The sequence below is a fragment of the Oncorhynchus nerka genome, linkage group LG14 (assembly GCF_034236695.1).
Source record: "Oncorhynchus nerka isolate Pitt River linkage group LG14, Oner_Uvic_2.0, whole genome shotgun sequence".
Classification (NCBI taxonomy): Eukaryota; Metazoa; Chordata; class Actinopteri; order Salmoniformes; family Salmonidae; genus Oncorhynchus; species Oncorhynchus nerka.
In genome coordinates this window covers 15,907,586-15,977,847 of record NC_088409.1, presented here as the reverse complement: position 1 = coordinate 15,977,847, position 70,262 = coordinate 15,907,586, and the positions used below count along the sequence as shown (strand labels likewise).

The window sequence follows — 70,262 nt, the reverse complement described above, 5'->3', positions numbered from 1 at the left end:
TCTTTTCCCGGCCACCAGTCCGCTCCTGTGTCCACACATCGCAGGTGCTCAACTGGGTTGTCAAACCCACGAGTTTTTCCCAAGGCAGCTCCATCTCATTTACACATCTTGACACCTCTTCATACAAATCATGCCCGTAGTTGTGCCATGCATAGGACGTAAAGCCAAAAACTCCTCTGTCACGCTTAGGAGCGGATGAAAATTGACAACTGGGCAATGTCTCGGTGCTCTCATCCACAGCCAAGAATATGCAATAAAATCTTTTCCCTTTTTCACAAGCTGCTCTTTTAGATTGATGGGCAATGGTGTTTCTGCTCAGACTCACATTTAAAAAGAGTTGCCTTTTTCTGGGCAAACTTCGTCACAAACTTTAATCATGCAGTTTTTGATGAAATCCCCCTCCGTAAATGGCCGGGCTGATTTAGCGATCTCTTCTGCCAAAATAAAACTGGCCTTGACAGCAGCCTGGCCTTGTGATTTGGCTTTTTTGAACAGAGGTCGAGATTTGAGGCCAGTTTTAATTCCTCTGCCTTTTGTAGCCTTTGTTCCATGTCCATAGTTTCGTTTCATAATGTCGTCTCAGATTATACTCTTTCAGTAGCCACACTTTCTCCACACAGAAGACACACAGGTTTTCCAGCTACCTTCAGAACATATACTCCGACTCCCACCTTGTTTGAAACCCCGGTTCTCAGTATCCAGTTTTGCCATTTTTGGAGTTAATTTTACTGTGAGACGACTGCTGTGCCAATAAATATTGAAATGCAGCCTACTGCTCGGTTGCATTGTGGGAAATGTAGTATTGGTGCGTGTAAAAGATGCTTGTGCGGGCGGTTCTAATAATAAATCAAGATCATCCCAGGGCCGTAAAAAACCTTCTTGCGGGTCGGATGTACCCGTGGGCCTTGATGTTGTTGTAGAGCATGAACCTACAGGAACGGGCCACCGCCTTGATGTTAGTTGAGAACGACAGGGTGTTGTCCAGGATCACGCCAAGGTTCTTAGCGCTCTGGGAGGAGGACACAATGGAGTTGTCAACTGTGATGGCGAGATCATGGAACGGGCAGTCCTTCCCGGGAGGAAGAGCAGCTCCGTCTTGCCGAGGTTCAGCTTGAGGTGGTGATCCGTCATCCACACTGATATGTCTGCCAGACATGCAGAGATGCGATTCGCCACCTGATCATCAGAAGGGGGAAAGGAGAAGATTAATTGTGTGTCGTCTGCATAGCAATGATAGGAGAGACCATGTGAGGTTATGACAGAGCCAAGTGACTTGGTGTATAGCGAGAATAGGAGAGGGCCTAGAACAGAGCCCTGGGGGACACCAGTGGTGAGAGCACGTGGTGTGGAGACGGATTCTCGCCACGCCACCTGGTAGGAGCGACCTGTCAGGTAGGACGCAATCCAAGCGTGGGCCGCGCCAGAGATGCCCAACTCGGAGAGGGTGGAGAGGAGGATCTGATGGTTCACAGTATCGAAGGCAGCCGATAGGTCTAGAAGGATGAGAGCAGAGGAGAGAGAGTTAGCTTTAGCAGTGCGGAGCGCCTCCGTGATACAGAGAAGAGCAGTCTCAGTTGAATGACTAGTCTTGAAACCTGACTGATTTGGATCAAGAAGGTCATTCTGAGAGAGATAGCGGGAGAGCTGGCCAAGGACGGCACGTTCAAGAGTTTTGGAGAGAAAAGAAAGAAGGGATACTGGTCTGTAGTTGTTGACATCGGAGGGATCGAGTGTAGGTTTTTTCAGAAGGGGTGCAACTCTCGCTCTCTTGAAGACGGAAGGGACGTAGCCAGCGGTCAGGGATGAGTTGATGAGCGAGGTGAGGTAAGGGAGAAGGTCTCCGGAAATGGTCTGGAGAAGAGAGGAGGGGATAGGGTCAAGCGGGCAGGTTGTTGGGCGGCCGGCCGTCACAAGACGCGAGATTTCATCTGGAGAGAGGGGGAGAAAGAGGTCAGAGCACAGGGTAGGGCAGTGTGAGCAGAACCAGCGGTGTCGTTTGACTTAGCAAACGAGGATCGGATGTCGTCGACCTTCTTTTCAAAATGGTTGACGAAGTCATCTGCAGAGAGGGGAGGAGGGGGGGGGAGGAGGATTCAGGAGGGAGGAGAAGGTTGCAAAGAGCTTCCTAGGGTTAGAGGCAGATGCTTGGAATTTAGAGTGGTAGAAAGAGGCTTTAGCAGCAGAGAGAGAAGAGGAAAATGTAGAGAGGAGGGAGTGAAAGGATGTCAGGTCCGCAGGGAGGCGAGTTTTCCTCCATTTCCGCTCGGCTGCCCGGAGCCCTGTTCTGTGAGCTCGCAATGAGTCGTTGAGCCACGGAGCGGGAGGGGAGGACCGAGCCGGCCTGGAGGATAGGGGACATAGAGAGTCAAAGGATGCAGAAAGGGAGGAGAGGAGGGTTGAGGAGGCAGAATCAGGAGATAGGTTGGAGAAGGTTTGAGCAGAGGGAAGAGATGATAGGATGGAAGAGGAGAGAGTAGCGGGGGAGAGAGAGCGAAGGTTGGGACGGCGCGATACCATCCGAGTAGGGGCAGTGTGGGAAGTGTTGGATGAGAGCGAGAGGGAGAAGGATACAAGGTAGTGGTCGGAGACTTGGAGGGGAGTTGCAATGAGGTTAGTGGAAGAACAGCATCTAGTAAAGATGAGGTCGAGCGTATTTCCTGCCTTGTGAGTAGGGGGGAAGGTGAGAGGGTGAGGTCAAAAGAGGAGAGGAGTGGAAAGAAGGAGGCAGAGAGGAATGAGTCAAAGGTAGACGTGGGGAGGTTAAAGTCGCCCAGAACTGTGAGAGGTGAGCCGTCCTCAGGAAAGGAGCTTATCAAGGCATCAAGCTCATTGATGAACTCTCCGAGGGAACCTGGAGGGCGATAAATGATAAGGATGTTAAGCTTGAAAGGGCTGGTAACTGTGACAGCATGGAATTCAAAGGAGGCGATAGACAGATGGGTAAGGGGAGAAAGAGAGAATGACCACTTGGGAGAGATGAGGATCCCGGTGCCACCACCCCGCTGACCAGAAGCTCTCGGGGTGTGCGAGAACACGTTGGCAGACGAAGAGAGAGCAGTAGGAGTAGCAGTGTTGTCTGTGGTGATCCATGTTTCCGTCAGTGCCAAGAAGTCGAGGGACTGGAGGGAGGCATAGGCTGAGATGAACTCTGCCTTGTTGGCCGCAGATCGGCAGTTCCAGAGGCTACCGGAGACCTGGAACTCCACGTGGGTCGTGCGCGCTGGGACCACCAGATTAGGGTGGCCGCGGCCACGCGGTGTGGAGCGTTTGTATGGTCTGTGCAGAGAGGAGAGAACAGGGATAGACAGACACATAGTTGACAGGCTACACAAGAGGCTACGCTAATGCAAAGGAGATTGGAATGACAAGTGGACTACACGTCTCGAGTGTTCAGAAAGTTAAGCTTACGTAGCAAGAATCTTATTGACTAAAATGATTAAAATGATACAGTACTGCTGAAGTAGGCTAGCTGGCAGAGGCTGCGTTGTTGACTATGTAGGCTAGCTGGCAGTGTCTGCGTTGTTGACACTACACTAATCAAGTCGTTCCGTTGAGTGAATGGTTTCTACTGTGCTACTGTGCTGCTATTCGGGGCTAGCTGGCTAGCTAGCAGTGTTGATTTACGTTACGTTGCGTTAAAAGAACGACAATAGCTGGCTAGCTAACCTAGGAAATCGCTTAAGACTACACAATTATCTTTGATACAAAGACGGCTATGTAGCTAGCTATGTAGCTAGCTACGATCAAACAAATCAAGCCGTTGTACTGTAATGAAATGAAAAATGTGATACTACCTGTGGAGCGAAGCGAAATGCGACCGGATTGTTGAGTGCGGAAGTTCTGTTACGTTAAGGACGACGAATAGCTGGCTAGCTAACCTCGGTAAATTAAGATAATCACTCTAAAACTACACACTCTAAACTACACAATTATCTTGGATACGAAGACAGCAAAGACAACTATGTAGCTAGCTAACACTACACTAATCAAGTCGTTCAGTTGAGTGTAAGTTGAGCTGGTAGACGGTGGACTAGCTAACGGTAGACGTTAGCTAGCTAGCTAGCTGCAGGGCGGTGTAGACTGCGTTAGGACGATGAAATACGATAATTACGCAATTATCTATGATACAAAGACGGCTATGTAGCTAGCTAAGAAGAAAAATTGCTAAGATTAGACAAATCAAACCGTTGTACTATAATGAAATGTAATGAAATGTAATACTACCTGCGGACCGAGTGCAGATGCGACCGCTCGCTCCAAATCCTCCTTCACGCATTTGAGGACACCGGGCATGATTGACACTTAAACAGTGTCAGTGTTTGTGGATGACGGAGGTATTTTGACTGAACAGCTGATCTGTCATTCATTAATGGAGTACACAAGAATGCTACAAAAGTTGTAAATTCCACTTGAATGATTCTGGTAAAGCCCTTGTGCTGACAAATGTGGTGTGAAAAAACTATTTTTAAAGTGTTCAAAGTTTCATCACCTTGTCACTTATAGTAGGGTTTCCCAAACCTGCCCTAGCACTACACAGCAGATTCAAATACTCATTGTCAAGGAGGGGCCTTAGGACCGAGTTTTAGAAAACCCTGACTTAGAGGTAGATTACATGATAAAAGCTAAGGTAACAGTAACTTACCCGTGACTGAGTGAGAGTATGTGATTTTGAAGCCGGAGATTTTGTTCTTTGGTTTGGACCAGGACACAGAAAGAGAGGCTTCTGTCACGTTACTAAACACCAGCTCGGTGGGTGGCTCAGGTCCTGCATGGGGAAGAAAATGAATAAGGAAGAGGAGAGGCCAGAAGAGGATATTTAAAGGAACCTCATATTCATTGTCTCCAGCACCACACCAGTGTCAACGTGTGAAAACAGTTTCTATATTCTGTGTGTTAAAAAGACGAGATGAAAGGTCCTATAAACTGCTTCTCTGTGACATCACAGGGTTGGATTAAAAGTAATACAAATTGTGATTTTCAAAAGGAGTTTCTAGCCAGAAGGAGGGTCTTTTCTTGCTCCCCAGGTCACACTGAATGTCATTTACTTTATTTTTTCTTCTTCTACAAAAGGTGGAAATTCACAATTTTCACATATGTCGATACTGGTATTGTACTGGAGGTAACGAACATGAGGCTGAAACGTGGTGAAGGAAAAGGTTAAAAAGTCACTAAAGTCCCAGTACATTTGAAGTATAGAAAATATATATACAATGGGATATTCTGTCTCAACACAAGTGATGATTTAGTGCAGCCACAGTTTAAATGAAAGAGAGACATGCAGGCTATCCAATACATGAACAAGCACATTGAATGAAAAGATACATTACTATAGGAGTTATTCATAAAAAGTTATGGTCAAATATTATGAATAAGTCTCTATGTGGGTTTGGTTCTCCTAATTACCTGTCATGGTGGTTACTCTGTGAATCTTGGAGCGGGATCCGGGAGTGGTGCCACATATGTGCAGGGAGTATCGGGTCTGAGGTCGCAGGTTACTGAAGTCCACAGAGCGAACGCTGTCGGGGAGAACAACGGACACCCTCTTTGTGTGAGCTTTACCTCTGGAGCTACCGGGAGCTTTAGTGGGGAAAGCCACGGTTCCATTAGGGCTCTGTTTTCGGATCTCAATGGTGGAGTTTACGACTCCGGCTACTCTGTCCTCTTCCCCGAGAGCAGCTCCCTCCTCCGCCTCTTCCTCCTCCTCTTCCTCACCCTCTGCCCTGTGCTCTCTTCTGGACACAGTGAAGTTCTTAAACATGGCTGTTGGGGCCGACCATGTGAGGGTGAAGCCGTACGTGGTGATGTTCTGAACCTTCACAGAGCCAAGTCCACGGCCCACTCCTGTTCCTGCTTTCCTGGTGGTGTTTTTGGAAGACTGGATAGTTGTTGTCTTGTTGCTGAAGACTTTGACTTCAGAGGTGGTCTCCACAGTGGTCATGTTCACAACATACTGACTCTTCCGTGGGACTGTCTTGCCTTTGCCTGACCCTGTCTTCACAGTAGTTTTAGATGTGCCTGAGGAGATGTCTGCCTCTGTCTTAATGTCCTTTGTAAGGGTGATCTTGCCCGTCCCAGCCTTAGTGATATCAAAAGTCAATGACACCTTTGTAACGTTCATAGTCCCCTGAACTAATTTCACCTTTTTGACTGTTTTCTTTCCAGATGTTAGAGTCACATTCTTCTCAGCCAACGTCGACTGTTCCAGAGTCTCTTTTCCTGACCGGGTTTTGTTCACAAACGTCTTCACAGTGCTTTGGGTGACATTGGCTTGAGGCTGGTCTTGGAGGTTGCCAGCTTCAGCATTGGCTTTACCTCCAGATTCCTCCTTCACTGTTCCTTTCAACTTCAGGTCAGGTTTAGACAGCTTCTTTATAACTGTCGTTTTGCCTTTGCTCTCTTGCTTTCTTCCTCCATGGTGTTTCAACAGAACCTGTCCGACGGTTGGTCGGCCCAGTCTAGTCTTGGTAGCATTGGAATGGGTGGTTTTGGTTTTAGTGACAGTAACCCCTTGTTTGGCTTGTGTCTTGGTGAGCCCTGCTTTTACACCTGTGGTCCCTTTTGTTTTGCTTTTGATGTCACCATCCTCTTTGGCGGCTGTAGGTTTCTTTTGCTCTGTTTTGTTCTGGAAGAGGATTTGGTCTGCCTTGGTCTTCTTCCCCTGCAGACTCTCTGTGATAGCACTGCTCTCAGGTGATACCTTCAACGCCACCGTCTCCACCGTTATCTGGATTTTCTCTTTGGTACCTTCTGGAGATGAGAGACAAAAATATGTGTTCCAATAAACACACAAGCATACAACTTAGAATGAAGGAATGTATATTAGGCATGCATTCTAAGGGGTGCGCTTGTGTGTGGCGACTGGAAGTTAACCTTCTAGCTGAATTGCAATAAAGAAAATGAGATCAAAGAAGACAAGTCAGATCAAATGAAGAAGGCACAGTAACTGACTTTTACTGCAGTCAGCTCCAGCTGTACATTTACTGCAGTCTAGACCAAGGAACCCTGGGAGGCAGACACACCTTCCCTTCTCACATTTCCCATTCGCACTGCAGTCATTGGGACATGGGCCTTTGGAGCAGGAAGCACCTGGTAGGAATGGGAAGAGAGTATACAGTATGAAACCAGACAGAGCAAACATCAAAAGATGAAATGTTAATGTTGGTTACCAGAAAGACTCTGGATTTAATTCAAACTAGCCTCATGGATAATCTCCATATCAGAATGAAGTTATTATATGAAAGAGGTTTGCGACTAGGAGTTTACGGTTATGTGTAACTAAAGAAGACCAGTCGTACATTTACTCTTCATGAGGGACATCTCTTTCTCCAGCCTGCCAACACGTCCTTTCAGTGCTGCCATCTCAGCCACACATCCCCCGGTGCAGGAGGTAGGAACCAGACTGATGCGGTGGGTCAGGGTTAGAGGAAAGCCAGGCTTCAGCTTCAGTTCATGGGTCTGGGTCTGCTCCTTGGTGCGGTTGCTAGCGTCACTCTGGGTGTCCTTACTGATGCAGCCAGAGTCAGAAGTGATGAGCACCTTGATGGGGATGGGATGCGGCAGTGTGATGGAGGGTTTGTCTTTGGTTGTGGTCTTTGGACCACTGGCTGTGAGAGGTTTGAGGGGGGTTGAGGGGGCTGGATGTGTCTGATTGGTTGCAGTTGGGTTTAGGGCTTTCACAGTGGGCTTAGGGGTCTCTTTGGTGAGTTTGATGAACGTGGCTGTTGGAGGCTTGAGGGGGGTCGAGGGGGCTGGATGTGTCTGATTCACTGCAGCTGGGCTTAGGGTTTTCGGAGTGGGCTTAGGGGTCTCTTTGGTGAGTTTGATGAACGTGGCTGTTGGAGGCTTGAGGGGGGTCGAGGGGGCTGGATGTGTCTGATTCACTGCAGCTGGGTTTAGGGTTTTCGGAGTGGGCTTAAGGGTCTCTTTGGTGAGTTTGACGAGCGTGGCTGTTGGAGGTTTGAGGGGGGTTGAGGGGGCTGGATGTGTCTGATTCACTGCAGCTGGGCTTAGGGTTTTCGGAGTGGGTTTAAGGGTCTCTTTGGTGAGTTTGACGAGCGTGGCTGTTGGAGGTTTGAGGGGGGTTGAGGGGGCTGGATGTGTCTGATTGGCTGCAGTTGGGCTTAGGGCTTTCACAGTGGGCTTAGGGGTCTCTTTGGTGAGTTTGACGAGCGTGGCTGTTGGAGGTTTGAGGGGGTTGAGGGGGCTGGATTAATTTGATTGGCTATAGTTGGGTTTAGGGCTTTCGGAGTGGGCTTAGCGGTCTCTTTGGTGAGTTTGACGAGCGTTGCTGTTGGAGGTTTGAGGGGGGTAGAGGGGGCTGGATGTGTCTGAGTGCCTGCAGTTGGGCTTAGGGTTTTCGGAGTGGGCTTAGCGGTCTCTTTGGTGAGTTTGACGAGCGTTGCTGTTGGAGGTTTGAGGGGGTCGAGGGGGCTGGATGTGTCTGAGTGCCTGCAGTTGGGCTTAGGGCTTTCACAGTGGGCTTAGGGGTCTCTTTGGTGAGTTTGATGAACGTGGCTGTTGGAGGCTTGAGGGGGGTCGAGGGGGCTGGATGTGTCTGAGTGCCTGCAGTTGGGCTTAGGGCTTTCACAGTGGGTTTAGGGGTCTCTTTGGTGAGTTTGATAAACGTGGCTGTTGGAGGCTTAAGGGGGGTCGAGGGGGCTGGATGTGTCTGATTCGCTGCAGCTGGGTTTAGGGTTTTCGGAGTGGGCTTAGGGGTATCTTTGGTGAGTTTGACGAGCGTGGCTGTTGGAGGTTTGAGGGGGGTTGAGGGGGCTGGATTAATCTGATTGGCTATAGTTGGGTTTAGGGCTTTCGGAGTGGGCTTAGCGGTCTCTTTGGTGAGTTTGACGAGCGTGGCTGTTGGAGGTTTGAGGGTGCTTGAGGGGGCTGGATGTGTCTGATTGGCTGCAGTTGGGCTTAGGGCTTTCAGAGTGGGCTTAGGGGTCTCTTTGGTGACTTTCTGACAGTTGGGCTTAGGGAGCTTAGGGGGTCTCTTTGGTGACTTTCACGAGCATGGCTGTTGGAGGTTTGATGGGGCTTGAGGGGGCTGGATGTGTCTGATTGGCTGCAGTTGGGTTTAGGGCTTTCAGAGTGGGTTTAGGGGTCTCTTTGGTGAGTTTGACGAGCGTGGCTGGTGGAGGTTTGAGGGGGCTTGAGGGGGCTGGATGTGTCTGATTGGCTGCAGTTGGGTTTAGGGCTTTCAGAGTGGGCTTAGGGGTCTCTTTGGTGACTTTCACAAGCGTGGCTGCGGTTTTTGGTTTTGCGAGGGTGAGTAGGACGTAGGGTTTCGGTTCACTTCCTGTTCCTGTGGCGTTTCTTTTCTCATTGGTTACTGGAGTTTGAAGGGAGGGGAACGGGGTTAGCAGGAAGAGGAGGGCTAGAGAAAACAACATTTTGAGGCAGAATAGTTTTTGGATGGTCCGAATTCCAACAGTTCTATAAACTCCTTCCCCAGTGTCTCAGTGGAGAGGAGGCTAGACAATCCACCAGAGTTATCCTACAAATGAAAAAGAATAAACAAGTCAGCCAAGACGAGTACACTCAGATTACAGTTTATTAACATATGCAAAGCCATTCTGGAACCAAGTCATAAAGTTAGGTTTGTGCTGTGGCCATTGGCTGTAGAGGTATGTAGTGACTACGAGCCAGAGGCTCAGAGCACAACAGATAAGCACTGTGTTCACTACTAGTAGTATATTCTGCGGTGCTGCTATACATTTTCACTGGACGTTTCCGCTCTCCTTCTCCAAACACATACACTGAACCCTTTCCTCACTTTGCTCCTAAACTATTCATTTTTTTGCTCCCTCACCAGGTGAAGAAAGGGGCTATTATACCGTACAAACCCAACTACTTGTAGTAGCTCTCTCCAGAAGTCCTCCTTGAGGTCAAACCCCCACATCCAAACTGACAAAGATTACTTGGAATGCTTTCAATGAGAACATTATGCTTATCACAGGAGGTTGGTGGCACCTTAATTAGGGAGGACAGGCTGGTGGTAAAGGCTGGAGCAGAATCAGTGGCACATTTTTTTTTGTTATTAACCCATTTTGAGGAAAAATATATTTTTTTGTTTTTTTACATATACATACATTTTACGTATACATTTTGCATACACATTTCGCATACACATTTTACATACATGGTAATTTTATATAAAGCAGTCACATAACAATAATACATTACCAAACATCAGCTCTTTAATCCCACCCCTCAGCCACTCTCAGCCCATCCCACATATCACCATAGACCTCAGCTCTTTAATCCCACCCCTCTGCCACTCTCAGCCCATCCCACCTATCACCATAGACCTCAGCTCTTTAATCCCACCCCTCTGCCACTCTCAGCCCATCCCACCTATCACCATAGACCTCAGCTCTTTAATCCCACCCCTCTGCCACTCTCAGCCCATCCCACCTATCACCATAGATCTCAACTCTTTAATCCCACCCCTTTGCCACTCTCAGCCCATCCCACCTCTCACCATAGATGTCAGCTCTTTAATCCCACCCCTCTGCCACTCTCAGCCCATCCCACCTATCACCATAGACCTCAGCTCTTTAATCCCATATAAACTCGTCCCTTTTTCAGGACCCTGTCTTTCAAAGATAATTAGTAGAAATCCAAATAACTTCACAGATCTTCATTGTAAAGGGTTTAAACACTGTTTCCCATCCTTGTTCAATGAACCATAAACAATTATGAACATGCACCTGTGGAATGGTCATTAAGACACTAACAGTTTACAGACGGTAGGCAATTAAGGTCACAGTTACGAAAACTTAGGACACTACAGAGGCCTTTCTACTAACTCTGAAAAACACCAAAAGAAAGATGCCCAGGGTCCCTGCTCATCTGCGTGAACGTGACTTAGGCATTCTGCAAGGAGGCATGAGGATTGCAGATGTGGCCAGGGCAATAAATTGCCATGTCCATACTGTGAGACACCTAAGACAGCGCTACAGGGAGACAGGACGGACAGCTGATCGTCCTCGCACTGGCAGATCACGTGTAACAACACCTGCACAGGATCGGTACATCCGAACATCACATCTGCGGGACAAGTACAGGATGGCAACAACAACTGCACGAGTTACACCAGGAACGCACAATCCCTCAATCAGTGCTCAGACTGTCCGCGATAGGCTGAGAGAGGCTGGACTGAGGGTTGTAGGCCTGTTGTAAGGCAGGTCCTCACCAGACATCATCAGCAACAACGTCGCCTATGGGCACAAACCCACCGTCGCTTGACCAGACAGGACTGGCAAAAAGTGCTCTTCACTGACGAGTTGCTGTTTTGTCTCACCACGGGTGATGGTAGGATTCACGTTTATCGTCGAAGGAGTGAGCGTTACACTGAGGCCTGTACTCTGGAGCGGGATCGATTTGGAGGTGGAGGGTCCGTCGTGGTCTGGGGCGGTGTGTCACAGCATCATCGGACTGAGCTTGTTGTCGTTGCAGGCAATCTCAACGCTGTGCGTTACAGGGAAGACATCTTCCTCCCTCATGTGGTACCCTTCCTGCAGGCTAATCCTGACATGACCCTCCAGCATGACAATGCCACCAGCCATACTGCTCGTTCTGTGCGTGATTTCCTGCAAGACAGGAATGTCAGTGTTCTGCCATGGCCAGCGAAGTCCTCAATCCCATTGAGCACGTCTGGGACATGTTGGATCGGAGGGTGAGGGCTAGGGCCATTCCCCCCAGAAATGTCCGGGAACTTGCAGGTGCCTTGGTGGAAGAGTGGGGTAACATCTCACAGCAAGAACTGGCAAATCTGGTGTAGTCCATGAGGAGGGGATGCTCTGCAGTACTTAATGCAGCTGGTGGCCAAACAGTTACTTTTGATTTTGACCCCCTCTTTGTTCAGGGACACATTATTCCATTTCTGTTTTCCACTTGCCTCCATTTTTGTGTTAGTGCTGCAATCAGTTGTTTGTAAGTTTGGATTGAGCAGATATTCCCATATATTTTCGACAGCTGCATATGTGACATAACTCCTCCGTTTCTATTCATAATATCATGAATAAATATAACACCATTTTTCAAATCCATAAAGATGTTTTTTTTAATTAATCAGTATGTTTGAGTTTAACCATAACATTTGTTGTAATATTTGCTTTATCTTTTATGGAGGATAAAACTGAAATTGTAACCATCTTTGTATGGCTTGTTTAAGAAAGGCCAATACTTTAAACAAAATTTCATTTTCAATTAGTCAGAAATGAGAAGTTGTAATCTGTATAAAGGCAAAAAGGCAATTTTTTTTAAACAAAGGATGAGCCTTTCTTAATAATCTACTGGAGAACCATTTTGGGTTTAGTATAATTTATGAGTGAAGCTTTTAATGAGAGGTTTAAGCTTGAATATTTAATCATTTTAGCCCCCCAAACTCATATTCATTATATAAATAGGCACGTTTCATTTTGTCTGGCTTAGCATTCCAAATAAAATGAAATATTTTCTGCTCATATGATTTAAAAAACGAGTCTTCTAGAGTAGGCAGTGCCATTAGTAAGTAAGTTAACTGTGTCTTTCCATAAATAGACAAGTATTTACATGGTTGCAGAATTGTATCTATTTTTGCTAACTTTCTATTGAAATTGATTGTGGAAAGTGTTTTTTTTTTAGATGTGAATACCAAGTATGTCTACTTCTCCATCCGCCCATTAAAGTGGTAAACTACAAGGTAGTGTAAACAATGTATTTTTTAACGATCCAATACATAATATGGTACACTTGTCATAATTAGGTTTTAGTCTAGAGAGGCTAGAAAAGTGATCAAGATCTTCAATGAGACTGTGCAGGGATCCAGATTGTGGACTTAAGAAAAAACTTGAGTCGTCGGTATGCATTGACACTGTTTTTATCCCCTGGATTTCTAACCCTTTGATGTTCTTGTTGGATCTCATTTTAATAGCAGCATTTCAATGGCCATTATAAATAGATATGGAGACAATGGACAGCCTTGTTTTACTCCTCTTAAAGCTCAATACTTTCTGAGAAGTAACCATTATTTACTATTTTACATCTGGGGTTGCTGTACATAACTTTAACTCATTGTATAAGAGATTTGCGGAAATTAAAGTAACCCAGGCATTTATTTATAAATTCTAGTCATACATTATCAAACGCCTTTTCAAAATCTGCTATGAAGACCAGGTCTGGTATCATTGATGTTTCATAATGTTCAATTGTTTCAAGTAATTGCCGTATATTAGCTCCTATATATTGCCATTTAAAAAACCTGTCTGATCAGGATGAACAATATCTGGTAAAACCTTTTTTATTCTATGTGCTATGCATTTCGCCAGGATTTTCGATCACAACATTGAAGTGTAAGGGGCCTCCAGTTTTTTAAATGGGTGGAATGTAAATAATATACATCAAACTCATGATTTAAATTATTTTCTATTCCATTCCATTTACTCCGTTCCAGACGTTATTGTGAGCCGTCCTCCCCTCAGCAGTCTCCACTGATGCTTAGTACAGTACAGTACAGTACAGTTAAAGAGCTTGGGCAAGCAAGGGAATATCTGGAAAGCATTTTACACATAGACATCGATACTCTGATGACAGAAATAACAAATATTTCTCTCACTGGATGGCTAACTCCAATGGCTGATTAAATGATAAGGCCAGGTCACCTCCTAGGCTAGCAAGTTACTTAATTTTGTAGTAGGAAAAAGTAGGAAAATGGTGGGAACTGAGACCTAGAGGGTCCTGCTGCCCTGTCGGTGGTGAGGCTGTGCAGAGGTGGAACAGAGCCTTACTGTATGCTGCTCACTGTGCGTCTTTGACTAATGAATGTCTTACATCATATACACCCGCGCCTTATGAAAACCACCAGGAGAAATATGCTCAGATTAAATGTATTTCTTAAATCTCGGGAATGAATTGAATGAGGAAGCACATAGCTATGCAGTAGCTAGTACATTAGGAGCATACAGAGCATCTGTAATATAATGACATTTATGAAGGTTGTGCACAACTACTGTGTTAAATAAATTATTTATTATTTCATAATAATTTATAGATTGTTTCAAATTTTTTGGGGGACAGTTTTATGGCTACTGATAAAGCGTTACTAAAACACCCAGACTACAACCATGCTTCTCACCACTATTCATGCATTGATGTTCCATTGTACTGTACCTCAACTAATTACATGTACAACTAAGTTCTGAAATTAGATTACAACTCGTTAGTAAGTACATTAACTTTATGTAATTGGAGAACAATACTAGTAAATTCATGACTATTAACATTAGTACTGACTTGGAATGATGTAGATCATTGATCATTCAGCACTGGCCTCTCTTCTCACATACCCCACAGATTTAAGAACATAGACTGATGATGACCATATTTCATTGTATTTCATTGTATTTCAAATGTAGTATTCCTATGACTTTATTTAACTATAGATGCTTGACTCTGTTATTTTAATTGTTCATTCATTAATAAAAAAACATGTTTGAATGACATCATTATCCATAAGTTTGTAGGAAAAGGTGAAACTTACCTGGACAATAATTCCCTCCTGTGACTTAGTGTGTACCAGTCTTTTGCACCTCATATAGACTTCTGCCCAGGCATGAAGGAGGGAGGAGGAAGGAGGAGCGAGAGAGAGAGGGAGAGAGAGAGGAAGGGAGAGAGAGAGAGAGGGAGAGAGAGAGGAAGGGAGAGAGAGAGAGAGAGCGAGAGAGAGAGAGAGAGAGAGAGAGAGAGGGAGGGAGAAAGAGAGGAAGGGAGAGAGAGAGGGAGGGAGAGAGAGAGGAAGGGAGAGAGAGAGAGAGAGAGAGGGAGAGAGAGAAAGGACCACCACTAGAAAGAGGGTAGAGTCTGCTCCTACTTATATACCCCCATACTTGACCATACTGTTCATGCTACTCTACACTACACTTACATGTACATAAACATCTCACAGTCAACAGGTGTTGTTTTTTACTCAACGTCATCAAACCTGATGTATTACAGCCATCAATAAAAGAAAGCCTGATCCAGACACCATCTTCTAGTCTTTAAAGACTAGAGCCTTGTTCAGTCAGAAACATGTTTAGCTAGAGTGTGAAACAACAACACTACTGCATATTTAGCACACACACACATTTTGGGGGGCCCACAACCCCTCTCCGCCCCCCAAAATAATAATACTCATGTTTTGGGGGGTTGTGGTCCCCCCAGATAGCAAATGAACAAGTCATAAGCAATGCAATGTTTTTTGAATTACAGGAAATTTGCTTTAAAACTGCAAAATGTTCTCTGTGTTGAATAGCAGAAAATGAACCGCAGGTATTGGCCGGCGAGCTTGTGCCACAGACCTGCAGTACTGTCTGTGTGAATGGCGTTTCTGTTGGAGGTAATAGGTTAGAACTACAGGGGTGTTATGTAAGTGACTGAATAGCTTGCAGATCTAACAGATGCTGTATGAAGGAGGCATTGCATCTTTTACCCACATTACCACCCACCAGCCCACCTTTTGTAAACCACATACACACACTTCACGTGCGCACGCCTGCACGCACCCGTATTTGCACAATCAAACACATTTGCGTACGCAGACACACATAAACACACACAGACACAGCACAAAATGGGCACAAACATACACAAATACCCCCACACACCAACACCTGCACAAACCTGAGTGGTTATGGTACAGTACAATGGATCTTTACAACTCCCTGCCTCTTGAAAACACTCCCGACACCAGAATGTCCCCCGGACCGTTTTCAATGCCTTTATCTCAATGACCTGCACTGAAAACACACTGGAAACATACTGGAAAACTACAGCCTCAATATAATATCCCCCTTTTCTTTCATGTCCCCTATGGGTGAGACATTGCTACGTCCCTAATGGCACCCTCGTCCCTATGGGATGCAGCCAATGACTCCAGTGATAAAATTAACTGGGTCAACCTCACACACGCTCCACTTGGGTGGTCTGTTCTCAGCAGCACCTCCATCTGGTGGCAACTTCCAACAGCGACTCCGCCCTCTTTCCCCATCTCTCTCTCGCTCTCTCCATCCACATCGTTCTCCCTCTCTCCATCACTCTCTCTCTCACTCTCTCTCTAAATCTGTCTCTCCTCTCTCTAACTCACCATGGACCACCCGCCAACTGCTGACCTTGCCTTGGCATTTGGAGAATGGGTGAAACCAGACAGGCATGGCTGAATGCACTATAGACTACATCACAAGCATGTCCTGTGGTTCTGGTTCAGCAGTCGACTGCACTTTGGGAATCTTTGATTAGAGATCTTGTGGTGAAGGAAGATGTCGGTCGTTTTATCTGTACTGACGTCATTGTTATTATCGAGTCCTACTGAATGGGACCAATGACTACTCTTAATTGTGAATATGCCTACTACTTTGTTCTTGGCCTAGTTATTGGGAATCCATTTTTGTGTGGAATGTTTATACAACTAATGTGAATACAGCATCATCCAACTTCTGACACACACGAAACAGTCTGGCATTGTATAACATGTGAAGAACCACAGAGGTTTGATCAAGGTCATAAGGATAATTGACAGGTAATGACATTCTATGTAGATGATATTGTATATAGAGAAACACACCTTAGCGTTTACTGTACAGTAGCATAAACACAGACGACACAGACAACACAGACAACACAGACGACACAGACAGCCTGGTGGATGCCAGGATGCAAATTCTACATTCAAACCATTTAGGAGAAAAAAATAAACATGTATGAATTTGAGATGTGCTGAAGGTGTTTGTCGAGAAACAGCCAAATAAGGTTTGTCTGAAGTGAACATGTGTGATGTTGAGGTATGTGTGTATTTGCTTACCCTTTATTGATTCACGTTTAATGAGAAGTCTAATGGCAAAAACAGTACGGCCATTGACCTGGCTATGATTGAAGTGATGGCCAGTACTCCCATGCTGCTTACATTGGAACAGGGTTCTGACATTAAAATAATATCACCATATAAACCCTGGACTGTTCCTCTGCAGCTCCACCCATAACTCTCTCTCTCTCTCTCTCTCTCTCTCTCTCTCTCTCTCTCTCTCTCTCTCTCTCTCTCTCTCTCTCTCTTTTCTCTCTTCTCTCTTCTCTCTCTCTCTCTCTCTCTCTCTCTCTCTCTCTCTCTCTCCCTCTCTCTATCTCTCATTCACTCTCCTTTTCCCCCTCACTCCCTCTCTCCTCATCTCAATAAAGGATATCTGAACTGTTTGCTTGCTTACCTGTATGTCAGTCCCAGTGTTAGGTCTTGTAAGTTAATGATTCATCCACTGACTGACTGTCAATACAGTAGTGTGCTAGCTACCCCACCCTGACCCGAGATGCTGGGAAAGGTGGTGGGGTTGGCAGGGGGTGGTAAAGGGTAGTGGAGGTGCGGGGGGGGGGGGGGGGGGCTTACTGTGAGTACAGAGAGCTCTCTCTCTCAGGTCCTCAACTGCCTCGAGGAGAGAGAAAAAAAAACGACATACAAAATAAGCATGAAAGGGGAGGAGAGGGTGTACATGGATGGGCCTTTTTTCCCCTTCACTGTATACAGTATGTTAGAGGTAGAGTTTTACTCTCCTATATACAGTATGTTAGAGGTAGAGTTTTACTCTCCTATATACAGTATGTTAGAGGTAGAGTTTTTACTCTCCTATATACATACAGTATGTTAGAGGTAGAGTTTTTACTCTCCTGTATACATACAGTATGTTAGAGGTAGAGTTTTTACTCTCCTATATACAGTATGTTAGAGGTAGAGTCTTTCCTCTCCTATATACAGTATGTTAGAGGTAGAGTTTTTACTCTCCTATATACAGTATGTTAGAGGTAGAGTTTTTACTCTCCTTCACTGTATGTTAGTGGTAGAGTTTTACTCTCCTATATACAGTATGTTAGAGGTAGAGTTTTACTCGCCTATATACAGTATGTTAGAGGTAGAGTTTTACTCTCCTATATACAGTATGTTAGAGGTAGAGTTTTACTCGCCTATATACAGTATGTTAGAGGTAGAGTTTTACTCTCCTATATACAGTATGTTAGAGGTAGAGTTTTACTCTCCTATATACAGTATGTTAGAGGTAGAGTTTTACTCTCCTATATACAGTATGTTAGAGGTAGAGTTTTACTCTCCTATATACAGTATGTTAGAGGTAGAGTTTTACTCTCTTATATACAGTATGTTAGAGGTAGAGTTTTACTCTCCTATATACAGTATGTTAGAGGTAGAGTTTTACTCTCCTATATACAGTATGTTAGAGGTAGAGTTTTACTCTCCTATATACAGTATGTTAGAGGTATAGTTTTACTCTCCTATATACAGTATGTTAGAGGTATAGTTTTACTCTCCTATATACAGTATGTTAGTGGTAGAGTATTTACTCTCCTATATACAGTATGTTAGAGGTAGAGTTTTTACTCTCCTATATACAGTATGTTAGAGGTAGAGTTTTACTCTCCTATATACAGTATGTTAGAGGTATAGTTTTACTCTCCTATATACAGTATGTTAGTGGTAGAGTATTTACTCTCCTATATACAGTATGTTAGTGGTAGAGTATTTACTCTCCTATATACAGTATATTAGTGGTAGTTTTTACCCTCCTATATACAGTATGTTAGTGGTAGTTTTTACTCTCCTATATACAGTATATTAGTGGTAGTTTTTACTCTTCAGTATTTAGATGTAGAGTTTTATCTGTGTCTGGCCAGAAATGAGTGATATGTAATGCTGGTTGCACTTTTATCCAATTCAATTATTATTTGACTTTATATGGGGCGGCAGGTATCGTAGTGGTCAGAGCGTTGGACTAGTAACCGAATGGTTGCAAGAACAAATCCCTGTGCTGACAATGTACAAATCTGTCGTTCTGCCCCTGAACAAGGCAGGTAACCCACTGTTCCTAGGCCGTCATTGAAAATAAGAATTTGTTCTTAATGTTCTTAACTGATCTGCCTAGTTAAATAAAGGTAAAAAAATATATACACCACGGCCTAGGACAGGATAATGTCAACAGGTTTTGTTTGTTGCACAGACAGATGCATTGCTCAACTGATATTGCTCAGTTTTTGCAACCATTACAGGCCTGTGATATTGACAGTTATAGGGCAAAGGTATATTTACACTTTAGACAGACGGAGTTTGGCATTCACCCGACTGGCATTTGTGTGATAACAGCAACAGACAAGTGAAAGTTTCCAGAGTTTGTCATTGGATGAATCACATAACCAAACCAGAGCAGATACACACTTGTTTTTAAATGTAATGGTATCGGGAATCTAAGAACACACATACTGTACCATGCAAACAAAATAGCCTTAAATAACATAATTAACAGGATTGGCTTTTGATTCATGTAAATTGTAAGGTATTGTGAAATTTAAAAAGAGAATATAAAACAAAACCCACCAAACTGTTGATCCTAAAAGTGCAACTCTACTGCTTTACTTTTCCACAGAGAATATTATCATGCTGGCACTGACTAGAACACAGAGAATAGTATCATGCTGGCACTGACTAGAACACAGAGAATAGTATCATGCTGGCACTGACTAGAACACAGAGAATAGTATCATGCTGGCACTGACTAGAACACAGAGAATATTATCATGCTGGCACTGACTAGAACACAGAGAATAGTATCATGCTGGCACTGACTAGAACACAGAGAATATTATCATGCTGGCACTGACTAGAACACAGAGAATAGTGTCATGCTGGCACTGACTAGAACACAGAGAATAGTATCATGCTGGCACTGACTAGAACACAGAGAATAGTATCATGCTGGCACTGACTAGAACACAGAGAATAGTATCATGCTGGCACTGACTAGAACACAGAGAATAGTATCATGCTGGCACTGACTAGAACACAGAGAATAGTATCATGCTGGCACTGACTAGAACACAGAGAATAGTATCATGCTGGCACTGACTAGAACACAGAGAATAGTATCATGCTGGCACTGACTAGAACACAGAGAATAGTATCATGCTGGCACTGACTAGAACACAGAGAATAGTATCATGCTGGCACTGACTAGAACACAGAGAATAGTATCATGCTGGCACTGACTAGAACACAGAGAATATTATCATGCTGGCACTGACTAGAACACAGAGAATAGTATCATGCTGGCACTGACTAGAACACAGAGAATAGTATCATGCTGGCACTGACTAGAACACAGAGAATAGTATCATGCTGGCACTGACTAGAACACAGAGAATAGTATCATGCTGGCACTGACTAGAACACAGAGAATAGTATCATGCTGGCACTGACTAGAAAACAGAGAATAGTATCATGCTGGCACTGACTAGAACACAGAGAATAGTATCATGCTGGCACTGACTAGAACACAGAGAATAGTATCATGCTGGCACTGACTAGAACACAGAGAATAGTATCATGCTGGCACTGACTAGAACACAGAGAATAGTATCACGCTGGCACTGACTAGAACACAGAGAATAGTATCACGCTGGCACTGACTAGAACACAGAGAATATTATCATGCTGGCACTAACTAGAACACAGAGAATAGTATCATGCTGGCACTGACTAGAACACAGAGAATAGTATCATGCTGGCACTGACTAGAACACAGAGAATAGTGTCATGCTGGCACTGACTAGAACTCAGAGAATAGTATCATGCTGGCACTGACTAGAACACAGAGAATAGTATCATGCTGGCACTGACTAGAACACAGAGAATAGTATCATGCTGGCACTGGCTAGAACACAGAGAATAGTATCATGCTGGCACTGACTAGAACACAGAGAATAGTATCATGCTGGCACTGACTAGAACACAGAGAATAGTATCATGCTGACACTGACTAGAACACAGAGAATAGTATCATGCTGGCACTGACTAGAACACAGAGAATAGTATCATGCTGGCACTGACTAGAACACAGAGAATAGTATCATGCTGGCACTGACTAGAACACAGAGAATAGTATCATGCTGGCACTGACTAGAACACAGAGAATAGTATCATGCTGGCACTGACTATAACACAGAGAATAGTATCATGCTGGCACTGACTAGAACACAGAGAATAGTATCATGCTGGCACTGACTAGAACACATAGAATAGTATCATGCTGGCACTGACTAGAACACAGAGAATAGTATCATGCTGGCACTGACTAGAACACAGAGAATAGTATCATGCTGGCACTGACTAGAACACAGAGAATAGTATCATGCTGGCACTGACTAGACCACAGAGAATAGTATCATGCTGGCACTGACTAGAACAGGCCTCAGAAATCTAAGAAATCACATGATCTCAGGGAAAACCACAATTGCACTGACCAATGGGAGCATAGACTGTCATTGTGAAATGGAAGAATCCCTCTCCAAAGTTCCCCAGGTTTTGACCGCTTAAGCCAAACAGTTAAATAAACTGCTCTGTTTGTAACACCAGATCTAATCCTGTGAAGAGTATTTTGAATAATAATATCCCAAAGATGACTTTCTTATTTTAGTTGTAATCCTTTCTTGCCCATCTTGAACCAACCAGTTGAAGAGAACTATACAACAGTTGTCTTTTCAATGAAGTTGTGCCAATTTCTTGATTATTGATGGTTGACAGTAAGTGGCATCCTGCCTCAATCAGGCAGTGACTACAAATTACATAACTTTTGTCTCAGAGGGAGATGGGAAGGGAGGAGCATAAGAGATTGACATGGGGATTGAGAAAGAGAGAAAAGGGAGAGATCTATATAAACTGAGTGAATAAAACTGTGAAGATAGGGTCTGTGGACAGAGCAGGAGGAGAGACAGTGAACCAGAACCATGGGCTCTCCCGTCTGTTTTATGGTGCTCTTCATTTTGGCTGCTGAGTCTGTACATGGACAGGACAGGTAAATGTTTCAACAATATCCTCAGGAAACATTTCACCATGTAATATCAGTGCCTTCCTGTGTCCTGTATGTGCATGTAGCTTTAACTTCAACTGACTTGTACTTATGTTTTAGCATGGTCACATGCACTGTAAAAAAGGATTCAGGTGGTTAGTCAATTATACTTGAAAATATAATTATTTTGACATAAAAAAGCGTAGTTGTCATCTTTACTTGAATATAATTAGTACTTTACATTACTTGTTCAATCAACCTCACCCCCCAAAAAATAATGAATTCAGCATAAGATAAATGCAGCATCTACACAACTGTTTGTGTGTAAAAACAACTACAAGGAAAATTGTGTTTAACAATTATCATAGTATTTCCTTTCAACTAAAGAATTTTAAGTTCTTCCAACAACTTGCCATGTGGTTCTTTTTTAAAAACTTTACGATACTTTTAGACAATGTTGTTTGCACGTTTGAAGAATGAAAAGATCCCATTTCTACGTTAGTATCAAACAGTTTGTTATGCTATGAGGTGTAATGGACCAAGATGAACGGATATCCAAACCGTAGGGCAGATTGACATTCAATGATGTGACCACCCATTCTCACTATTAGTTAGATCATATGCCCCACTCTTGACAGAGGCAAATACATAAATCTACAATGCTTGCAACTTTACCTCCAGTTAGTGCTAGTGGAATAAGCTCTGCTCTCAATCATTCCTGTTTCAGGGGATAAAGATGCCAAGCGATGAAATACATAAAGACATATTTAACACAAACACTGTTTAACACAATCAATGAAAGTAACTAAACAGAAAGATTAAGTAGATCAAATGAAGTTGTCTCTTAGTCATATAGTTGTCTCTTAGTCACTAAGTCACTAAGTTGTCTCTTAGTCATTTTTATGCTGGACTTAATATATTAGTGTTTGTGAAACACTAAAATGTAAGTATATTATACCTAAAAATACCTCATGTTGGAAATCCTCAAAAAGCTGATGGAAATAGTTGCCTACATTTTTTAAAGTGGAACTAGCACAATATGTTTTACAGTGCGAGACGTTTATATTAGTTGTATTCTGATCTAATGTTTCAACTCAGATTAATCTGAGTACTTCACTGCCTCTGAATGACTGGCACATTTAGCCTTTTGATATACTGGTGTTTGACCAACAAAACATCTTTAGGTTTTTGTCTCTGAATGTGATACTTTACATTCTAGACTGTTAAAAGTATTGGGTGGTAGATACAGTCTTCTAAATGCTACCTTCTCTTGGCTCAGGTTCTTTATCTCAGCTCCCAATGTGTTCCATGTGGGGGTGAAGGAGCGTGTTTATGTCCAGCTGGGTAAAGCCCTCCTGAATAAACGTGTTACCCTCTACCTGGAGCATGAGGCAACTACACATCTGATGTCTCAAAAGAGCAGCACTGTGTGTACTGAGGAGGGACAGATCCAAACTGTGGAACTAGAGGTATGACTTAGTGAGACTTGCCTTGATAAAATTAATGACCATACAGACTATATCACAAACCAGAAAAAGGAGAGACATTAGGTCTTATTGGTTTCATTTCAATGTTTTTCCCACCTTGCAGGTAGAAAGGGACAAGCTGCCCACCTTTGTGGATATTCCCAATCTTCTGCTGGTGGCTGAGATGGATGGGGTGACAGACAGAAAGATGGTGAGGGTCCTAGTCTCCCAACATAGAGGCTACATCTTCATTCAGACTGACCAGCCTATCTACAACCCTACACAGCTAGGTACATCTACAGTCTACCTGAAATAGAACCCCATCTTAAAGGGATACTTGGGATTTTGGCAATGAGGCCCCCTTATCTACTTCCCCCAGAGTCAGATGAACTGGTGGGTATCATTTTTATGTGTCTGTGTCCAGTATGAAGCAAGTTAGAGGTAGTTTCACGAGCCAATGCTAACTAGCGTATCTGCTAAGACACCTATAGACATCTGACTCTGGGGAAGTAGATCAAGGACCTCACTGCCAAAATCCCCAAGTACAACTTTAATATTGGTCAAAGGTTTACAATTAAGATATTATATTAGGATTTTATTTTTACCAGTGAGATACAGGATATTTACCCTCAACCACTCAATGAAGCCCCATGATGACGTTTTTCAGATCTCTATTTTTGTGAGTACAAACTTGACATTTTTGACCACATTCCGTTGTTATATTTCATTTGATTAAGTGTTGAAATGTTTATCATTGTGGTGGAGATCTTTGATGCCACAAAAAGCTTGTTTTGATGTTTGAAAGAGTTGTGAAATAGTAACTGATTTGTATTGTAACTGATTTGTATCTCCTTGGTAGAATGCTGCGGGCAACCGGATAATGAAGACTCTTAAGAGAGCTACGGATGGAATATTCACCAATATCCCTTTTAATATCCCTGATGTCTCAGAGTACAGTCGTATATTATGTGCTATAGAAATTACACAATTATTCAACGTTAGCATCTATTAATTGACTGATATTGTGCAACTATCCTTATTTGATCAATTGATGACATGATTTACAATACATTACAATAAGACAACCTAATATCATACCTGGTGTGTTTTATTATAGAATGGGTGTGTGGAGGATCGTGGCTCATTACCAAGGAGATGAAAAGAATGCTGTTACTGCAGAATTCCAAGTCAAGAAATTTGGTTCCTATTTTCTCTTTTTATCTCCTTTGCTCAACTTACTCTATTTACCATTTGAATATTTCAAGTTTAAAGCCAATCTTTCTTAAAATATTTTACTGAAATTGTATTCATGCTATTATTTATACATTTTCTTCCACATGGAGAAAGGATAAGAGATGTTTTGTTCTTCTGAACATGTTTTGTTTCAGTGCTGCCGAGCTTTGAGGTGACCGTCATACCTAAGCAAAGCTACTTTCTATTGAACACTGAACAGTTCACCTTCACAATTTTAGCCAAGTAAGATTTAATCCTGATACAACATCTAGCTCCTTACAAAGTGCTGAAAATAAAATGTCTGGGTAGCCATTCAGGGTAGCCATTTGATTAAATGTTCAGGAGTCTTATGGCTTGGGGGTAGAAGCTGTTTAGAAGCCTTTTGGACATAGACTTCGTGCTCCGGTACCGCTTGCCGTGTGGTAGCAGAGAGAACAGTCTATGACTAGGGAGGCTCTAGTCTTTGGACATTTTTAGAGCCTTCCTCTGACACCGTCTGGTATAGAGGTCCTGGATGGCAAGAAGCTTGGCACCGGTGATGTACTGGGCCGTACGCACTACCCTCTGTAGTGCCCTGCAGTCGGAGGCCGAGCAGTTGCCATACCATGCAGTGATGCAACCCATCAGGATGCTCTCGATGGTGCAGCTGAAAAACATTTTGAGGATCTGAGGACCCATGCCAAATCTTTTCAGTCTCCTGAGGGTGATTAGGTTTTGTTGTGCCCTGTTCATGACTGTCTTGGTGTGCTTGGACCATGTTAGATTGTTGGTGATTTGGACGTCAAGGAACTTGAGGCTCTCAACCTGCTCCGCTACAGCCCCGTCGATGAGAATGGGGACGTGCTCGGTCCTCCTTTTCCTGTAGTCCACAATCATCTCCTTTGTCTTGATGACGTTGAGGGAGAGGTTGTTGTCCTGGCACCACACGGCCAGGTCTCTGACCTCCTCCCTATAGGCTGTCTCGTCGTTGCCTGTGATCAGGCCTCCCACTGTTGTGTCGTCTGCAAACTTAATGATGGTGTTGGAGTCGTGCCTGGCCGTGCAGTCATGAGTGAACAGGGAGTACAGGAGGGGACTGAGCACGCAAATGTAACTTTAGTTCGGGCTATGTGGTTCTCATTGAGACATTCACCCAAGTACAAGTCCTCTAAATGTTTATCAAATCTATGAATATGTTATAGAACTCTGTCAGTTGGTCTGACCTCACTGTATTTCCCCCTCAGGTACTCCTATGGTGAGAGTATAAAGGGAGCTTTCCACTGCCGGTTTGGACTGAAGGAGAAAACACAGGGGCCAGATGGTGAAAAAGACAGGATTGTCTTCATCAGAGGATTGGAGCTGACTGGATCGGTGAGAGGATAAATGCGTCATATTTCAATCAAAATATATGTACTCTTCGATCAGAGAAGAAGACTCACAAAGACTAAAGCTCTGGGAGCTCTGAAGGACAACTGACGTGGCGGCCAACCTATTTCTACATAAAGTTACAACATTTTGGTTTAAGCAAAGCTTGAGTTATGGTTTGACCAAAAACCTGTCGCTTGCCTTTTTCTCTCAGATACAAGATGGAGAGGGGTCGGCGGTTCTCCAAGAATCCAAGCTCCTAGAGCAACTCAAATCCAACCTCAACACCACCCTCTCAGAAGTGGTCCAGAGCGAAGCACAGCTTTACATGGCCGTGTCTGTCACTGACATCATCAGTAAGGCATCAGTTGTTGTTCTTAGTTTGAACAAAAAGAGACTTTTGAAATGTGGTACAGTCATACAGTAGGTACAAGACAACTAAAGGATATTGGTAGTGTACTGACTTTATCCCTTCACCAGGTGGTGAGCTACAGGAAGCAGAGGTCTCTCTTCCTGTTGTTTCCCAGCGTTATACTGTAGACCTGTCCCGTACCCGCTCTCACTACATCCCTGGAGTTCCTCTCAGTGTAGTGGTAAGCCTCAATTTGGATGACAGAGATACGTTAGATTGAACAATGTCTATCTGTGAAATGATAAACTGTATATTGTTTTGTCCGGTGATCTGTTAGGTGGTGGTCCGTCTCCCAAATGGTTCCCCAGCTGTTGGAGAGCCAGTGAGAATGCATCTGCCAGAACTCCAGGATGGAGACCAAACTGTAAAGACTAACCAGCAGGGCGCAGTGTGGCACGATTTTAACCTTCCCAATCTTGATCGTGACATTACTGTGGAGGTAAGTATAACAAAATAGTCCACATAAAACTGTAGCTTCTAGCAGTAGCTTCAAGCAATACAGCAATAGGCTGTGAACTAAACACTGAAGGAATCATATGAAACTAAAGACTTTGGATTGGTTCTCTCTTCTTTTATCCGTGGTTTTCCCCTCTCTGTTTCCATCAGGTGACTGTAGATGACCAGAAAATGACCAAAGACGTCAATCGTACATCGTCTCCTGGCAACACCTATCTGAGCGTGAGCGTGAGCCAAACGATTCTGACGCTGGGTCAAACCCTTTCCGTTGTATTCAAAGTCTTCAATGGGCCACCAGAGGATGGGTTTATTTACTACATGGTGAGAGATATATGCCCAATGTATGACCATATTAGAGACACATATTTCCCTCAGATTACACAGATCCACAACATTTTTTAAAACCAACACGATTTTGATAAACTCTCATATCTACTGGGTGAAATACCACAGTGTGCATCACAGCAGCAAACTTTGTGACTTGTTGCCACAAGAAAAGGTCAACCAGTGAATAACAAACACCATTGTAAATATAACCCATATTTATGCTTATTTATTTTCACTTTTGTACTTTAACCATTTGTACATCATTATAACACTGTATATGTACATAATATGACAATTGTAATGTCTTTATTCTTTTGGAAGTTCTGTGAGTGTAATGTTTACTGTTCATTTTATTGTTTATTTCACTTTTGTATATTATCTACTTCACTTGCTTTGGCAATGTTAACATGTTTCCTATGCCAATAAAGCCCCTTGAATTGAATTGAATTGAAATCACAAGGAACAGGACATGGTGGAAAAGTTCTATAAGTGAAAAACAATCACTTCTCTGTTTTTAATCGTCAGGTTTTCAGCCGTGGAGTGCTAACAAAACAGGGTTCTGTCAAATCAGGGGACTTAACAAAGGTTCAGCTTCCAATCACGTCTGATATGACCCCCTCCTTCCGTCTGATTGGCTACTACTATGATCAGAAAGGTGACATCATTACTGACTCTGTGTGGGTAGACGTGGACGATGCTTGTGAGGGGACAGTGAAGGTGAGTGAACAATGACTGGAGTAGATCAGCATCAGCATTGACCCAGAGAGTTCTGGAGTATCAGACAGCAATGTGGCCAAAGCCTGTTAGAAACACAAAACAAACAAAGAGAAATAAAGGCTTTCATCTATGCTCACTGTTAATAAGTTACAATTCAGTTCAGAGTCATTTACTAATGATACGTATTTGGTGTTATCATCCTAATCTTTTCCTATGTATATTTATATGCTCTAGGTATATGTATATTTATATGCTCTAGGTATATGTATATTTATATGCTCTAGGTATATGTATATTTATATGCTCTGGGTATATGTATATTTATATGCTCTAGGTATATGTATATTTATATGCTCTAGGTATATGTATATTTATATGCTCTAGGTATATGTATATTTATATGCTCTGGGTATATGTATATTTATATGCTCTAGGTATATGTATATTTATATGCTCTAGGTATATGTATATTTATATGCTCTGGGTATATGTATATTTATATGCTCTGGGTATATGTATATTTATATGCTCTGGGTACATGTATATTTATATGCTCTGGGTACATGTATATTTATATGCTCTAGGTAAAGTCAAAAGATGAATATCTACCTGGAAACACGGCGAAGCTGGAGATAGACTTAAATGGTCAGAGGGCCAAAGTTGCCTTGCTGGCTGTGGACAAGGCTATTTATGCTCTCAATGCCCACAACAAACTCACCCCCAAACAGGCAAGCTACTATTATTTTAATATTATTATTTCATTTGTTGGGTGGGGGCACATCAGCTTTAATATTGCAGAAATATTGTAGCTTCCATCAATGTAATTGTCTGCATAATTTCTAATCCCCTTATATATATTTTTTGAATATACAGTACCAGTCAGAAGTTTTAGAACACCTACTCATTCAAGGGTATTCTTTATTTTTGCTATATTCAAATTATATAATCAAGGTGAAGACATCAAAACTATGAAAAAACACATATGGAATCATATAGCAACCAAAAAAGTGTTAAACAAATCAAAATATATTTTAGATTTTAGATTCTTCAAAGTAACCACCCTTTGCCTTTATGACAGCTTTGCACACTCTTAGCATTGTCTCAACCAGCTTCATGAGGAATGCTTTTCCAACAGTCTTGACGGAGTTCCCACATATGCTGGGCACTTGTTGGCTGTTTTTCCTTCACTCTGCTGTCCAACTCATCCCAAACCATCTCAATTGGGTTGAGGTTGGGTTATTGTGGAGGCCAGGTCATCTGATGCATTCCATCACAAATAGCCCTTACACAGCCTGGAGGTGTGTTTTGGGCCATTGTCCTGTTGAAAAACAAATGATAGTCCCACTAAGTGCAAACCAGATGGGATGGCGTGTCTTTGAAGAATGCTGTGGTAGCCATGCTGGTTAAGTATGCATTGAATTTTAAATAAATCATCAACAGTGTCACCAGCAAAGCACCCCCACCCCATCACACCTCCTCCATGCTTCGTGGTGGGAACCACACTTGCGGAGATCATCCGTTCACCTACTCTGCGTCTCACAAAAACACGGCGGTTGGAACCAAAAATCTCACCTTTGGACTCATCAAACCAAAAGACAGATTTCCATCTGGTCTAATGTCCATTGCTCGTGTTTCTTTCCCCAAGAAAGTCTCTTATTCTTGTTGGTGTCCTTTAGTAATGGTTTCTTTGCAGCAATTTGACCATGAAGGCCTGATCTCCTCTGAACAGTTGCTGTTTAGATGTCTGTTACTTGAACTCTGCGAAGCATTTATTTGGGCTGCAGTCTGAGGCTGGTAACTTATCCTCTGCAGCATAGGTAACTCTGGGTCTTCCTTTCCTGTGGCGGTCCTCATGAGAGCCAGTTTCATCATAGCACTTGATGGTTTTTGTGACTGCACTTGAAGAAGCTTTCAAAGTTCTTAAGATTTTGACTGACCTTCATGTCTTAAAGTAATGATGGACTGTCGTTTCTCTTGGTTTATTTGAACTATTCTTGCCATAATATGGACTTAGTCTTGGCTATCTTCTGTATACCACCCCTACCTTGTCACAACACAACTAATTGGCTCAAACGCATTAAGAAGGAAAGAAATTCCAGAAATGAACTTTTAACAAGGCACACCTGTTAATTGAAATACATTCCAGGTGACTACCTCATGAATCTGGTTGAGAGAATGCCAAGAGTGTGCAAAGCTGTCATCAAGTCAAAGGGTGGCTACTTTGAAGAATATAAAATATGAAATATAGAAAAGAAAAACCCTTGAATGAGTAGGTGTGTCCAAACTTTTGACTGGTACTGTATATACACATATACAAGCTACTATTTACTAAATAATAATTATACATATTGTCTCCTCAACATTATTTCCTCTAAAACTCACTCCTTATAATGTACAGGTATAAATATATTCTATGCAATAAAGACCAAACGGCTCTTTTTGACTAATAGTGTGAATATTTTGTGTGCTGTTTACAGGTATTCTCGTCCATGCAGTCCTATGACCTCGGTTGCTCATACGGTGGCGGCTCAGATACAGCCTCTGTGTTGAATGACGCTGGCTTGTCATTCATCTCCAACTCTCATGTGCTATCTAGGATGAGGAAGGGTATGACGAACGTAGTGTGATTAAACAAAACAGCTGTCTAGTGTCGACACTGCTTCTTCTTTGGTCCATAGTTTCTGAATGATGTTCTCTGGGATAGGGTTAAACCCCCTTTAGGAGGTAGACAACTGCTTCTTCTTTGGTCCATAGTTTCTGAATGATGTTCTCTGGGATAGGGTTAAAACCCCTTTAGGAGGTAGACAACTGCTTCTTCTTTGGTCCATAGTTTCTGAATGATGTTCTCTGGGATAGGGTTAAAACCCCTTTAGGAGGTAGACAACTGCTTCTTCTTTGGTCCATAGTTTCTGAATGATGTTCTCTGGGATAGGGTTAAAACCCCTTTAGGAGGTAGACAACTGCTTCTTCTTTGGTCCATAGTTTCTGAATGATGTTCTCTGGGATAGGGTTAAAACCCCTTTAGGAGGTAGACAACTGCTTCTTCTTTGGTCCATAGTTTCTGAAGATGTTCTCTGGGATAGGGTTAAAACCCCTTTAGGAGGTAGACAACTGCTTCTTCTTTGGTCCATAGTTTCTGAATGATGTTCTCTGGGATAGGGTTAAAACCCCTTTAGGAGGTAGACAACTGCTTCTTCTTTGGTCCATAGTTTCTGAATGATGTTCTCTGGGATAGGGTTAAAACCCCTTTAGGAGGTAGACAACTGCTTCTTCTTTGGTCCATAGTTTCTGAATGATGTTCTCTGGGATAGGGTTAAAACCCCTTTAGGAGGTAGACAACTGCTTCTTCTTTGGTCCATAGTTTCTGAATGATGTTCTCTGGGATAGGGTTAAAACCCCTTTAGGAGGTAGACAACTGCTTCTTCTTTGGTCCATAGTTTCTGAATGATGTTCTCTGGGATAGGGTTAAAACCCCTTTAGGAGGTAGACAACTGCTTCTTCTTTGGTCCATAGTTTCTGAATGATGTTCTCTGGGATAGGGTTAAAACCCCTTTAGGAGGTAGACAACTGCTTCTTCTTTGGTCCATAGTTTCTGAATGATGTTCTCTGGGATAGGGTTAAAACCCCTTTAGGAGGTAGAAACTGCTTCTTCTTTGGTCCATAGTTTCTGAATGATGTTCTCTGGGATAGGGTTAAAACCCCTTTAGGAGGTAGACAACTGCTTCTTCTTTGGTCCATAGTTTCTGAATGAATGATGTTCTCTGGGATAGGGTTAAAACCCCTTTAGGAGGTAGACAACTGCTTCTTCTTTGGTCCATAGTTTCTGAATGATGTTCTCTGGGATAGGGTTAAAACCCCTTTAGGAGGTAGACAACTGCTTCTTCTTTGGTCCATAGTTTCTGAATGATGTTCTCTGGGATAGGGTTAAAACCCCTTTAGGAGGTAGACAACTGCTTCTTCTTTGGTCCATAGTTTCTGAATGATGTTCTCTGGGATAGGGTTAAAACCCCTTTAGGAGGTAGACAACTGCTTCTTCTTTGGTCCATAGTTTCTGAATGATGTTCTCTGGGATAGGGTTAAAACCCCTTTAGGAGGTAGACAACTGCTTCTTCTTTGGTCCATAGTTTCTGAATGATGTTCTCTGGGATAGGGTTAAAACCCCTTTAGGAGGTAGACAACTGCTTCTTCTTTGGTCCATAGTTTCTGAATGATGTTCTCTGGGATAGGGTTAAAACCCCTTTAGGAGGTAGTTTCTGAATGATGTTCTCTGGGATAGGGTTAAAACCCCTTTAGGAGGTAGACAACTGTCCATAGTTTCTGAATGACAGGACAACTGCTTCTTCTTTGGTCCATAGTTTCTGAATGATGTTCTCTGGGATAGGGTTAAAACCCCTTTAGGAGGTAGACAACTGCTTCTTCTTTGGTCCATAGTTTCTGAATGATGTTCTCTGGGATAGGGTTAAAACCCCTTTAGGAGGTAGACAACTGCTTCTTCTTTGGTCCATAGTTTCTGAATGATGTTCTCTGGGATAGGGTTAAAACCCTTTAGGAGGTAGACAACTGCTTCTTCTTTGGTCCATAGTTTCTGAATGATGTTCTCTGGGATAGGGTTAAAACCCCTTTAGGAGGTAGACAACTGCTTCTTCTTTGGTCCATAGTTTCTGAATGACAGGTAGACAACTGCTTCTTCTTTGGTCCATAGTTTCTGAATGATGTTCTCTGGGATAGGGTTAAAACCCCTTTAGGAGGTAGACAACTTAACATTTCACAGACATGGATCCACTAAACTAGACATGACATTGGCTGGGACTTAAATCCCAACCTTCAACATAAAGGGAAAAAAAATTGAAAAAATAACACCAACTCAGACGTACATTTCAACAAAGCATTAATGACATCATAGTTGCTCAAAACCTACAATATGTTGATGTTTTGATTTGATGGTCTTCACCCTACTGTATGTGTGTTTGTCTTAGGGTTTAACTGTGAGTCAGGCTTCAGACGACAGAGGCGTTCCCTGGACCTCCAGGAGCAGATGGTGTCCATAAGTATTACAACGTTACTTTACTATTGACTGTCACTAACTGCTGCCTGAGGTGGTGGGAGAGACTGTTCATCAGTCCTGGCAGGTACGAACTAAAACCTTTTGTCACTACCTCACCATCTCCAACTCCCAGAATCCAGTTACTCAGACGCCAAGCTGCAGGAGTGTTGTTCTCATGGCTTGTCCCAGATCCCCATGCTGAGGACGTGTCAGCAGAGAGCCGAGAGAGTGGCACGAGCCAATAAGGACCATGTCTGTGTCAAGGCCTTCCTGGACTGCTGCATAGAGGGAGAGAAGTTGAGGGAGAAGAAGAAACGAGACGACGCCCAGAGAGGACATGGCAGGAGTGAGGATGACTTGATTGTTGGGGATATTACCATTCTAACATGTATAACATGATAACAGACACTATCCTTTAGACAGACATGTCTGACTTGTTATAACTTAAAAGGATTGGATGAGAATACAATCTTAAAAGGTTATATTATTGTGACACCTTTAGTCTACACTCTCTCCTCTCAGCTGCGAGTGCCACAGACATCGAAGACTTCTTTGACACAACCAATCAGCAAATACGCAGAAGTTTTCCCCCAAGCTTTGCATTCACAGTGGTCGATATAAACGGCAAAGGAAGGTGAGAAATGGACATTTAGACACACAGTATATCGGCGCCATGTGTCTGAAACACTATTGTAATTTGTCTCTCTCTCTGTCTCCCTTAGTCATACTGTGGCTCTGCCTGATTCCATCACCACCTGGGAGATACAGGCTGTCAGCTTGTCTGCTTCTCATGGTAACATCCTCCTCTATTGGTTCATATTCCTGTACCTAGACAGTAAGGAACATGTGGTGTCATTCTGGAGAGTAATGGACCTGTCTGTGTGTGTCCCTCCTGCAGGCATCTGTGTGGCAGAACCACATGAGTTCCGTGTGTTTAAGAAGGTTTTTGTCTCTCTGAGGCTGCCGTACTCAGTCAAAAGATTTGAGCAAATGTCTATTGCTCCTGTTGTCTACAACTATTGGGACCAGGCTGCACAGGTAGAGTTGAATCACTTTCTGTAGTACTACAGTTGAACACTTCAGAAGCATATACAGAAATATGAAATGCCATACAGCTGATGGAGCACTTCCTCCTTCTCAGATTGCACTCCACATGGAGAGAAATGACAAGCTCTGTTCACCAGGCTCCAGTTCCATCAAAACCTATGTCAACATCACCGTGGAGGCCCACTCCTCCACAGCCGTCACATTCTCTGCAGTACCCATGGAAACCGGCCCCATACCCATCAAAATACGCCTTTATGACATAGAGAATGAGGACGGCAGTGATGCTATTGAAAAGATTCTGAATGTTAGAGTAAGTATACAAAAAATATCGGGGAAAATTACTACTACAAAAAATTGAACTGAAGATCCATTACTGTAAAGCTACTGCATTTATGTAATATAATAGTTGCTCATATTTTAGACGGAGGGAATAGAGAAGAGAGTGGAGGAAACTCATTTTGTTGACCTGAATGGCAATATTGGTGAGATTGCTAACAGAATATCTATGATGACAGCATTTTATTCACGTAAATAGTTTATGGCATAAAAAGCACCAACCAGCTTCTCTCATTCTCTGTTGTCAGGGAAGAGTCGCAAATCTTTCACGATTGATGGAAAGTTACCAGACAACACAGTCCCTGGCTCCAGCACCAATATCTTCGTAAAGATGGAAGGTCTGACTCATTTTACCCTCCAATCATTTCTCTTCACAACAGTATTGTCAGTTTAATATCCAATCTCGTCCATTCCCCAGGGGAGCTGTTTGGCAAGTCCACTTCCACGACCCTGCTCTCTCCCGATGGGGTTAGAAGCTTGCTCAATGCTCCTCATGGATGTGCAGAGCAGACTATGAAACGTATGGCCCCCACAGCCCTGGCCCTCCGCTATCTGGACCTTAGCCAGCGCTGGTATGAGCTGCCCGCTGGCACCAGAGACACGGCCCTCCAGTTCACAGAGCAAGGTGTGGGAGAACTGTAATGAAGATGTTTTATTTTCATTTATAGTAAGAAACACAAAATACAATCTCTCTCTCTCTCTCTCTCTCTCTCTCTCTCTCTCTCTGTCAGGCTATATGAGAATTTTGACGTTTAAAAAGGGTGATGGATCGTATGGAGCTTGGACGCACCATCCCACCAGTTACTGGTCAGTACATCTCTCTTTACGTTGCTTGTTTTTGTGGTACTGTAGTTTTCTGTCTGTCTGGAATAAAAGCCTGTAAACACTGCAACTCTCCAGGACTGGAGCTGGCCGATCCTATCACAGTGTTTGTTACCCTTCCTCTCTAGGCTGACGGGCCTTGTTGTGAAAGTGATGTCTCTGGTGGCAGAACGTCAGAATGCAGGCGGTGGAGAGAAGGGGAGATGGGCACAGGGTGTGTCTGAGCAGCATATCATTGATTCAGTCAGATACCTCCTGGTTAAACAGAAGGAGGATGGATCATTCTCGGACCCTAACCCAGTCATACACCGGGAAATGCAGGTAGAGGATTATTCAAAACACTAGTTTTAACATGAAGATCACTTTATTGGGCAGTTTCACACAAGGTCCAACCGAAATTTGACTTCCGCTTTTAACCCAACTCCTCCGAAAGACACACATAACATAGACAGGTTTTGGAGAGGTGTGGGAGGCTTCCACACTGGACGCCTGGGGAGCGTGGGGGTTAAGTGCCTTGCTTAAAAGCACAACAGCAGGCAAAGGCATCTAGGATTTCATTCCAGCAACCCTCTGGTTGCCAATTCAGTCAGACGCAGGACTGGAACTGGCAACCCTCCTGTATTTTCTCTTTATCTGTTGAGTTGTCTCTTTTTCTCTCTAGGGAGGCATTGGAGGGATAGAGGGAGATGTCTCCATGACTGCTTTCATAACTGTGGCTCTAAATCGCTCCCTCCCTTTCCTGACAGACAACAAGGAGCGTAGCGATACGGTAAGATAGGTGGACATATTTCCTTATTAACTCACAAGTGTTTAGTATAGTGTACTTTTTCATTGTGTTACCAATTAACCGACTTCAACCGAATCATCCGTCTAAATCATCCGTCTCTATCCTGGAGAAGAAGAAAAACAGAGACATCAAATGCTCCTATTTTTAACCAGAATGGTCTGTGTTTGTGTTTGTGTAGAAAGCCATTATCTCCAAAGCCACCGACTACCTGCTCTCACGTGTTGAGGGGCTACAGAGGCCCTACGCTGTGGCCATAACAGCCTACTGTCTGTCAGTCTGTCTGTCTGACCGGAAACAGGCTGAGCCTGCCTGGGAAAAACTCAAAGGACTGGCAACTGAAGGTATTGTCCTATTCCACTCCTGTTATAGGTCAGAATGGTGGGGCTGATGGGGGATTGCTGCTGACATTGATATTCTTTGACTGCTCTTGACAGGGGAAGACCATTGCCGTGGGTGGTATGCTAACGCTGGCATGGTGAATGAGGAAAAGAAACATTATGTACCGACAACAGAGGCCATAACAGTAGAGACTACAGCCTATGCCCTGTTAACTGCAGTGGCTCATAAGGACGCAGAGTGGGCAAACTCTGCAGCCTGCTGGCTGACTTCACAGGAGAACTATGGAGGAGGTTTCAAGTCCACACAGGTGAGATATACTGTACTGATGGAGGAGACTTCAAGTCCTCACAGGTGAGATATACTGTATTGATGGAGGAGACTTCAAGTCCTCACAGGTGAGATATACTGTATTGATGGAGGAGACTTCAAGTCCTCACAGGTGAGATATACTGTATTGATGGAGGAGACTTCAAGTCCTCACAGGTGAGATATACTGTATTGATGGAGGAGACTTCAAGTCCTCACAGGTGAGATATACTGTATTGATGGAGGAGACTTCAAGTCCTCACAGGTGAGATATACTGTATTGATGGAGGAGACTTCAAGTCCTCACAGGTGAGATATACTGTATTGATGGAGGAGACTTCAAGTCCTCACAGGTGAGATATACTGTATTGATGGAGGAGACTTCAAGTCCTCACAGGTGAGATATACTGTATTGATGGAGGAGACTTCAAGTCCTCACAGGTGAGATATACTGTACTGATGGAGGAGACTTCAAGTCCTCACAGGTGAGATATACTGTATTGATGGAGGAGAATTCAAGTCCTCACAGGTGAGATATACTGTATTGATGGAGGAGACTTCAAGTCCTCACAGGTGAGATATACTGTATTGATGGAGGAGACTTCAAGTCCTCACAGGTGAGATATACTGTATTGATAGAGGAGACTTCAAGTCCTCACAGGTGAGATACACTGTATTGATGGAGGAGACTTCAAGTCCTCACAGGTGAGATATACTGTATTGATGGAGGAGACTTCAAGTCCTCACAGGTGAGATATACTGTATAGATGGAGAGCCAAACAATGCCAAAACATGATGTGGCAGCTTCATTGCCTCCTAGTGCATGTAGTTTCCTTGTTCCTAGTTAGCATGTTTTGCTAATTTTCCGCCTTCATATTCAGTCCAACAATACTGATATTCTACTGATACAGTGACCCAAGGGTGATAGTCCCACTCATTGAGAGTCGATGGACATTTGACATTTTACACTACACCATTTGGTAGAAATAACATGCTAAATGTCTACTTTCAATTTGTATCCAGTCTAAGCATTCATCTTAATGTCTTTAGGATACTATAGTGGCTTTGGAGGCTCTCTCTGAGTATGCACTGAGCAGGCCCCAACCTCCCATCACAGAAGTGGAGGTACAGTTCACTATTCCAGGGAAGAGCGACATTCAGAAGCTGTCATTGGACAACAAGGGGGATAAAGTAGAAACGGAGCTGAAGGTATACCCACTCCAACACACACACACACACACACACACACACACACACACACACACACACACACACACACACACACACACACACACACACACACACACACACACACACACACACACACACACACACACACACACACACACACACACACACACACACACACACACACACACACACACGTAACTCTCTCTCTCTGTCTCTACTTGGCCAGAGACTGATTGGTAATCCTATCATTAACGTAGCCCTAACGGGACAGGGAAAAGCCAAGATGAAGGTGAGCGTCTTTCTCATCAAAAAATATTTATTGATGTTCATTCAAACTGGTAATATATTGATCTGTCTGGCAGGTTACGAAAGCTTACCATCTACTGGACACCTCAGACGACTGTAACCTTCTGTCAATCACAGTCAAAGTAGAGGGGAGGGTAGAGTACACTGGTGAGCGCACAGCACCACTCTGATTCAGTGCTCCTTTTACTACAGGTTAGGATGTGTGTGACTGAGTTCCACGAGTACACTATGAAAACACTTTGTTTCTTCAGCCCAGATTGTTGAAGACTACAACGACTATGAGGGTGACTATGGAGACGGAGAGAAAAGGGAGGAAGAGGATGTCCCCCGATCAGCGATTGAGTGGTTTGACGCTCGCAGCAGACACAGAAGAGATACTCAGCAAAGCCGGAATTCTGAAAACGATGTTGAATACGAAGTCTGTGTGAGGTATGTTAAACAGAGAGGTCTGTGTGAGGTCAGTTAAACAGAGAGATCTGTGTGAGGTCAGTTAAACAGAGAGGTCTGTGTGAGGTCAGTTAAACAGAGAGGTCTGTGTGAGGTCAGTTAAACAGAGAGATCTGTGTGAGGTCAGTTAAACAGAGAGGTCTGTGTGAGATCAGTTAAACAGAGAGGTCTGTGTGAGGTCAGTTAAACAGAGAGGTCTGTGTGAGGTCAGTTAAACAGAGAGGTCTGTGTGAGGTCAGTTAAACAGAGAGGTCTGTGTGAGGTCAGTTAAACAGAGAGGTCTGTGTGAGGTCAGTTAAACAGAGAGGTCTGTGTGAGGTCAGTTAAACAGAGAGGTCTGTGTGAGATCAGTTAAACAGAGAGGTCTGTGTGAGGTCAGTTATACAGAGAGGTCTGTGTGAGGTCAGTTAAACAGAGAGGTCTGTGTGAGGTCAGTTAAACAGAGAGGTCTGTGTGAGATCAGTTAAACAGAGAGGTCTGTGTGAGATCAGTTAAACAGAGAGGTCTGTGTGAGATCAGTTAAACAGAGAGGTCTGTGTGAGGTCAGTTAAACAGAGAGGTCTGTGTGAGGTCAGTTAAACAGAGAGGTCTGTGTGAGGTCAGTTAAACAGAGAGGTCTGTGTGAGATCAGTTAAACAGAGAGGTCTGTGTGAGATCAGTTAAACAGAGAGGTCTGTGTGAGGTCAGTTAAACAGAGAGGTCTGTGTGAGATCAGTTAAACAGAGAGGTCTGTGTGAGATCAGTTAAACAGAGAGGTCTGTGTGAGGTCAGTTAAACAGAGAGGTCTGTGTGAGGTCAGTTAAACAGAGAGGTCTGTGTGAGGTCAGTTAAACAGAGAGGTCTGTGTGAGGTCAGTTAAACAGAGAGGTCTGTGTGAGGTCAGTTAAACAGAGAGGTCTGTGTGAGGTCAGTTAAACAGAGAGGTCTGTGTGAGGTCAGTTATACAGAGAGGTCTGTGTGAGGTCAGTTAAACAGAGAGGTCTGTGTGAGGTCAGTTAAACAGAGAGGTCTGTGTGAGGTCAGTTAAACAGAGAGGTCTGTGTGAGATCAGTTAAACAGAGAGGTCTGTGTGAGATCAGTTAAACAGAGAGGTCTGTGTGAGATCAGTTAAACAGAGAGGTCTGTGTGAGGTCAGTTAAACAGAGAGGTCTGTGTGAGGTCAGTTAAACAGAGAGGTCTGTGTGAGATCAGTTAAACAGAGAGGTCTGTGTGAGATCAGTTAAACAGAGAGGTCTGTGTGAGATCAGTTAAACAGAGAGGTCTGTGTGAGATCAGTTAAACAGAGAGGTCTGTGTGAGATCAGTTAAACAGAGAGGTCTGTGTGAGGTCAGTTAAACAGAGAGGTCTGTGTGAGGTCAGTTAAACAGAGAGGTCTGTGTGAGATCAGTTAAACAGAGAGGTCTGTGTGAGATCAGTTAAACAGAGAGGTCTGTGTGAGATCAGTTAAACAGAGAGGTCTGTGTGAGGTCAGTTAAACAGAGAGGTCTGTGTGAGGTCAGTTAAACAGAGAGGTCTGTGTGAGATCAGTTAAACAGAGAGGTCTGTGTGAGGTCAGTTAAACAGAGAGGTCTGTGTGAGGTCAGTTAAACAGAGAGGTCTGTGTGAGGTCAGTTAAACAGAGAGGTCTGTGTGAGATCAGTTAAACAGAGAGGTCTGTGTGAGATCAGTTAAACAGAGAGGTCTGTGTGAGGTCAGTTAAACAGAGAGGTCTGTGTGAGGTCAGTTAAACAGAGAGGTCTGTGTGAGGTCAGTTAAACAGAGAGGTCTGTGTGAGGTCAGTTAAACAGAGAGGTCTGTGTGAGGTCAGTTAAACAGAGAGGGAACTGATTCTGTCATGAATATACAAATAACAGAAGATTTGTGACTGGGAGGAATATTTTGTGACGGCCTAGGCGATAGGGCAGTGGTTTTTCAGTAAGCTAACTAACTTGTATTCTTTAGTCATAGTCTGACCAGGAATCTCACAGGAATGTCCATAGCCGACATCACACTGCTCAGTGGCTTTGAGGCACAGACAGACGACCTGGACAAGGTGAGTCTTCATCATCATATAGAGTCTGTATAAACACGTTACCAACCCCCTCCCTTTACTTTTCTTTAGTAACCAATGTTCTGTCAGTCTCTCCCCTGATCTTCCTCTCTCCCTTCCCCCTTTTCATCCCCTGATCTTCCTCTCTCCCTTCCCCCTTTTCATCCTCTGATCTTCCTCTCTCCCTTCCCCCTTTTCATCCCCTGATCTTCCTCTCTCCCTTCCCCCTTTTCATCCCCTGATCTTTTCACCCTTCCCCCTTTTCATCCCCTGATCTTCCTCTCTCCCTTCCCCCTTTTCATCCCCTGATCTTCCTCTCTCCCTTCCCCCTTTTCATCCCCTGATCTTCCTCTCTCCCTTCCCCCTTTTCATCCCCTGATCTTCCTCTCTCCCTTCCCCCTTTTCATCCCCTGATCTTCCTCTCTCCCTTCCCCTTTTCATCCCCTGATCTTCCTCTCTCCCTTCCCCCTTTTCATCCCCTGATCTTCCTCTCTCCCTTCCCCCTTTTCATCCCCTGATCTTCCTCTCTCCCTTCCCCCTTTTCATCCCCTGATCTTCCTCTCTCCCTTCCCCCTTTTCATCCCTCGATCATTCTTTCCGCTCTCCCTTCCCCCTTTTCATCCCTCCATCATTCTTTCCTCCCTCCTTCCCCCTTTTCATCCCTCTATCATTCCTTCCTCTCTCCTTTCCCTCTTTTCATCCCTCGATCATTCTTTCCTCTCTCCTTTCCCTCTTTTCATCCCTCCATCATTCCTTCCTCTCTCCCTTCCCCCTTTTCATCCCTCGATCATTCCTTCCTCTCTCCCTTCCCTCTTTTCATCCCTCCATCATTCTTTCCTCTCTCCTTTCCCTCTTTTCATCCCCATCATTCCTTCCTCTCTCCCTTCCCCCTTTTCATCCCTCCATCATTCCTTCCTCTCTCCTTTCCCTCTTTTTATCCCTCGATCATTCCTTCCTCTCTCCTTTCCCTCTTTTCATCCCTCGATCATTCTTTCCTCCCTTCCTCTTTCTCTAACTGTTGTCTCTCCACAGCTAAAGAACCCTGATGAACAATACATCTCTCACTACGAGGTCTCACATGGCAAAGTGCTGTTGTACTTTAATGAGGTGAGACTCACACAGACACGAATACACAAGCAACTCGGTGGAACAGTGTGAAATCGAAAATCCCAAAGGTGTTTTTTCTGTCTCTGTCCAGATTGAGGAAAGGGAGTGTGTAACGTTTAGGGCTGTGCAGACAGTAACTATAGGTTTACTGCAGCCTGCTCCGGCCACATTCTATGACTACTATGAACCAGGTATACAAGGCTTTCTTTTCACGTTTATTCTCTACTTTTTTTTTTACCTTGACAGATTTTTTTGTATCTGTAAAATAGTCTTCTGAATATATTAGCCATCACTAAAAAATAATGCATAATTTAACTATCTCTCCCCATCTGTCACTGTTTCTCTCTCTTCCTCCCGGTCTGTCTGTCTTTGCTAACATACACCTCCCTCCCCTTTCCCTCTCTCTCTCTCTCTGTCTCTCTCTCTCTCTCTCTCTCTCTCTCTCTCTCTCTCTCTCTCTCTCTCTCTCTCTCTCTCTCTCTCTCTCTCTCTCTCTCTCTCTCTCCTCCCTCTCTCTCTCTCTATCCTCCCTCCCTCCCTCTCTCTCTCTCTCTCTCTATCCTCCCTCCCTCCTCTCTCTCTCTCTCTCTCTCTCTCTCTCTCTCTCTCTATCCTCTCTCCATCCTCTCTCTCTCTCTCTCTCTCTCTCTCTCTATCCTCTCTCCCTCCTCTATCTCTCTCTCTCTCTCTCTCTATCTCTCTCTCTCTCTCTCTCTATCCCTCTCTCCCTCCTCTCTCTCTCTCTCTCTATCCTCTCTCCCTCCTCTATCTCTCTCTCTCTCTCTCTATCTCTCTCCCTCTCTCTCTCTCTCTCTCTCTATCCTCTCTCCCTCCTCTCCTTCCCTCTCTCCCTCTGTCCCTTCCTTCCTCCCCTCTCTATCTCTCTTTCTCTCTCACACACACACACACACACACACACACACACACACACACACACACACACACACACACACACACACACACACACACACACACACACACACACACACACACACACACACACACACACACACTATCACAGACAGAAAGTGTACTACTTTCTATGCTGCACCAAAAAGAAGCAAGATGGTTTCAACATTGTGTTCAGGGGATGTGTGCCAGTGTTCAGAGAGTAAGTTGTTATTTCTATCACTATCGCCAACATTCTCTCAGTTACCCTATTGAAGTATTCTCTCACTGTTATGGCACCAGACCTGGGTTCTAATAGTGTGGACAATTTGATTGAGCCTGCCTGTAGGGCCTTAAAGGCGGGATTTTACCATTTTGGGACTATCCCATTGGTTCTGGTTCCATTGGTTAGGGTCTGTATTACACTAAAGAAAGTCCCATTGGTTTTTTAGGGCCCTGCCACAAAGAGAAGGGCACTTTTGGACCACTGAAGCTAGAGAAGAAAGATCGTTTTGAACATGCTTGCTATTCCCCCACTGTGGATTACGGTCAGTAGACAATTTAGCTATGAGTATGACACAGGTCAATCATTTAACAGTTACAGTATGGGACAAATAAGGTGAAGCTAGTAATTCATTTTAAATCTGGTTGTTTTAGGTTTCATTGTCCAAGTCATCAGTATGTCTGTGAAGAGTAACTTTGAACTCTACACAACTAATGTGACTCAGGTACTCCGAGCCAGTAAGTGATAAAACCATTATTCCAATCCTGACTTGAGATCTCTGTCTGTGACTAGAATGTTCATGAAGACGTAACCATAGATAGTACATATACTTCTTTCTACGGTCATGGTAACGATGGTAACTCTGTGCCCTCTTTCTGCCAGCCGGAGATGTGAAGCTGGAGGAGAGCAAAGTGCGAGTGTTCGCCAAGAGGCTCCAGTGTAAAGGACAGCTAGAGACAGGGAAGACATACCTCATCATGGGCAAAGATGGCTCCACCACCGACTCGAATGGCCAGTAAGTTCTGGCTATGATGTCATAAGACAACTGATGATGTTTTTACCACTAAGGTCTTACTCTGTGAGAACTGGACTTCCCTGGTAAATGTCTCACCATTTCTCTGTTTGACTTTTAGGATGCAATACCTTTTGGAATCAAATACCTGGATTGAACAAGTGCCTAATGAGAAAAAGTGCCAAGGATCAAAGAACAGGCCTACATGCAAAAAATTTAAAGACTTTGTATCTGAGTACATGTTGAATGGCTGCACCCAGTAACTGGGTTACTGACACGTTAACATGCATACTCAACACATCATCTAGAAAATGACATGTTTTTATCGAGTCATGTAATTTAAAGACTTTGTATCTGAGTACATGTTGAATGGCTGCACCCAGTAACTGGGTTACTGACACGTTAACATGCATACTCAACACATCATCTAGAAAATGACATGTTTTTATCGAGTCATGTAATTTAAAGAAAGTACATGTTGAATGGCTGCACCCAGTAACTGGGTTACTGACACGTTAACATGCATACTCAACACATCATCTTGAATGGCTGACTTTGTATCTGAGTACAGTAAGTAACTGGGTTACTGACACGTTAACATGCATACTCAACACATCATCTAGAAAATGACATGTTTTTATCGAGTCATGTAATTTAAAGACTTTGTATCTGAGTACATGTTGAATGGCTGCACCCAGTAACTGGGTTACTGACACGTTAACATGCATACTCAACACATCATCTAGAAAATGACATGTTTTTATCGAGTCATGTAATTTAAAGACTTTGTATCTGAGTACATGTTGAATGGCTGCACCCAGTAACTGGGTTACTGACACGTTAACATGCATACTCAACACATCATCTAGAAAATGACATGTTTTTATCGAGTCATGTATTTCAGTGTTTGTAACATCCACTTTCAATACTTATCAAGATCAATAAAATGGCATTTTTAACCACAACATGTAATTCAGTCTTTGACCAACTTTACCAACAATATGAAGGAAATGAGAAACATAAAACATCCATAATGTTTACAGGTTTATTTAATAATTGTGTTTAAGCACATGGCAATAAATACAAGGAACATACACTGACGATATTTTTATTTTTATTTTGTTTCACCTTTATTTAACCAGGTAGGCCAGTTGAGAACAAGTTCTCATTTACAACTGCAACTTGGCCAAGATAAAGTAAAGCAGTGAAACAAAAACAACAACACAGAGTTACACATAAACAAACGTACAGTCAATAACACAATAGAACATCTGTATACAGTATGTGCATATTAAGTAAGGAGGTAAGGCAATAAATCGGCCAAAAGTGGCGAAGTAATTACAATTTACACTGGAGTGATATATGTGCAGATGAGGATGTGCAAGTAGAAATATTGGTGTGCAAAAGAGCAGAAAAACAAAAAACAAATATGGGGATGAGGTAGGTAGTTGGTTGGATGGGCTATTTACAGATGGGCTGTGTACAGCTGCAGTGATCGGTAAGCTGCTCTGACAGCTGACGCTTAAAGTTAGAGAGGGAGATATAAGTCTCCAACTTCAGTGATTTTGCAATTCGTTTCCGTCAATAGCAGCAGAGAACTGGAAGGAAAGGCCGTCAAAGTAGGTGCTGGCTTTGGGGATGACCAGTGAAATATACCTGCTGGAGCGCATGTCACGGGGGAGTGTTGCTATGGTGACCAGTGAGCTGAGATAAGGTGGAACTTTACCTGCAAAGACTTATAGATGACCTGGAGCCAGTGGGTTTGGCAACGAATATGTAGCGAGGACCAGCCAACGAGAGCATACAGGTCACAGTGGTGGGTAGTATATGGGGCTTTGGTGACAAAACGGATGGCACTGTGATAGACTACATCCAATTTGCTGAGTAGAGTGTTGGAGGCTATTTTGTAAATGACATCGCCGAAGTCAAGGATCGGTAGGATGGTCAGTTTTACGAGGGTATGTTTGGCAGCATGAGTGAAGGAAGCTTTGTTGCGAAATAGGAAGCCGATTCTAGATTTAACTTTGGATGGTAGATGCTTAATATGAGTCTGGAAGGAGAGTTTACAGTCTAACCAGACACCTAGGTATTTATAGTTGTCCACATATTCTAAGTCAGAACCGTCCAGAGCAGTGATGCTAGTCGGGTGGGCGGGTGAGGGCAGTGATCGGTTGAAGAGCATGCATTTAGTTTTACTAGCATTTAAGAGCAGTTGAAGGCCACGGAAGGAGTGTTGTATGGCGTTGAAGCTCGTTTGGAGGTTTGTTAACACAGTGTCCAAAGAAGGGCCAGATGTATACAGAATGGTGTCGTCTGCATAGAGGTGGATCAAAGAATCACCCACAGCAAGAGCAACATCATTGATAAATACAGAGAAATGAGTCGGCCCGAGAATTGAACCCTGTGCCACCCCCATAGAGACTGACAGAGGTCTGGACAACAGGCCCTCCAATTTGACACACTGAACTCTAGCTGAGAAGTAGTTAGTGAACCAGGTGAGACAGTCATTAGAGAAACCAAGGCTGTTGAGTCTGCCGATAAGAATACGGTGATTGACAGAGTCGAAAGCCTTGGCCAGGTTGATGAAGACGGCTGTACAGTACTGTCTTTTATCGATGGTGGTTATGATATCGTTTAGCACCTTGAGCGTGGCTGAGGTGCACCCATGACCAGCTCGGAAACCAGATTGCATAGCGGAGAAGGTACGTGGGATTCGAAGTGGTCGGTGATCTGTTTGTTCACTTGGCTTTCGAAGACTTTAGGAAGGCAAGGCAGGATGGATATAGGTCTGTAACAGTTTTGGTCTAGAGTGCCACCCCTTTGAAGAAGGGGATGACTGTGGCCGCTTTCCAATCTTTAGGAATCTCAGACGATACAAAAGAGAGGTTGAACAGACTAGTAATAGGGGTTGCAACAATGGCAGCGAATAGTTTTAGAAAGAGAGGGTCCAGATTGTCTTGCCCAGCTGATTTGTAGGGATCCAGATTTTGCAGCTATTTCAGAACATCAGCTGTCTGGATTTGGGTGAAGGACAAGTGGAGGGAGGGGGGGGGCTTTGGCCAGTTTCTGCGGGGGGTGCAGAACTGTTGGCCGGGGTTGGGTAGCCAGGTGGAAAGCATGGCCAGCCGTAGAGAAATGCTTATTGAAGTTCTCGATTATCGTGGATTCATCAGTGGTGACAGTGTTTCCTAGAGAGGAGGTACTCTTATTCTCCATGGAGTTTACAATGTCCCAAAACCTTTTGGAATTAGTGCTGCAGGATACAAATTTCTGTTTGAAAAAGCTAGCCTTTGCTTTCCTAACTGACTGTGTGCATTGGTTCCTGACTTCCCTGAAAAGTTGCATATCGCGGGGACTATTCGATGCTAGTGCAGTACGCCACAGGATGTGTTTGTGCTCGAGAAGGCCAGTCAAGTCTGGAGTGAACCAAGGGATATATCTGTTCTTAGTTCTACATTTTTTTTAAGGGGCATGCTTTTTAAGATGTCATCCTCTACTGACGGAATGAGTTCAATATCCTTCCAGGATACCCAGCTCAGGTTGATTAGAAAGGCATGCTCACAGAAGTGTTTTAGGGAGCGCTTGACAGTGATGAGGGGTTGTCGTTTGACCGCGGACCCATAACGGACGCAGGCAATGAGGCAGTGATTGCTGAGATCCTGGTTGAAAACAGCAGTGTATTTAGAGGGCAAGTTGGTCAGGATGATATCCATGAGGGCGCCCATGTTTACGGATTTGGGGTTGTACCTGGTAGGTTCATTGATAATTTGTGTGACATTGAGGGCATCTAGCTTAGATTGTAGGATGGCCGGGGGTGTTAAGCATATCCCAATTTAGGACACCTAGCAGTACGAATGCTGATGATAGATGGGGGGCAATCCATTCACATATGGTGTCCAAGGCACAGCTGGGAGCTGAGGGGGTTCTATAACAAGCAGCAACAGTGAGGGATTTATTTCTGGAGAGAAGGATTTTTAAAAGTAGATGTTTGAACTGTTTGGACATAGACCTGGATAGTATGACAGAACTCTGCAGGCTATCTCTACAGTAGATTGCAGTTCCGCCCCGTTTAGTCATTCTGTCTTTTTTGTGTGTTTTATTTTTAAATTTTACCTCCTTTTTTCCCCCAATTTCGTAGTATCCAATTATTAGTAGTTACTATCTTGTCTCATCGCTACAACTCCCGTACGGGCTCGGGAGAGACGAAGGTCAAAAGTCATGCGTCCTCCGAAACACAACCCAACCAAGCCGCACTGCTTCTTAACACAGCGCACATCCAACCCGGAAGCCAGCCGCACCAATGTGTCGGAGGAAACACCATGAACCTGGCGACCTTGGTTAGTGTGCACTGTGCCCGGCCCACCACAGGAGTCGCTGGTGCGCGATGAGACAAGGATATTCTTACCGGCCAAACGGAGCTAGGGTTAGTAGTACTGATAGTCTGTTAGTCTGACTAATAGTCTGTAGATAATCTGTAGAGCATCTGCAGATGGACTATACCAAAAAAAGAATTATCCCAAAAAAGTGTTCCCGAAGGTTGTCAAATGGCTCGATTCGATCCGTATAGCGGAAATTCAGAGCTGATTTAATTTAAAGGCAATGTTTCAGCATTAGTGGAGACTGCATTCAGTGAAAAGGCTGCATTTACATTTCCTTTACATTTCAATAGCGCTGAAGTTCGGTGATATAGATTTAATCGAGCCCTAAAGCTTGAAGGCGGCAGGTATCCTGGTGGTTAGAGCCTTGGGCCAGTAACCGTAAAGGTTGCTGGATCGAATCCCTGAGCTGACAAGGTAAAAATCTGTCATTCTGCCCCTGAACAAGGCCATTAATCCACTGTTCCCCGGTAGGCCGTCATTGTAAATAAGATTTTTTCTTAACGGACTTGCCTAGTTAAATGAAGGTTAAAGATAAATAAAGCCGTTCAATCACAGTTCTCAGGAAAAAGTACACTGCTGATTATATCAGTTAAAATAAGCCTAATTTTGATAAAAAGGTAATACCCTCAGTAAGGAATAATGGAAATTAAAGGAGATCTTTTAGTATAGTGATAACTCTGATTGGGAGAACAGCTGGTCCAATCATATTTATTGAGATTAAAACATTTTCAGACAAGAATGTATCACACATACAATGAAAATGTTTAACTGCTGTGTCAATGTAGCAGTTGTTTAAAATTGTCACGGCCGTCGTCGGAATGAGACCAAGGTGCAAGGTGGTGAGCGTACATTTTATTTTATTTGTTATGTCGCCAACAAAACAAGAAATAACAAAAACGACCGTGAAGTTTACAAGGGCTATAGTGCCCCTAACAATGATAACTTCCCACAATGACCAAAGGGAAAAAGGCTGCCTAAGTATGATTCCCAATCAGAGACAACGATAGACAGCTGTCCCTGATTGAGAACCATACCCGACCAAAACATAGAAATACAAAAACATAGAAAACAGAACATAGAATGCCCACCCATATCACACCCTGACTGTCAGCGATTGGGTGCAGAGTGAAAACGGAGTCAGGCGCAGGACACAGGTATGGAGTAATCCAACTGAGTTTACTCAAAGAATAAAGCAAAATTCCAAAAATGGAACATACAACAAAACTAACACAAACACAACCACTAACGACATAAACAATCACAGACAGAACAGAAATGTATGTCCGATGGTTAAATAGGGAATGTAATGAGGGAATGTAAAACAGGTGTGTATGTAATCAGACAAAACCAAATGAAACAGAAAAATGGATCGGTAGTGACTAGAAAGCCGGTGACGTCGACCGCCGAACACCACCCGAACAAGGAGAAGGGCCGACTTCAGCGGAAGTCGTGACACTGACCAAAACAAATAGAGACATAAAAAGGCTCTCTAAGTTCAGGGCGTGACAGTACCCAACCCCCCCAAAGGTGTGGACTCTGGCCACAAAACCTGAACCTATAGGGGAGGTTCTGGGTGGGCATCTATCCCTGGTGGCGGTCCTGGTGCGGGACATAGACCCCGCTCCACCTCTAGCTCACCCCACTTTGGTGGCACCTCTGGTGTGGGGACCCTCGCCGCCGGCCCCGGACTGGGGACCCTGGCTACGGGCCACGGACTGGGGACCCTCGCTGCAGGCCCCGGACTGGGTACCATCACTGGCGGCTCCGGACAGGAGACCGTTGCTTGAGGCTCCGGACTGGAGGCCGTCGCTGGAGGCTCTGGACAGGAAGCCGTCGCTGGAGGCTCCGGACTGGAAGCCGTTGTTGGAGGCTTCGTGCCATGACTCCTCGCTGGAGGCTTTGTGCCATGGATCATCGCTGGAGGCTTCTTGCCATGGATCATCACTGGAGGCTTTGTGCCATGGATCATCACTGGAGGCTTCTTGCCATGGATCCTCACTGGAGGCTTCTTGCCATGGATCATCACTGGAGGCTTCGTGCCATGGATCATCACTGGAGGCTTATTGCCATGGATCCTCACTGGAGGCTTCGTACCATGGATCATCACTGGAGGCTTCTTGCCATGGATCATCACTGGAGGCTTTGTGCCATGGATCATCACTGGAGGCTTTGTGCCATGGATCATCACTGGAGGCTTCTTGCCATGGATCATCACTGGAGTGGGGCAGCTCACCAGGCTGGGGAGACATACTGGAGGCTTGGTTCTTGGCGGAGGCACCGGATACAGTGGGCCATGGAGACGCACAGGAGGTCTCGAGCGTAGAGCCTGCACAACCCGTCCTGGCTGGATGGTTATCTTCGGCCTGCAAACGCGGGGATCTGGCACCGGAAACACAGTGTGCAGAGCCGGCGCAGGATATCCTGGGCCGAAGAGACGCACTGGAGACCAGGCCCGCTGAGCGGGCACCATCCTTCCTAGCTGGATGCTCACCCCCGGCAGATGCGGGGAGCTGGGATGTAGCGCACCGGGCTGTGAACGCGCACTGGAGACACCGTGTGCTCCATCGCATAACATGGTGCCTGACCAGTACCATGCTTCTCCCCACGGTAAGCACGGGGAGTTGGCTCAGGTCTATAACCCAACTCTGCCAATCTCCCCGTGTGCCCCCGTGTGCCTCTCGTACCTGCTACGTTGTCGATCCTCCCTTGCTACTTCCGCCTGTTTCCATGGCAGAGTCTTGTCCCCTGCCATAACCTGCTCCCATGTCCAAGATGTCATCCACTCTCTCTTCTCCCGGGCCCAGGATCCATGCTCCTCCTGGCCACGCTGCTTGGTCCCTTGGTGGTGGGAAGTTCTGTCACGGCCGTCGTCGGAATGAGACCAAGGTGCAGCGTGGTGAGCGTACATTTAATTATATTTGTTAAAATGTCGCTAAAAAAACAGGAAATAACAAAAACGACCGTGAAGCTTACAAGGGCTATAGTGCCCCTAACAAAGATAACTCCCAACAATGATCAAAGGGAAAACGGCTGCCTAAGTATGATTCCCAATCAGAGACAACGACAGACAGCTGTCCCTGATTGAGAACCATACCCAGCCAAAACAAAGAAATACAAAAACATAGAAAACAGAACATAGAATGCCCACCCAAATCACACCCTGACCAAACCAAATAGAGACAAAAAAAGGCTCTCTAAGGTCAGGGCGTGACAAATATACAGTCTACTGATGTGTCAATGTAGCAGTTGTTTAATATACAATCTACTGATGTGTCAATGTAGCATTTGTTTAATATACAATCTACTGCATGTAATGCAAACTTGTTTAATAAAATCTACTGTGTCAAACAATAACACTGTGTCAAACATCTACTGCTGTGTCAAGTTTAATATACAATCTACTGCTGTGTCAATGTAGCAGTTGTTTAATATACAATCTACTTTTCAGTAGTTGTCAATGTAGCATTTGTTTAATATACAATCTACTGCTGTGTCAAAATGATAAGCAGTTGTTTAATATACAATCTACTGCTGTGTCAATGTAGCAGTTGTTTAATATACAATCTACTGCTGTGTCAATGTAGCAGTTTTTAATAACAATCTACCATGTCCAGCTATCAATGTAGCAGTTGTTTACAATATACAATCTACTGCTGTGTCAATGTAGCAGTTGTTTAATATACAATCTACTGCTGTGTCAAACAAGCATTTTTAATGTACAAACTACTGCTGTGGTAGTGTACATTTTGTAGCAGTTGTTTAATATACAATCTACTGCTGTGTCAAAAGTTGTTTGTAGCAGTTGTTTAATATACAATCTACTGCTGTGTCAATAGCATTTGTTTAATATACAATCTACTGCTGTGTCAATGTAGCAGTTGTTTAATATACAATCTACTGCTGTGTCAATGTAGCAGTTGTTTAATACTGCTGTGTCAATGTAGCAGTTGTTTAATATACAATCTACTGCTGTGTCAATGTAGCAGTTGTTTAATATACAATCTACTGCTGTGTCAATGTAGCAGTTGTTGGAATGAACTGCTGTGTCAATGTAGCAGTTGTTTAATATACAATCTACTGCTGTGTCAATGTAGCAGTTGTTTAATATACAATCTACTGCTGTGTCAATGTAGCAGTTGTTTAATATACAATCTACTGCTGTGTCAATGTAGCAGTTGTTTAATATACAATCTACTGCTGTGTCAATGTAGCAGTTGTTTAATATAGATAACATGTAGCTACTGCTGTGTCAATGTAGCAGTTGTTTAATATACAATCTACTGCTGTGTCAATGTAGCAGTTGTTTAATATACAATCTACTGCTGTGTCAATGTAGCAGTTGTTTAATATACAATCTACTGCTGTGTCAATGTAGCAGTTGTTTAATATACAATCTACTGCTGTGTCAATGTAGCAGTTGTGGCAGACAGTGCAGCAGCAAGCATGTAATGCAAACTCTTCTTCCTAAAATGGAGTGTCAAACAATAACACACTAAAACATACAGAACCATACCCATACAGCTGTCTATCCTTGTTTTATTGCTTCTTTAATCAGAACAACACTTTTCAGTAGTTCTAACATAGTTGCAAAAGAGTTTTCTAATGATCAATTAGCCTTTCAAAATGATAAACTTGGTTTAGCTAACACAACGTGCCATTGGAACACAGGAGTGATGGTTGCTGATAATGGGCCTCTGTACGCCTATGTAGATATTCCATTAAAAAAATCTGCCATTTCCATCTATAATAGTTATTTACAACATTAACAATATCTACACTATGTTTCTGATCAACTTGATGTTATTTTATGGACAAAAATGTGCTTTCTTTCAAAAACAAGGACATTTCTAAGTGTCCCCAAACTTCTGAACGGTAGTGTACATTTTTCACGTTGCACAAGAAACATACATAATACAAAAGTTGTCTGAATCAGGGATGTATCAACCCCTCACCACTGTCCCCAGAACATTTGTAGCAGATGAAGTTGAGCCTCTGGTTCTCCTCCAGACTAACCCATTGCTGCCTCCCGGTGGTCTCTACAGCCCCTGCAATCCCACAGTCCTGCTGGCTGTCTGAGCCGTGCCCGGGGGCCCAGTTCTGGTAGCAGCCTGCATCAGACCTGATCCAGAACCAGAAGTGGAATGAACAGGTGAAGCGCAGGCCCACCCAGGCGTGGGATGAGGTGGCGTTGGCAGCCCTCTCTGCCACCCAGTACTGAAGCAGCTCTGTAGTGATCGAGACCAGGTCAACGTGATGCTCTCTGCAGTAGCTCAGGGCCTCGTTCCACGTCATGTTCTCATGGATCAATATCAGGTTGTCTGAGAGAAATAAAGATATTAAAGATAGATAACATGTAGCCCATTCAACAACATGTAGATTTGTTTGCATTTATACCTCTGCTCTGGAATATAACATCTTTGAAACAACATAAAACCACAGCCAAACAAAAAAGAGACTATTAGGCTTTCAACATGTCAATAATTGTGATATAATGATGAAAGTTACCTGGACTTAAACCTTGACTGTTTTCATTTGGCATAACAGTGGAGAGACTGACAGGCTCTGTAGTACTGTATGGAGCAGTCTCAGCCAAAGTGGTTATATGTAGGGCAGAAGTATGTTCAGTAGTCACTTGTGTAATGCTGTGTTGCATTTCTGTGTCTGCAGTCTCAGTTGTTGATTGATGTTTTACATTCTCAGTAGTAAGGTGTTTAGTAGTCGCCTCTTCAGTTGAAACACGCACTGTGGTATTGAATGTACTTGGTACAGACGTTGACGGACTGTCTTGAACAGGTACAGTCGTCACTGGGTCAGAGGTTAGGTGTTCAGTAGAAACACGCACTGTGGTATTGAATGTACTCGGTAAAGACGTTGACAGACTGTCTTGAACAGGTACAGTAGTCACTGGGTCAGAGGTTAGGTGTCCAGTTGAAACATGCACTGTGGTATTGAATGTACTTGGTACAGGCGTTGAGGTCCTGTCTTGAACAGGTACAGTAGTCACTGGGTCAGAGGTTAGGTGTCCAGTTGAAACATGCACTGTGGTATTGAATGTACTTGGTACAGGCGTTGAGGTCCTGTCTTGAACAGGTACAGTAGTCAGTGGGTCAGAGGTTAGGTGTCCAGTTGAAACATGCACTGTGGTATTGAATGTACTTGGTACAGGCGTTGAGGTCCTGTCTTGAACAGGTACAGTAGTCAGTGGGTCAGAGGTTAGGTGTCCAGTTGAAACATGCACTGTGGTATTGAATGTACTTGGTACAGGCGTTGAGGTCCTGTCTTGAACAGGTACAGTAGTCAGTGGGTCAGAGGTTAGGTGTTCAGTTGAAACATGCACTGTGGTATTGAATGTACTTGGTACAGGCGTTGAGGTCCTGTTTTGAACAGGTACAGTAGTCACTGGGTCAGAGGTTAGGTGTCCAGTAGAAACATGCACTGTGGTATTGAATGTACTTGGTACAGGCATTGAGGTCCTGTCTTGAACAGGTACAGTAGTCACTGGGTCAGAGGTTAGGTGTTCAGTTGAAACATGCACTGTGGTATTGAATGTACTTGGTAAAGACGTTGAGGAAATGTTTTGGACATTAGCATTAGAAGCTCTTGTAGGTGAGAAATCAGTAGTTAACATTTCAGTTGAAGCATGTTCTGTGGTAGTTGGTACAGACGATGAGATAACGCTTTGAAAAGGTACAGTAGGTGCACTTTCTGTATTTAGGTGTTCAGTAGTTAACTGTTCAGTTGAAACTTGGTCTGTTCTATTGAATGTAGTTGGTAGAGACGTTGAGGGACTGTTTTGAACAGGTACAGTAGTCACTGGGTCAGAGGTTAGGCGTTCAGTAGAAACACGCACTGTGGTATTGAACGTAGCTGGTTTTGGAACAGGTACAGTAGTCAGTGGGTCAGAGGTTAGGCGTTCAGTAGAAACACGCACTGTGGTATTGAACGTAGCTGGTTTTTGAACAGGTACAGTAGTCAGTGGGTCAGAGGTTAGGTGTTCAGGAGAAACATGCACTGTGGTATTGAACATAGTTGGTACTGGTGTTGAGGGAGTGTTTCCAACAGGTACAGTTGTTTCAGGTAAGTAAGCAGTAGTGGCTTGGTTAGCGGTTGAGCGTTCAGGAGTTGCCTCTTCAGTAGAAACACGCACTGTGGTATTGAATGTACTTGGTACAGGCGTTGAGGTCGTGTTTTGAACAGGTACAGTAGTCAGTGGGTCAGAGGTTAGGTGTTCAGTAGAAACACGCACTGTGGTATTGGATGTAGTTGGTACAGGCGTTGAGGTCGTGTTTTGAACAGGTACAGTAGTCAGTGGGTCAGAGGTTAGGAGTCTGGTAGACAGCTGTCCAGTGGAAACCCGCACTGTGGTATTGGATGTAGTTGTTACAGGTGTTGAGGTCGTGTTTTGAACAGGTACAGTAGTCAGTGGGTCAGAGGTTAGGAGTCTGGTAGACAGCTGTCCAGTGGAAACCCGCACTGTGGTATTGAATGTAGTTTGTTTTTGAACAGGTACAGTAGTCAGTGGGTCAGAGGTTAGGTGTTCAGTAGTTAACTGTTCAGTTGAAATATGTTCTGTTGTGTTGAATGTGGTTGGTACTGGTGTTGAGGGACTGTTTTGGACGTTTGAAGCAGAAGCACTTGTAGATAAGTAACCAGTAGTTGCTTCCTCTCTAGTTGAGTATCCAGTAGTTAACATTTCAGTTGAAGCATGTTCTGTGGTAGTTGGTGCAGACGATGAGATAATGCTTTGAACAGGTAAAGTAGTCAGTGGGTCAGAGGTTAGGAGTCTGGTAGACAGCTGTCCAGTAGAAACACGCACTGTGGTATTGGATGTAGTTGGTACAGGCGTTGAGGTCGTGTTTTGAACAGGTACAGTAGTCAGTGGATCAGAAGTTAGGTGTCTGGTAGACAGCTGTCCAGTAGAAACACGCACTGTGGTATTGGATGTAGTTGGTACAGGTGTTGAGGTCGTGTTTTGAACAGGTATAGTAGTCAGTGGGTCAGAGGTTAGGAGTCTGGTAGACAGCTGTCCAGTAGAAACATGCACTGTGGTATTGGATGTAGTTGGTTTTTGAACAGGTACAGTAGTCAGTGGGTCAGAGGTTAGGTGTTCAGTAGAAACACGCACTGTGGTATTGAACGTAGCTGGTTTTTGAACAGGTACAGTAGTCACTGGGTCAGAGGTTAGGTGTTCAGTAGAAATATGCACTGTGGTATTGGATGTAGTTGGTACAGGTGTTGAGGTCGTGTTTTGAACAGGTACAGTAGTCAGTGGGTCAGAGGTTAGGAGTCTGGTAGACAGCTGTCCAGTAGAAACACGCACTATGGTATTGGATGTAGTTGGTATTTGAACAGGTACAGTAGTCAGTGGGTCAGAGGTTAGGAGTCTGGTAGACAGCTGTCCAGTAGAAACACGCACTGTGGTATTGAAAGTAGCGCTTGTAGGTATGTAACCAGTAGTTGCTTGCTCTCTAGTTAATGTAGTTGGTACAGGCATTGAGATATTGCTTTGAACAGGTACAGGAGTTGCTGGGTCAGAGGTTAGGTGTTCATTAGCTAACTGTTCAGTTGAAACATGTTCTGTGGAAATCAATGAAACTGGTACAGGCATAGAGATATTGCTTTGAACAGGTACAATAGTCGCTTGGTCAGACGTTAGGCGTTCAGTAGTCAACTGTTTAGTAACATTTACTGTGGTATTGAATGTAGTTGGTTTTTTAACAGGTACAGTAGTCAGTGGGTCAGAGGTTAGGTGTTCAGTTGAAGCATGTTCTGTGGTGTTGAATGTAGTTTGTACTGGTGTTGAGGGGGTGTTTTGAACAGGTACAGTAGTCAGTGGGTCAGAGGTTAGGTGTTCAGTCGTTAACTGTTCAGTTGAAGCATGTTCTGTGGTATTGCATGTATTTGGTACTGGTGTTGAGGGACTGTTTTTGACAGGGACAGTAGAAGCACTTGCAGATAAGTAACCAGTAGTCACTTTCTCTCTAGTTGAGTATCTAGTAGCTAACATTTCAGTTGAAGCATGTTCTATGGTATTGGATGTAGTTGGTTTTTGAACAGGTACAGTAGTCAGTGGGTCAGAGGTTAGGTGTTCAGTAGTTAACTGTTCAGTTGAAATATGTTCTGTTGTGTTGAATGTGGTTGGTACTGGTGTTGAGGGACTGTTTTGGACGTTTGAAGCAGAAGCACTTGTAGATAAGTAACCAGTAGTTGCTTCCTCTCTAGTTGAGTATCCAGTAGTTAACATTTCAGTTGAAGCATGTTCTGTGGTAGTTGGTGCAGACGATGAGATAATGCTTTGAACAGGTAAAGTAGTCAGTGGGTCAGAGGTTAGGAGTCTGGTAGACAGCTGTCCAGTAGAAACACGAACTGTGGTATTGAACATAGCTGGTTTTTGAACAGGTACAGTAGTCAGTGGGTCAGAGGTTAGGTGTTCAGTAGAAACCTGCACTGTGGTATTGAATGTAGCTGGTTTTTGAACAGGTACAGTAGTCAGTGGGTCAGAGGTTAGGTGTTCAGGAGAAACATGCACTGTGGTATTGAATGTAGCTGGTTTTTGAACAGGTACAGTAGTCAGTGGGTCAGAGGTTAGGTGTTCAGTAGAAACATGCACTGTGGTATTGAACATAGTTGGTACTGGTGTTGAGGGAGTGTTTCCAACAGGTACAGTTGTTTCAGGTAAGTAAGCAGTAGTGGCTTGGTTAGCGGTTGAGCGTTCAGGAGTTGCCTCTTCAGTGGAAACACGCACTGTGGTATTGAATGTACTTGGTACAGGCGTTGAGGTCCTGTCTTGAACAGGTACAGTAGTCACTGGGTCAGAGGTTAGGTGTCCAGTAGAAACACGCACTGTGGTATTGAATGTACTTGGTACAGGCGTTGAGGTCGTGTTTTGAACAGGTACAGTAGTCAGTGGGTCAGAGGTTAGGTGTCCAGTAGAAACATGCACTGTGGTATTGGATGTAGTTGGTACAGGCGTTGAGGTCGTGTTTTGAACAGGTACAGTAGTCAGTGGGTCAGAGGTTAGGTGTTCAGTAGAAACACGCACTGTGGTATTGGATGTAGTTGGTACAGGCGTTGAGGTCGTGTTTTGAACAGGTACAGTAGTCAGTGGGTCAGAGGTTAGGTGTTCAGTAGAAACACGCACTGTGGTATTGGATGTAGTTGGTACAGGCGTTGAGGTGGTGTTTTGAACAGGTACAGTAGTCAGTGGGTCAGAGGTTAGGTGTTCAGTAGAAACACGCACTGTGGTATTGGATGTAGTTGGTACAGGCGTTGAGGTCGTGTTTTGAACAGGTACAGTAGTCACTGGGTCAGAGGTTAGGTGTCTGGTAGACAGCTGTCCAGTAGAAACACGCACTGTGGTATTGGATGTCGTTGGTATTTGAACAGGTACAGTAGTCAGTGGATCAGAGGTTAGGAGTCTGGTAGACAGCTGTCCAGTAGAAACATGCACTGTGGTATTGGATGTAGTTGGTATTTGAACAGGTACAGTAGTCAGTGGGTCAGAGGTTAGGTGTTCAGTAGAAACACGCACTGTGGTATTGGATGTAGTTGGTACTGGTGTTGAGGTCGTGTTTTGAACAGGTACAGTAGTCAGTGGGTCAGAGGTTAGGAGTCTGGTAGACAGCTGTCCAGTAGAAACACGCACTGTGGTATTGGATGTAGTTGGTATTTGAACAGGTACAGTAGTCAGTGGGTCAGAGGTTAGGAGTCTGGTAGACAGCTGTCCAGTAGAAACACGCACTGTGGTATTGGATGTAGTTGTTTTTTGAACAGGTACAGTAGTCAGTGGGTCAGACGTTAGGTGTTCAGTAGAAACACGCACTGTGGTATTGGATGTAGTTGGTACAGGCATTGAGGTCGTGTTTTGAACAGGTACAGTAGTCAGTGGGTCAGATGTTAGGAGTCTGGTAGACAGTTGTCCAGTAGAAACACGCACTGTGGTATTGGATGTAGTTGTTTTTTGAACAGGTACAGTAGTCAGTGGGTCAGAGGTTAGGTGTCCAGTAGAAACATGCACTGTGGTATTGGATGTAGTTGGTACAGGCGTTGAGGTCGTGTTTTGAACAGGTACAGTAGTCACTGGGTCAGAGGTTAGGTGTTCAGTAGAAACACGCACTGTGGTATTGGATGTAGTTGGTACAGGCGTTGAGGTCGTGTTTTGAACAGGTACAGTAGTCAGTGGGTCAGAGGTTAGGTGTTCAGTAGAAACACGCACTGTGGTATTGGATGTAGTTGGTACAGGCGTTGAGGTGGTGTTTTGAACAGGTACAGTAGTCAGTGGGTCAGAGGTTAGGTGTTCAGTAGAAACACGCACTGTGGTATTGGATGTAGTTGGTACAGGCGTTGAGGTCGTGTTTTGAACAGGTACAGTAGTCACTGGGTCAGAGGTTAGGTGTCTGGTAGACAGCTGTCCAGTAGAAACACGCACTGTGGTATTGGATGTCGTTGGTATTTGAACAGGTACAGTAGTCAGTGGATCAGAGGTTAGGAGTCTGGTAGACAGCTGTCCAGTAGAAACATGCACTGTGGTATTGGATGTAGTTGGTATTTGAACAGGTACAGTAGTCAGTGGGTCAGAGGTTAGGTGTTCAGTAGAAACACGCACTGTGGTATTGGATGTAGTTGGTACAGGCATTGAGGTCGTGTTTTGAACAGGTACAGTAGTCAGTGGGTCAGATGTTAGGAGTCTGGTAGACAGTTGTCCAGTAGAAACACGCACTGTGGTATTGGATGTAGTTGTTTTTTGAACAGGTACAGTAGTCAGTGGGTCAGAGGTTAGGTGTTCAGTAGAAACACGCACTGTGGTATTGAACGTAGCTGGTTTTTGAACAGGTACAGTAGTCAGTGGGTCAGAGGTTAGGAGTCTGGTAGACAGCTGTCCAGTAGAAACACGCACTGTGGAATTGGATGTAGTTGTTTTTTGAACAGGTACAGTAGTCAGTGGGTCAGAGGTTAGGTGTTCAGTAGAAACACGCACTGTGGTATTGAACGTAGCTGGTTTTGGAACAGGTAGAGTAGTCAGTGGGTCAGAGGTTAGGTGTTCAGTAGAAACACGCACTGTGGTATTGAACGTAGCTGGTTTTTGAACAGGTACAGTAGTCACTGGGTCAGAGGTTAGGTGTTCAGTAGTTAACTGTTCTGGTGAAGTATGTTCTGTGGAATTGAATGTAGTTTGTCCAGACGATGAGGGAGTGTTTTGGACAGGTGCAGTCATAGCACTTGTAGGTATGTAACTAGTAGTCACTTGCTCTGTGGTCGTGAATATAGTTGGTACAGGTGTAGACGGAGTATTTTGGACAGGTGCAGTAATTGCTTGATCAGAGCTTGTGTGTTCGGTAGAAACACGCACTGTGGTATTGAAAGTAGTGCTTGTAGGTATGTAACCAGTAGTTGCTTGGTCTCTAGTTAATGTAGTTGCTACAGGCATTGAGATATTGCTTTGAACAGGTACAGGAGTTGCTGGGTCAGAGGTTAGGTGTTCATTAGCTAACTGTTCAGTTGAAACATGTTCTGTGGAAATCAATGAAACTGGTACAGGCATAGAGATATTGCTTTGAACAGGTACAATAGTCGCTTGGTCAGACATTAGGCGTTCAGTAGTCAACTGTTTAGTAACATTTACTGTGGTATTGAATGTAGTTGTTTTTTTAACAGTAGTTCCATGTTCGGTAGTTAGGTGTTTTGTAGTTAACTGTTCAATTGAACCTTGGTCTGTGGTAGTGAATGTAGTTGGTACTGGTGTAGATGGAGTGTTTTGAACAGGTAAGCCTACAGTAGTTGATTGGTCAGAGGTTGGTAAAAGATCTAAAAGAATATGTTGAATCTGCACAAAATGGGTAGTTGTTAGCTTAGGTGTTACTTCATCTGTAGTTGACTGTTCAGCAGTGGCAAGCACAGTAGCTGTGGGAGGAGTTGTAGGTGGCACAGTAGCTGTGGGAGGAGTTGTAGGTGGCACAGTAGCTGTGGGAGGAGTTGTAGGTGGCACAGTAGCTGTGGGAGGAGTTGTAGGTGGCACAGTAGCTGTGGGAGGAGTTGTAGGTGGCACAGTAGCTGTGGGATGAGTTGTAGGTGGCACAGTAGCTGTGGGAGGAGTTGTAGGTGGCACAGTAGCTGTGGGAGGAGTTGTAGGTGGCACAGTAGCTGTGGGATGAGTTGTAGGTGGCACAGTAGCTGTGGGAGGAGTTGTAGGTGGCACAGTAGCTGTGGGAGGAGTTGTAGGTGGCACAGTAGCTGTGGGAGGAGTTGTAGGTGGCACAGTAGCTGTGGGAGGAGTTGTAGGTGGCATCTGGGTAGTTGGTCGCTTCATTTCTGTTCAGGAATATATACAAATACATTAGAAACAAGGGTCAAATGTATTTAATTCATAACAAACACATTAAATCATGTTTACGTACTGCTTTACTCATCTCATATGTATATACTGTATTCTATTCTACTGTATTTTAGTCTATGCCACTCTGACATGGCTCAACCTAATATTTCTACATTCTTTAATTCCTTTCTTTTATTTTTAAGTTTGTGTGTATTGTTATGAATTGTTAGATATTACTGCACTGTTGGAGCTAGAAACACAAGCATTTCCTGCAATTACATCTTAATTAATGTGACCAATATAATTTGATTTGATTTTGTATCTTAATTGTTTTCTCTGTTTCTATTTGTTTTCTTAAAAGTTGCTTCCGGTCAAAATTTGAATCCCATCAAACAAAAATGTACCAAACTCACCACCATGGCAGACAAACCCCCAGCTGATGTTGCACCACTGGACATTCCACTTGTTATCGTTGAGTATAACAGAAGTACAGTTCTGGTCCCCTCTGAAGTTGTTAGGCTGATTGGTCTTCCAGAAGCGGTATGAGGAGTTGCTCCCATCTGACCACTTCCATGGGTCTTTGAAGAGACCAATCCACATGCTCTGGGACAGTGACATGTTCTGGACGTGATGGTTTTCCTCTCTGGACCGTATGCTGGCCAGGTCTGTGTACGTACCCCGGCAGTGGTCTTGAGCCTCTCTCCAAGTCTTGCTGTCATCAATGAAGATGTGACTGTTACTAGCGTTTTTCCCTGTCAGAGGATAGAAAATACATGCATGGAGCATTGGAGATATAGCAGGGTGCAGGGTTGAGCATTAGAGATATAGCAGGGTGCAGGGTTGAGCATTGGAGATATAGCAGGGTGCAGGGTTGAGCATTGGAGATATAGTGGGGTGCAGGGTTGGAGCAGGGTTATAGTGGGGTGCAGGGTTGAGCATTGGAGATATAGCGGGGTGCAGGGTTGAGCATTGGAGATATAGTGGGGTGCAGGGTTGAGCATTGGAGATATAGCAGGGTGCAGGGTTGAGCATTGGAGATATAGTGGGGTGTAGGGTTGAGCATTGGAGATATAGCGAGGTGCAGGGTTGAGCATTGGAGATATAGTGGGGTGTAGGGTTGAGCATTGGAGATATAGTGGGGTGCAGGGTTGAGCATTGGAGATATAGCAGGGTGCAGGGTTGAGCATTGGAGATATAGCAGGGTGTAGGGTTGAGCATTGGAGATATAGCGAGGTGCAGGGTTGAGCATTGAGAGATAGCAGGGTAGGGTTGAGCATTGGAGATATAGTGGGGTGCAGGGTTGAGCATAGCGGGGTGCAGGGTTGAGCATTGGAGATATAGCAGGGTGCAGGGTTGAGCATTGGAGATATAGCAGGGTGCAGGGTTGAGCATTGGAGATATAGCAGGGTGCAGGGTTGAGCATTGGAGATATAGCAGGGTGCAGGGTTGAGCATTGGAGATATAGCAGGGTGCAGGGTTGAGCATTGGAGATATAGCAGGGTGCAGGGTTGAGCATTGGAGATATAGCAGGGTGCAGGGTTGAGCATTGGAGATATAGCAGGGTGCAGGGTTGAGCATTGGAGATATAGCAGGGTGCAGGGTTGAGCATTAGAGATATAGCAGGGTGCAGGGTTGAGCATTGCCCACACAATTTTTTATTTTATTTTTTAAATTGAACTTATATTTAACCAGGTAGGCAAGTTGAGAACAAGTTCCCATTTACAATTGCGACCTGGCCAAGGTAAAGCAAAGCAGTTCGACACACAACAACACAGAGTTACACATGGAGTAAAACAAAACATACAGTCAATAATACAGTAGAACAATAAGTCTATATACAGTGAGCAAGTGAGGTGAGATAAGGGAGGTAAAGGCAAAAAAAAGGCCATGGTGGTGAAGTAAATACAATATAGCAAGTAATAAAAATCATTATGCTCACGCAATCACCCAACTGTCATGTTTAACAGTTGAAATTGCAGTAAGCAAACTTTAAAACAGGCAAAACATGTCTGACTGCCCATCCAGACATATCATCCTGGAATCGGCCCTGGTTTGAATCTGATATGGGGTTGAAATTGCTATAAATAGAATAGATGTAGGATTACTCACCATCAAAGCAAACAAAACCTCTTTTGATTTGGCAATTATCCTCAAACCACTGTCCGTTTGGATCCATTGCAGCACAGCTGTCTTGAGTATTGTTTTGTTTCGGCTCTGCTGCCCTCCAGTTGAAAAACTCAATCTTTCTCTGATCTGGTAATGACCAGTGCCACTCAAATTCATCTCCAAACTCCAGTCCTATCCAGACACTGGCTGTACCATTCGGTACCAACTGTACAAGTGTATCCAGATCCCCTGAGTTGTAGATGGTTGCCAAGTCAGTGTACATGTCTCTACAGTAAGTCTGGGCTTGGCTAGAATTCATTTGAAGGCTAATATAGTGATACTGAGGAGGGGAGATACTGAGAGTCAGGTAACACAGTCCTGTAGAATACAAGCAAAAACCATTAGAGAGCAAGTTAATCATATCTCCTTGCTGCATGCATAGGTTTCACACACACATCCTGTTAATATCACAGAATATCAACGTATAATACACGTCATGTTGCTTTTCATGAGGTAAAGGATCCGGAAAAATGGCCTGCCGTTTGAAAGTTACCCATGTGTTGATTGGGTAACAGACGATCAGTCTTTTATGTATGAGGTACTCCCAACACTTATACCTCTTTCTGAAGGATTTATATTTTAATGCCTTATTCAATGATGCCTAAATTATCACAATGACTCCAACAAATAACTTTGATGTTATTGAAAGCACTGAAGAATGACATACCTGAGACGGACAGGAGACAGAACAGTGCAGTGCTCCTCATCATGACTGTAGCTTCTCACTAGTCTTCAGAATGGGTTGTCAAACTGAAATCGCTGTAACTGTCCATCACTAACGTTCAGATCTAACCAAAACATACAAACTGTGACACCCTGTGTTATAGTCGAGTACAAAATCATCTGAAATGGAGGCAACTGACACCCGTTGTAACTTAGTTGACTGACTTATTAAGACTCCCTAGTAGTAAGGTGTTTAAGAATGTGACCGTTCTTGTTTATAAAGATTAACACACACAGGTTCACCCTTGTCGCAATGTTCCCTGACAAGGTAGTGCATCAGGTTTAGATGTGTCACTCTTATACATAGAGCCCACATGATGAGGCTGTGACAGGTGGTAGAAAAACATGTCAGTCAATAACACGGAAGTGTGTCACCAAAAACCACATGATAACTGACTAAATGTACATAATCACAGTGTGAAACTGTTGAGATACACTGATAATGGAAAAGTCATTGCTAGGCCTATTCACCTACAGATAAAAAGCAATTGTCCCAGAACGGTCCATTTTGTATTGAAAAATAGAATGCTAGTTGACAGTCCAAGTCATTAGTCAGGTGTTAGGAATGAGGTTGAGCAATTCAGGTTACTCTGTATGAAGATACCTTCCCAAACAGGTGACAATATACTGTAGTTACTGTCTTTTGCTGGTCTGACAAATGAGCGTGAAACAAAATGATGAATGAAGTTACCGACAGAATTGTTCACTCAAGGGCATGACCTATTGTCACGCCCTTGAGTGAACAGACCTATTGTTCCCCTTTAAAGAACAAGGAAGTTTAACTCTGCTTAATGCAAAAGACTAGGAGCCCACACTGTACAGCACCAGTCAAAAGTTTGGACAACTCATTCAAGGGTTTTTCTTATTTTTTTAAACGATTTTCTATATTGTAGAATAATAGTGAAGACATCAAAACTATTAAATAACACATATGGAATCATGTAGTAACCAAAAAAGTGTTACACATCAAAATATACAGTGCCTTGCGAAAGTATTCGGCCCCCTTGAACTTTGCGACCTTTTTCCACATTTCAGGCTTCAAACATAAAGATATAAAACTGTATTTTTTTGTGAAGAATCAACAACAAGTGGGACACAATCATGAAGTGGAACGACATTTATTGGATATTTCAAACTTTTTTAACAAATCAAAAACTGAAAAATTGGGCGTGCAAAATTATTCAGCCCCCTTAAGTTAATACTTTGTAGCGCACACTCTTGGCATTCTCTCAACCAGCTTCACCTCGAATGCTTTTCCAACAGTCTGGAAGGAGTTCCCACATATGCTGAGCACTTGTTGGCTGCTTTTCCTTCACTCTGCGGTTCAACTCATCCCAAACCATCTCAACCTTCTTGGTCAAATATCCCTTGCACAGCCTGGTGGTGAGTTGGGTCATTGTCCTGTTGAAAAACACAAACTTGGTGGGATGGTGTATCGCTGCAGAATGCTGTGGTAGCGATGCTGGTTAAGTGAGCCTTGAATTCTAAATAAATCACTGACTGTGTCAACAGCAAAGCACCTCCACACCATCACACCTCCTCCTCCATGCTTCACGGTGGGAACCACACATGCAGAGATCATCCATTCACCTACTCTGCGTCTCACAAAGACAAAGCGGTTGGAACCAAAAATCTCAAATTTGGACTCACCAGACCAAAGGACAGATTTCCACCGGTCTAATGTCCATTGCTCATGTTTCTTGGCCCAAGCAAGTCTCTTCTTATTATTGGTGTCCTTTTGTAGTGGTTTCTTTGCAGCAAGTCAACCATTAAAGCCTAATTCAAGCAGTCTCCTCTGAACAGTTGATGTTGAGATGTGTGTTACTTGAACTCTGTGAAGAATTTATTTGGGCTGCATTTTCTGAAGCTTGTAACTCTAATGAACTCTGGGTCTTTCTTTCCTGTGGTGGTCCTCACGAGAGACAGTTTCATCATAGTGCTTGATGGTTTTTGCGACTGCACTGTCAAAGTTCTTTAAATTTTCCACATTGACTGATCTTCATGTTCTTGCCATAATATGGACTTGGTCTTATACCAAATAGGGCTATCTTCTGTATACCATCCCTACCTTGTCACAACACAACTGATTGGCTCAAACACATTAAGAAGGAAAGAAATTCCACAAATGTACTTTTAACAAGGCACACCTGTTAATTAAAAAGCATTCAAGGTGATTACCTCGTGAAGCTGGTTGAGAGAATGCAAAAGAGTGTGTAGAGCTGTCATCAAGGTAAAGGGGGGATACTTTGAATCTTAAATATAAAACATATTTTGATTTGTTTAACACTTTTTTGGTTATTACATGATTCCATATGTATTATTTCATACTTTGATGTCTTCACTATTATTCTACAATGTATAAAATAGTAAAAATAAAGAAAAACCCTGGAATGAGTAGGTGTGTTCAAACTTTTGACTGGTGCTGTATGTGAGAATGATTCCCATGTTACATGTCTCAAATTTAAAATCAAAATCAGAATGAATAAAGCACACAACCACCAGTCTAAATGTCTTACAGGCATGTGTCAAATGTAGTTTAACCAGCTGTCCTCCTGTCAAACCACCACCATTATTCAACCATGAAATGTATTAGGAAGAGGCTTTTGCAGAATAATCTTTCATCATCAGCTGATAAATATCCCAAATTGAGGTCCACAATCGATGTAGTCTATATTAGTATAGTTACACTTGTAAAATGTAATGTTGTTTAATTTGTGAATCTGTTGATTTTCCTTCATATATTAGGTACAGTATATAGAGGGAAATTGAAACGTTAGTCCTAACACTGGTGAATGTTGCAACTGTTCTGCCCAGAGACATTGTGGCTCTAAAGACACTGTCACTGGCATTGAGCCAACATGGCTTCCTTTCCGTGTAAACAACAACAGCATCAAGTAAACGGGGTTTGAGTGTAGGCCTATTACCTCGTATTTGGTCCGTCTCTTCGATTTCGCAAATAATATGCAACTACAAATAGTTATGTAACCTACAACGATGTGCCGAAGGTGTTTCTAGTGAGTATATTGCGTTCCCCCCAATTGTAACTCGCGAATTTATATTTTTGAGGCCAACATTAGCATTAGTTAACTAGACAGCTAACGTTAGCTCGCTGGCTAGCTACCACTAATGATTTTGAAACAGCTAGCTAGCCGGCAAGTTATCTAGCGAAACATGGTGTGAGTTTTTAAACGGTTGATGCTTGTTGTGATATTTAATTGCTTACAATCATCGTATACATTTGTTTAGTTTACATACAGTAGCTACGTGCTAGCTAGCTAACTAAAGTTAGCTAACGTCTGGTCTAATTTCCCATTGCTTTCTAACGTTAGCCAGAAGTACATGTTAGCTTTTTTTATCATTGCCAACGCTGGATTAAAGTGATCTCTCATTTGCCCACTTGGATGACACCAGTGTTTATAAAAATGTTTAGCTAGCTAAAGTCAACTGACCGTCTTAAATGTAACTCCCTAGCGAGGCAACTCGTTAGCCAACTACCGAACATAGCTAGCTAGCTACGACATTTGTTTTATTTTAGCTAGCTAGTAACTAACGTTAGTAATGCGGAGGAAGGCCTGTCAAATCTAAGGTCAGTTGATACGATTAAGGAGTATTTATCATTATTACAGTACCGGGCATACCCCATTCCATGGTAGCTAGCAAGCTAACATGTCAGTTATTTAGGCCTTTCTAGTTTTAATTAAACAGTTTAACGTTACCTAGCTAGTTAGTAGGAACAACCTAACTAGCTAGCAGGGACAACCTAACTAGCTAGCTACCGGTAAGTAAGTTGTTAGATCAAATAATTACCAGTGAGAATACTGAATGTCTTACAATCAGCTGAATATCTTCAGCTGTCTAAGTAGCTAGGGGCCTACAAGTGGCATTTATGTGAATACATTTCGCTGGTCACATGATGATGTAGCTAGTCTTGAAAAATAGTTATCAATTGTGATAATGTAACCTTCAACCCCAACAGATTATTGTCCTTCAGACAACTCAACATCCTCCTCTCCGCTGGGTAGCTCAATAGCCATGTCATCGCATCAGCCCACCAGTTCAGCCTCCAACAGTCCCACCAGCACCTTTGGCTCGCCTTTCTCAGTCATCAGCCCCTCACTGGGCTCCCCTGGTGTGGCGCCCTCCATGGGTTATGGGCCTATTAGCAGTAGCCAGGTGAGAAACACACCCAGGGTCCTTGTTTTGCTTTCATCTTTGCATTTAAATGATCCTACTCTGTATGCGTTTATTCTCTTGCATTATTTCCAAGCTCCGACTAGTGCTGAAGTTTGTTGCTGACATTTAGGCTAGCCTACGTAGCCTAGATGTTTATTTTTTTTAATCAGTCATGATAACAGCATTGTTATATATATATTTTTTTCCCACTTTTTGTTTGTGCACAGATCAACTCTACAATGGGGATGCACTCAATCAGCAGCTCGGATGATGTCAAACCCCCGTTTGGCTTGAGGCCTATGTCTGCACACAGCCCTGGGATAATGCTCTCCCAGAAACGCATGTGTGCCATCTGTGGAGACCGCTCCTCTGGTGAGTGCTGTGCACTAAGAGCAGGGTTAGTAGAGGTGAAACGTCGGGCCGGGGACTTATTTTAAATCCCTAGCAATTTCAGAGAGGATAATCCTTTTTGTCAGCTGTCTTCAGCTGTGTGTCCTGACCTCTCCCCATCAGTCTAACCAATGTTCTTTACTGGCCTGTTTGATTCTATGTCACTATATAAACAATAAAGGCACTTGAAACGCTGCAGATTCATTAATTAGTGAAGCTCTGCGTAACTGCTCATCAAAAAACGAAATCTGTCCTCATTCCTACTTAGTGTATACCGGTACCACGGTAATATCACGCTACCAAAACATCATGATACTTAGAATACCGTAGTACTGTTTCATATGATACTACTGACTTTTTCAGCCCTCTAAAGAACGTGCCTGTTATTAAATGTTTATAAAGTCAGTTTTGTTTATAAATTCAGTTGAATTTTAGAAATAGTCACTAGTCTCTTGTATGCGCAGGTCACGTATGGCAGCTGTGACCTGCGCATACTGCTTCTCTTAGCTTTCCCTACCTGCCCGCCCCTCACTCACCTGCTTCTCTTAGCTTTCCCTACCTGCCCGCACCTCACTCACCTGCTTCTCTTAGCTTTCCCTACCTGCCCGCCCCTCACTCACCTGCTTCTCTTAGCTTTCCCTACCTGCCCGCACCTCACTCACCTGCTTCTCTTAGCTTTCCCTACCTGCCCGCCCCTCACTCACCTGCTTCTCTTAGCTTTCCCTACCTGCCCGCCCCTCACTCACCTGCTTCTCTTAGCTTTCCCTACCTGCCCGCCCCTCACTCACCTGCTTCTCTTAGCTTTCCCTACCTGCCCGCCCCTCACTCACCTGCTTCTCTTAGCTTTCCCTACCTGCTTCTCTCCGTCCATTCTTAATGTGCGTCTTTTCCGCCGTCAAATATAATTTAGCCGTGATGGCGAGCGGGGAAGCAGACCCAGACCCTGACGAGTCTTCTGTTCTTAGGTTTCTTACATTGGAGCAGCGAGCAATGTTGATGTATTGTATCATTTCATCGCCTGTTATAACCAAGAGCACAGACCAGTCTGAGTAGACTTCAAGTTCACGGTCATGCAGCCGCTGAGTGTCAGAGAGGGAAAATGGAGGACCGCTTGGCGACAGGCATCCTTGCTGCTCTACAGCAAAAAAAGTATTGTCTCTAAAATATGTCCCATATTACCAGAGATGCCTTTTGCGCACATTTTAGATAATACAAATAAATGAATTGCGAGCCATTTTAAACTAATACCGGGTCACTAATGATTGTTTTGATAACAAACAATGTTGTTCAGTCATGTTACCTAGCTAGCTAACAACCTGGTACCTTGGCAGTAGGTTTAGGACCATTTTGATTGGAACAGGAAGAAAGGGAAAGGGTCTGCTACTCATGAGATGTGCTTCAAAAGGTACGATTCATATACTGTTGGCCTGATGGAACACTAAACTATATCAACAAATCTATTTCTTTCTGCTACTCATTCTGTTTGGTGCCGAACGTTTTTAAAAGTTGGGATCAGTGTGTGTTTGTGGGAGACAGCAAGTGGTGTGTGTGTGTGTGTGCCTGTTATCTGAAGAGTTAAGGTTTCATGCAGTGTTTTCCTCTTACTGAGACAATGACTTGCAGATCATTATGCATGTACAGTATA

General features: G+C 43.7%; 5 protein-coding genes across 6 annotated transcripts in view; 2 read left to right on the top strand and 3 right to left on the bottom strand.

Moving 5' to 3' along the window:
* The window catches only part of tnxba (tenascin XBa), a 50,548-nt gene extending 41,603 nt beyond the window's left edge, over positions 1-8,945 (bottom strand). Inside the window, exons 1-4 of the mRNA XM_065027169.1 lie at positions 7,296-8,945; positions 6,949-7,086; positions 5,404-6,747; positions 4,643-4,765 (exon numbers count right to left, since the gene is read on the bottom strand). Coding sequence (XP_064883241.1) covers positions 4,643-4,765; positions 5,404-6,747; positions 6,949-7,086; positions 7,296-7,359 — 1,669 coding nt within the window. The 5' untranslated portion in view covers positions 7,360-8,945. The remainder of the gene's footprint in view (positions 1-4,642; positions 4,766-5,403; positions 6,748-6,948; positions 7,087-7,295) is intronic.
* Positions 8,946-21,737: 12,792 nt separating this feature from the next.
* Positions 21,738-43,812, top strand: c4b (complement C4B (Chido/Rodgers blood group)). Its single transcript, XM_065027506.1, has 41 exons — positions 21,738-21,860; positions 23,134-23,323; positions 23,445-23,610; positions 23,929-23,999; positions 24,180-24,271; positions 24,438-24,520; positions 24,709-24,796; positions 25,777-25,903; positions 26,112-26,253; positions 26,378-26,490; positions 26,587-26,748; positions 26,916-27,086; positions 27,618-27,809; positions 28,394-28,537; positions 30,287-30,416; positions 32,786-32,857; positions 32,987-33,199; positions 33,376-33,487; positions 33,576-33,646; positions 33,752-33,891; positions 33,995-34,210; positions 34,322-34,382; positions 34,485-34,574; positions 34,655-34,861; positions 34,968-35,043; positions 35,187-35,379; positions 35,720-35,827; positions 36,024-36,186; positions 36,280-36,491; positions 37,541-37,699; positions 37,908-37,970; positions 38,044-38,134; positions 38,239-38,416; positions 40,376-40,466; positions 41,496-41,570; positions 41,662-41,761; positions 42,592-42,681; positions 42,911-43,006; positions 43,116-43,199; positions 43,345-43,477; positions 43,596-43,812. The coding sequence occupies exons 1-41, from the start codon at positions 21,793-21,795 to the stop codon at positions 43,735-43,737; spliced, it is 5,175 nt and encodes a 1,724-aa protein (XP_064883578.1). The 5' UTR covers positions 21,738-21,792; the 3' UTR covers positions 43,738-43,812.
* Positions 43,813-52,234: 8,422 nt separating this feature from the next.
* LOC115121872 (mucin-2-like) lies at positions 52,235-57,311 on the bottom strand. Its single transcript, XM_029651005.2, has 2 exons — positions 53,359-57,311; positions 52,235-53,171 (listed from the first exon to the last, which is right to left on the bottom strand). Exons 1-2 carry the CDS (start codon positions 57,233-57,235, stop codon positions 52,783-52,785), a joined length of 4,266 nt encoding a protein of 1,421 aa, XP_029506865.2. The 5' UTR covers positions 57,236-57,311; the 3' UTR covers positions 52,235-52,782.
* Positions 57,312-59,525: 2,214 nt separating this feature from the next.
* Positions 59,526-64,906, bottom strand: LOC135575034 (mucin-2-like). The gene is made up of 5 exons (XM_065027168.1): positions 63,999-64,906; positions 63,275-63,649; positions 61,579-61,917; positions 59,831-61,161; positions 59,526-59,540 (listed from the first exon to the last, which is right to left on the bottom strand). Exons 1-5 carry the CDS (start codon positions 64,039-64,041, stop codon positions 59,526-59,528), a joined length of 2,103 nt encoding a protein of 700 aa, XP_064883240.1. The 5' UTR covers positions 64,042-64,906.
* A 2,000-nt stretch (positions 64,907-66,906) lies between these two features.
* Positions 66,907-70,262, top strand: part of rxrbb (retinoid x receptor, beta b) — a 13,299-nt gene continuing 9,943 nt past the window's right edge. The window contains exons 1-3 of one of the 2 annotated variants that reach the window (XM_065027505.1): positions 66,907-67,068; positions 68,031-68,227; positions 68,455-68,599. In XM_065027505.1, coding sequence (XP_064883577.1) covers positions 68,087-68,227; positions 68,455-68,599 — 286 coding nt within the window. In that variant the 5' untranslated portion in view covers positions 66,907-67,068; positions 68,031-68,086. The remainder of the gene's footprint in view (positions 67,069-68,030; positions 68,228-68,454; positions 68,600-70,262) is intronic. The other variant, XM_065027504.1, reaches the window with a different exon arrangement.

What these genes read in the sequence shown, in the direction of transcription:
- LOC115121872 (XM_029651005.2), bottom strand. Translation starts at nt 57,235, where the DNA reads ATGTTCAATACCACAGTTCGTGTTTCTACTGGACAGCTGTCTACCAGA. An exon ending in CAGTCAAGGTTTAAGTCCAG is followed by an intron (nt 53,172 to 53,358) that starts GTAACTTTCATC and finishes TATTTCTCTCAG; the next exon opens with ACAACCTGATATTGATCCAT.
- LOC135575034 (XM_065027168.1), bottom strand. Translation starts at nt 64,041, where the DNA reads ATGATGAGGAGCACTGCACTGTTCTGTCTCCTGTCCGTCTCAG. An exon ending in CTGTCTCCTGTCCGTCTCAG is followed by an intron (nt 63,650 to 63,998) that starts GTATGTCATTCT and finishes TGTATTCTACAG; the next exon opens with GACTGTGTTACCTGACTCTC. An exon ending in AGGTTTTGTTTGCTTTGATG is followed by an intron (nt 61,918 to 63,274) that starts GTGAGTAATCCT and finishes ATCCTCTGACAG; the next exon opens with GGAAAAACGCTAGTAACAGT.
- c4b (XM_065027506.1), top strand. Translation starts at nt 21,793, where the DNA reads ATGGGCTCTCCCGTCTGTTTTATGGTGCTCTTCATTTTGGCTGCTGAG. An exon ending in AATATCCCTGATGTCTCAGA is followed by an intron (nt 24,272 to 24,437) that starts GTACAGTCGTAT and finishes GTTTTATTATAG; the next exon opens with AATGGGTGTGTGGAGGATCG. An exon ending in TCATACACCGGGAAATGCAG is followed by an intron (nt 35,380 to 35,719) that starts GTAGAGGATTAT and finishes TTTTCTCTCTAG; the next exon opens with GGAGGCATTGGAGGGATAGA.